The 70,799-nt window shown below is 45.9% G+C and overlaps 1 protein-coding gene across 2 annotated transcripts; it reads left to right on the forward strand.

Moving 5' to 3' along the window:
• The first annotated feature begins 8,480 nt into the window (after nucleotides 1-8,480).
• On the forward strand, nucleotides 8,481-50,090 carry ACBD3 (acyl-CoA binding domain containing 3). Of its 2 annotated transcripts, none has more exons than XM_059145296.1 (8): nucleotides 8,481-8,839; nucleotides 30,943-31,084; nucleotides 31,743-31,883; nucleotides 35,353-35,511; nucleotides 37,219-37,393; nucleotides 41,904-42,090; nucleotides 44,206-44,502; nucleotides 47,949-50,090. In XM_059145296.1, exons 1-8 carry the CDS (start codon nucleotides 8,554-8,556, stop codon nucleotides 48,158-48,160), a joined length of 1,599 nt encoding a protein of 532 aa, XP_059001279.1. In that variant the 5' UTR covers nucleotides 8,481-8,553; the 3' UTR covers nucleotides 48,161-50,090. The 2 variants fall into 2 exon arrangements, with proteins under 2 accessions (XP_059001279.1, XP_059001280.1); XM_059145297.1 differs by having other exon boundaries at nucleotides 8,484-8,839; nucleotides 44,206-44,490.
• The last annotated feature ends 20,709 nt before the right edge of the window (nucleotides 50,091-70,799 follow it).

A 70,799-nucleotide genomic window follows, 5' to 3' on the forward strand; every position in this document is an offset into this window, starting at 1 on the left:
GGCGTCTGCCGTCGGCTCAGGTCATGATCTCAGAGTCCTGGGATCGAGCATCAGGGTCCCTGCTCAGTGGGAAGCCTGATGCTCTCTCTCTCCCTCTGCTGCTCCTCCTTTATAATAATACAAATTATTTTATCATTTGCAGCTGTAAAAACTAAAGCACGGAATGGTTGCGTAGCACCCTCAAGATCACACAGCTGGGGTGGTGGGAGAACAGGTCCCAAAATTGTGCAGACTGGCTCTAGAGTCTTGCGTGCTTATACTATACTCCCTTCCCTTTCTGTTAAATAATGTTTTATTATTGTAGATCTCCCTGACTCTCTGTTTCTTCTTCTGTAAAATGGGTTCATAATACCGACTTAATGTGATTTTGAGAAATGAATGAGATAAAGCATGTGAAGTGTTTGAGGCATCATATGTGTGAAATAAATTAACTGACCATCATTAATATTGTGGGGGGCCCTTTTTACCAGGATGGGGGTTCCAGGGGTGGGTTGTTTGTGAACCCAGTCTTATAAGGACATATTCTCTTGAGGAATGTTCATGATCTGCCCTGCAGAGGGAGGGTGACAGCTCCAGGAGGCTTTGGCTCTGTGGCAGCAATATTCAGAGCACAGAGAAGCTGGATTTGTGGTGTCCAAATTATCCATCCGTGATACAGGCTGGCCTTGCCTGACAGCACCTCTTTAAGCCTATTCTATATAGGAAATGCAAGGGCCCTACAGAGTCAGTGAGACTCAGAGGCCCCAGGCCAGCTGGGCTGAAGGCACCTGCAGGCCTTCAGGGTCATGTCTGATGGAGCTTCGGAGCCAGACACACCTGGCTGTCCGAGGAGGCCCCTCCACCAGCGCTGGGTGAGGACCTGACAGGTGCTTCACCTCTGTGCTTTGGTTTCCTCATCTTTAAATAAGGACAATGATGCTTATTTCAAACAGCTACTCTGAGGCTTAAATAAGACAATGTATAGAAGGGGGTTGGACTAGCTCTTTGCACGTATATGTTCAGGAGCTACTAGTGGCCCTCTTCAAGGATCCATTCAAATTTAAGAAACTTCTTCCTCTTAATTGCAGTTGGTCTCCTGAAACTTCCTTGCATTTGCTGTGAAATGTGCGTGCCTTTCAGTCAGCAAATATAGAGTGGGCACCTTCTCTCTGTGCCAGGGTCAGGCCAGGCCTGTGAGCACATCCAGAATTCGTGGGGCTTGAAGCTTCGTCAATGATGGGAGGAAGGGGAGTTCTTTAAGACAAAGAAGAGAAAATAAGGTACAGAAATGAATATTTATGGGCGCCTGGGTGGCTCAGTGGTTTAAAGCCTCTGTCTTCAGCCCAGGCCATGATTCCAGGGTCCTGGAATCGAGTACCACATCGGCTCTCTGCTCAGCAGGGAGCCTGCTTCCTTCTCTCTCTCTCTGCCTGCCTCTCTGCCTACTTTTGATCTCTATCTGTCAAATAAATAAATAAAATCTTAAAAATAAATTTTAGAAAATGAATATTTAGAACGCAAAATGGAACCCCAATGAATCACAAATGTTGAGAAAGCTGATATGACAAATTCAAAGGACAGTAATAAGGGCACCTGGGTGGCTCAGTCAGTTGAGCATCCAACTCTTGGTTTCGTGAGTTCGAGCCCCACGTTGGACTCTGCACTCAGCGGGGAGTCTGCTGGAGATTCTCTCCCTCTCCCTCCGCTCCTCCCCCTCCTCACACTCTCTCCCTCTCTCTAAAATAAATACATAAATAAATAAATAAAATCTTTTTTAAAAATGACATGGTAATAATAACCACTACTATTCATATTACTTGACTTCCTGATACATCTCTATACTTATTTTTCTTCCTACCTACCTTTTTTTTTTTTTTTTGGTTGCATATCCCTTGTTCTCCATATGATAATTCCAAAATTAAATTTTCCAATGAGGGGAAGGGAAGATAATTCGGTCTTTCCTCTAGAAGGGCTGATTGAGTTTGGGTTTTTACATCCATCATTTAGAGAAGTGTCATGGTGCTCAGTGTCAGCAGATCCTCCCAGAGCCCCAGCCTTTGTTCTGGCTCTGCAAGTCCCAGGCGGGGCCACAGCGGCTGCTCCCCACCTACAGATGCCCCCACCCCTTGCTCCACCTTGGAGGTGGGGGTGGAGGGGGAGGAGGAGCAGGGGAGTTCACCTGCGGCAGCACTTCCGCATCAGGCCGGCAGGTGGCGCCAAAGGACACCCCCCCCAACCCAAGCTTAAGCATTTGTCTCCACATCTTTGGAACAGATCTTGGAATCACGGGCCTCTCTTTGTCTTTTCATCTCGTCCTACTGTCAGTGGAGGATACTATTCAGTCATAATTATCGATATTATTCTGTGGATATTAGCATTTGCAAACAGGAAAATAGAAGGTTGGACCCCATGTGGCTAATGTTGGTTACATCTCAGTAATGGGATTCCTGGAGGGTTGTTTTTAAAAATACATATTTTTGGAGCACCTGAGTGGCTCAGTGGGTTAAGCCTCTGCCTTCAGCTCTGGTCATGATCCCAGGGTCCTGGGAGTGAGCCCCGCATCAGGCTCTCTGCTCAGCAGGGAGCCTGCTTCCCCCTTTCTCTCTGCCTGTTGCTCTGCCTGCTTCTGATCTCTCACTGTCAAATAAATAAATAAATAAAATCTTAATAAAAAAATAGTGTCTCGAATGTGAAGGTCAGAAAGGCGTGGTAACAGCAGCTACAGGAATCATATCTTATCTTTCCAGGTATTTAAAGCACTTTCACAGATTACAATTATTTTAGGGCCATTCCTATATTAACATCTTGTTATGGAACCAGGGCAGAAACGATGCCTACTTCTTACATATATAGAGACAGGGAGCCAGAAAGTGGGCCTAAGGTCATGACGCCTAAAAGGTGCCAGATTCAGTCCCTCTCCCTTCCCCCACCCTGGCTGGCTCTGTGAGCTCTGGCGCACATCTTTTGGAAATCCATTTCTTCCTTGTCATGTCCTTACGCTACCCCTTCTCAGGATCTCATCATCTTGGGCTAAGAGCAGCTTCCATCCCGAGCCCCTTACTGCCCCCCCCCCTCGCTCATCTGGGTTCTCCTTCTACTACCTGAGGCTCACCCTGTGCCACTTCTCCCCTTGCAGCTTCTGCTCAGGCCAAGGCTAAGCAAGCATGCCAGGTTCTCATAACCCACAGGGTGTTCGTGAACGGTACTCACTCTCCCTCCAAGGTCATTTCTACTTTCTTTAAATATAAACATGCACAGGGATCCATAGAAGGACCTCCTCAAACCTTCCGGACAAGATATCATTATCTCCTATATTAGGGAGTCACAAACACAAATGCCTACAGTGGCGGCAGGTGGCGCTAGCAATAGATGGCTTTGGTGTCAAATGACCCCTAGCACCTCCTATGGGGCCCAGGATAAAGAGCAAGGACCGTGTCTGTCACAATGGGGATAGAGGAGGTGGGGGACAGGGCGGGGCTGGGGCTATTGTTGCAAACTTGAGACCACATGTCCCTCCTGAAGGCGGCAGCCTCCCCCTCATTGTTGTCCAGCGCCAAGGCCAGGCCCAGATCTTAAAATGCCAACCACCAGTTCCCATGCAAAGCACTGTAGGTGCCCACTCTTGCAAGCCAAGGAAAAGACACTAAGTTGGCCAGCTTCCTCCTGCGAGCCTCTGGAGTGTATGCAGCCTTTCCTCTGCGTTTTAATGGAATATGGCACACACAGCAGTGGCCTAAATTTCTGAAAAGCTTACCTACTGCATGCCAGACGGGTCCTTTTCTTAGTGCTTTATGTGGATTCACACATCCCGTCTTCTCAACAGCCTAAGAGGTGGGTGCTGTTCTTATCCCCAGTTTACAGAACAGGAGGCAGAAGTGAAGTCACATGCCCAAGGTCACACCTAAGAGAGGGCTTCTCACCAATGCCACCACTGGACCACAACTCCTTGGCTTCAGACACCAAGCACAGCCCCTCACCTTTGTACCTCCCCCAGCATGCCATGTTGGAGTCACTCCTTAACCGCATGTTGAGCTGAACTGGTGTTGTATGGGTGAAACAGGTGTAATTAGACCTTAATTCATTCACTCGGTTCAAAGTTCTGAGCACCTGCCCCTTTTCCCATCCTGTGTTAGGGACTGTGGGAGGTCAGAGGCCTAGCCTTTGCCCTCCAGGGACTTGCAGTCCAGGGGCACAAAATGATAACCACTACGAAGGCATTCTGCATTACGAAGACAGATGGCAAAACATGTATCGATTATTGACTAACACCAGAGAAAGCAGGACATTGTACTCCATCTCTGGAAATCTAATAATATGTCACAGAGAAGATGAACATAATGTGGAGGGCAGAGGGAAGCAGTCACCTTAGGGAGGAAACTTCCGAAAACATTTCAGAAAGGGTAATACGTACCTGGCAAGTGTTTGAATGAATGGAGCTCTGCTGAAATCCACACGGCAAAGTAAGTTGGTTGAAAAGTACCCTGGAGACCCGGGATAGAGTCCCGCATGTAGGGCTTCTGCTTAGCGGGGAGCCTGCTTCTCCCTCTCTCCCCATTCATCCTCCCTCTTTCTCAAATAAATAAATCTTAAAAAAAAAAAAAAAAGGAAAGGAAAGGAAGGGAAAAGGGAAAGGAAAAAAAGAAGAGGGCTCCTGGCTGGCTCGTCAGTAGAGCACGCAACTCTTGATCTTGAGGTTGTGGGTTTGAGGCCCACGTTGGATGTAGAGATGACTTAAAAATGAAATCTCTTAAAAAAGAAGAAAAGTACGCTCTTTTGTATAGGAACAGACTGGGAAAGATATTTGAAAGGTTTTGGGGAAACACCGTTTGTTAACTCTCTGTGTCTTTACATATGAGAGAGAGAAGCATGGGAAATAGAGATGGTTTCTCTGAATTGTTTTCTACTAGTCAGATTCTATTGTGACAAGGACATTAGAACAAACATCTATTGAAAAGTATAGAAAGAGTGCTGGATATGTTATCTTGATCGTGGTGAGTGGTCTTACAGGTAGATGTGGCTGTTAAAACACATCACGTTGTAGACTCGGAGTATTTGCAGTTTATTGGGCATCAATTCATATCTCAATAAAACTGTGCAAAAAAGTGTCCCAGACTCTTGCTATTCCAAATGTCTACAGACAGCAGCAGCCCAGGAAGCTTATTAGAAATGCCTCCCTTCTGACTCCCTTCTCAGTTTAACAAGCCGCTCAGGTGATTCGCATGCACGGTAAAGTTTGACCTCTTGTTATAGCAAAGGTCTGGAACTCACTTCCCATAATGAGTAAAGGGAAGTTATATTGCCTAATCTTTTTTAGCTCACTAAGAGCGACTAACTACCTGCAAGATAGTTCTCGATGGCTCTAGTAGGAAGAGGTTTAATTGTTTGGTACAAAGGATATGCTGATTTTTCAAGCCCCCTACAACTAGAAACAGATTTACCATAAATTAATGAAACCCCTTTCAGAGCTCTCACGTACATAGCTCCTTCCAAGGACTTTGGAGGAGCCCAGCAATATATTCACCTAGTCCAAAGTTTCTATAAGAATTTCTAGAGTAAGATGTTGAAGAACACTGTCCCTCTGCATTCTGACTTCTGTGACTCCTCTGTGTTTGGTGCTTAAGGAATGGCCAAGGGCTTCTTTGGGATCTTGCTAAAGGGATAATAAATCAATTAAGGAATACTTTTTTTTTTTTTTTAAGATTTTATTTACTTATTTTGGAGAGCGAGCGAGCACAGGGGGAGGGAGGAGCCGGGGGTGAGAGTTCCAAGTCAACTCAGCACATAGCACTCAGTGCGGAGCCCAACACCGGGCTCCCACAACTCCCAACCCTCGCCTCTGAGATCAGGACCTGAGCCGAAACCAGGAGTTGGATGCTTAACCAACTGTGCTACGCAGGCGCCCAGAGTAAGGGACACATTTAACTGGGGTATAGCGGCAAGCATTTCTGCACTTTGCGGTCATTTCCGGGTACTGTTAAATCATCACTGTCCGTGGGTGTAGGAACGCTTTCTGAGGTACACCTGCTGCCCATTATGCCAACTCAACCCTCCCTATGTCACAAAGGTGCAGGGCCAGAGGGCAAAAGAGCTCTGTGCTGCTCAGCCCATAAAATATGTGGGCAGTGGTGGAGGAGACAGGATGTGAAAGCAAAGGAGAAACTAGTCCATAGAAAATCCTTGATGGCTGGCATCAAGAGTAAAGTCAGTGTGTCTGTCTGTAGGTGAAGTCACTTGTTTTATTCATCCTAATGGATCAGAACCTGTTTTAAGGGAACAGACCAATCTTGTTCTGAAAACCACTAGGGATCAAGTAAAAGCCATACAGAAAATTGCCACCAAAGCAGTCCCAAAAGACCATAGCTCATCTGTGAAAGAAACCTGATACTGGTTTTTCCAAATTTGACAATAATCTTTAAAAAGTACACACACTAGGGGTGCCTGGGTGGCTCAGAGGGTTAAGCCCCTGCCTTCTGCTCAGGTCATGGTCTCAGGGTCCTGGGATAGAGCCCTGCATCAGGCCCTCTGCTCAGCGGAAAGCCTGTTTTCCCTTCTCTCTGCCTGATGCTCTGCCTGCTTGTGATCTCTCTGTCAAATAAATAAAATCATTTTTTTTTTAAGATTTTACTTATTTATTTGATAGAGAGAGAGGAGGAATCAGGCTGCCTGCTGAGCAGAGAGCCCAATGGGGGGCTCGATCCCAGGACCCTGAGATCATGACCTGAGCCGAAGGCAGAGGCTTTAACCCCCTGAGCCACCCAGGCGCCCCAAATAAATAAAATCTTTTAAAAAAAGTACACACTAATAACAATGAGTTGTGAAACTGAAACATAAGCAATAATAAAATACTTTTGAGCACAATGCTAAAAAGAGCACTGATCTTTCTAATTTTTTTCTTTTAAGATTTTTATTTATTTATTTGACAGAGAGAGACACAGCAAGAGAGGGAACAGAAGCAGGGGGAGTGGGAGAGGGAAATACAGGCTCCCCACGGAGCAGGGAACCTGAGGGGTGGGGGGTCGGGGGATCCCAGGACCCGGGAGATCCTGACCTGAGTTGAAGGTATACACTTAACAACTTGAGCCACTCAGGCACCCCTCTATTTTCTTTGTAGAAAAAAATCACAAAATGTTGTAGGAAGAGGTGATTTAAAGTATGCAGCCAAAAAGCGTGGGAAAGATTATCATAAATGGTGCCCTTAAAGTCTAGACAGGTACATATATGCAATGTTGTCAAGGGCATTTTCTATCTTCTAAAGAATAAAATAATTACATTTCTGGACTTTTGGACACCCTGTAGAAGTGTGTCAGGAAGTCAATGAATGCTTTACAGTTGTGTGATGCTTGTGGCTTAATTATTTAATTTTTAAAAGATTTTATTTATCTAAGACAGAGAGAGAGATCAAGAGCCGGGCGAGGGGCAGAGGGAGAAGCAGACTCTTTGCTGAGCAAGGAGCCCAAAGCAGGACTCCATCCCAGGACAACAAAATCATGATCTGAGCCAAATGAGCTACCCAGGTGCCCCGCATGTGGCTTTTTTTTTTTTTTTTTTAACTTTTCAAAGTGTCATTTGTGATTTCTCATTCTAAGTATATTTATGCACATAATTTGGGTTATTTTTCTTTTTTAAGATTTTATTAGAGGGGCTCCTGGGTGGCTCAGTGAGTTAAAGATTTTATTTGACAGAGAGAGAGAGAGATCACAAGTAGGCAGAGAGAGGGGGAGAAGCAGGCTCCCCACTGAGCAGAGATCCCAATGCGGGGCTCAATCCCAGGACCCTGAGACCATGACCTGCGCCGAAGGCAGAAGCTTTAACCCACTGACCACCCAGGCGCCCAGTATTTTTCAAGTAGGCCCCAATGTAGAGGCTTGAACTCAGGACCTGAGACCAAGAATAGAACGGAGTTCAAGAGTCAAGAGTCAGTAGCTTAACCAACTAAGCCACCAGGTACTCCTGGGGTATTTTTTTCTTACTGGGGTCCCCCAAATTGTACGGTTCCCGCAAAACCAGGGTCTGCTGAATTAAAACAGCTCCAGAGAAGCCAATGATTTCTCTTAAGCCTCAGCTTCCTCCTAAAAACAGTCATTCGCCCAGCATTTCCTCAGCGTTGCCGTGAAGACCGAGTCAAAGTGGGGGGCATGTTCCGGGAAGTCCACGACCCTACACGCGGGAAGGGTCTGGGCCTGGAGCGTAGGGCGCCAGCCCACAGTCACCCCGGCCCGCCCCTCGGCGACCCCCACCCCGAGGGCCCCGCCCTCCGGCGACCCCCCAGCCACGCGGGCCCCGCCTCTCTGCGACCCCCAGGCCCGCGGGCCCCGCTCCGACCGCGGCTGGTGGAGGACGCGGGAGGGGAAAACGTGGGAGAACAACGCTCGAGTGCGGACCGGGGCCGGAGGGGCGGGGCCCGCGGGGCTGGGGGTCGCTGAGGGGCGGGGCACGAGCCTCAGCACCTCTCCTGGAGCCTGAGATCCTTCTCAGCGGCGGAAGTTCCGGCGTCCGTAAGTGGAGGTCAGAGGTCAGCAGGAAGTCGATACGTGGCCGCCGCCTGTCCCTGCCGAGGAGGCGCAGCAGCCGGAGATGGCGGCGGTGCTGAACGCAGAGCGACTCGAGGTCTCCGTTGACGGCCTCACGCTGAGCCCGGACCCGGAGGAGCGGCCCGGCGCAGAGGGCGCCCCGCTGCTGCCGCCACCGCTGCCGCCGCCCTTGCCGCCGGGGGCAGGCCGGGGACCGGGCGCCGCCGGGGAGCAGCCGGAGCTCGGGGAGGCGGCGGCCGGGGGCGCGGCGGAGGAGGCGCGGCGGCTGGAGCAGCGCTGGGGCTTCGGCCTGGAGGAGCTGTACGGCCTGGCGCTGCGCTTCTTCAAAGGTGAGACCGCCCGGCCCCACCCCCGCTTCGGCCGCCCGGGCGAATCCGACCCGGGGCCGTGGCCAGAGCGTGACCGGGCCAGTCCCCGCCTCGCTCGCCCGGGCCGCGGCGACCGGAGCAAGTTCCGTCCTTGGGGGTCCCCGAAGTTTGTCACCGGTCGCTGGGTCACACCCCTGAAGGGCCTGGAACCTCAGTGTAGTAGTTCGAGCCCTGCCTCCCGGAGGTTACGGGACGTTATACCCAGTTGAGCTTCTTGGGTTTCCATGACCGGGGTGAAGAATGAGCCATTTCTCTCGCAGAGGATCCGTTCTGGGATGACTTTTTGTATGTTCTTTTCCTTCTTCTTCTTTTTCCTGTCGCATTCCTTTTCTTGTTTCCTATGGTAGGCACATCAGACTCCACCGATTTTTACTCCTTTTCGGGGCAGGAAGAAGTCGTCCCACAGGTTCTTTCCAGTCGTTCTGCGGAACCGTAAACTCCGAATAGGACTTGCTAACCTGGCAGTTTTGATGAGGTAGAGAGGAGGAGATATTAAGCTAATAGGTCCCCCCTGGCTAATCAGCCTCTAAAGGGAAGGGATGCCCACTATGTTCTAGTAACTTCTAGATGCTTAAATTGTACCTTGGAAACAGTGTGCAAGAGTAAATTCTCACTTAAGGCCTAAAAGTACCCTCTTGTTTATTGCAGAATTAACTGTAAAATGTCTCGTCTTGGAGCACGAGAGAGAGTGTGTGTGTGTGTGTGTGTGTGTGTGTTTTAATCGGTGATTCACTGGTGGTCATACCAGTCACATGATCTTTTCAGTGGGAAAGACTGATGAGAAGCCAGTTAGTTTAATTCTTAGAGATACTTGGATTTTGAGGGGCAAATCTTCGACAGAATGAAACTTTAAAAGTGGTTGCTAGGTTTCATATGCATTCCGGAACAGCGTATTTATGACACCTCGCCCAAAGGGAGTTCATTTTGAAGTGCAACACATACTTTAGTAACTGAAGTTGTATAGTTATTGTAGTGATACATGCAAAAGTTATTTGTTCTCTCCCTAAATAACTGCAAACTAATGAAAGTCTTTTCTAAATTTTCTAGAACATTCGCTTATTCCACATTCATTGTATTTTTTTTTTAAGATTTTATTTATTTATCTGACAGAGATCACAACTAGGCAGAGAGGTGGGCAGAGAGAGAGGAGGAAGCAGGCTCCCTGCTGAGCAGAGAGCCCGATGTAGGGCTCGATCCCAGGACCCTGGGATGGTGACCTGAGCCGAAGGCAGAGGCTTTAACCCACTGAGCCACACAGGCGCCCCTCATTGTATTTTTTTATTAAAAAGATTACCCTTGAAATATTCATTGTCATTGGACAGGGAGTTCAGCTTTCCATGCACTGGCCTGCTTGGGGAATTGGTGATAGCTAATAGGGTTTGGATCACTTGACCCTTAGGTCACTGGCTTGAATTTAGTGTTTCCTGTGGTGGTGATACATTACCACTTATATAAAAATCTGGTGTTTGCTATACAATTTGTATAACTACATTTTACTTCAAATTTTTATTCTTGGGACTTACTTTTCCAGTGTTCAGGAAGATTATGTAGTAGCACAAACGTGAAAAGGACCCACTTTTTATCTTAGTTTTTGCCAAGTGACTAACAAAAAAATAAAGGTCGGGGTGGGGTGCCTGGGTGGTTCAGTGGGTTAAGCTTCTGCCTTCAGCTAAGGTCCTGATCTCAGGGTCCAGGGATGGAGCCTCACATCTGGCTCTCTGCTCAGCAGGGAGCCTGCTTCCCTCTCTCTCTCTGCCTGCCTCTCTGCCTACTTGTGATCTCTCTCCTCTCTCTGTTAAATAAATAAAAGAAAATCTTTAAAAAATAAAAAACAGGGTGCCTGGGTGGCTCAGTGGGTTAAGCCGCTGCCTTCGGCTCGGGTCATGATCCCAGAGTCCTGGGATCGAGTCCCGCATCCGGCTCTCTGCTCAGCAGGGAGCCTGCTTCCTCCTCTCTCTCTCTGCCTGCCTCTCTGCCTACTTGTGATCTCTCTTTGTCAAATAAATAAAATCTTAAAAAAAATAAATAAATAAAAAATAAAAAACAAACAGAATTTTTAAAAAAAGGTCATTTTATCTTCTGAGCCTATCTTATTTGAAAGTGGTGATCTTTTCTTTGAAAGATTAATACACTGAATAATGTGCAGTAAATTTAGCATTGCTTTGGGAGTCAGGAGGCCCTGGATTCTGTTTACCATGTAAACTCCAAGACCTCTTGGTTTTCTGTTCCAAACTCTGTTTCCACCTGTGTGTGTGTATAAAGCAGCTAGTTTAGATGAAATTTGATGTCTCAGGTTTAGGATTTGGTCTAAAGCTGACATCATTTTAACATGCTTGTTGAGTAAGTAGTAGGAGTCCTTAGGGAATCTGTAATTGGGGGTAGGGGCCTAGTTACCAGTGACCTTAGAGAAAAAAGCTGCATTGATAGGTATAGTTCATTCACTTCCTAAGTTAAGCTCTCAGAGCAGTATTCAAATACTTAAAGGAGAAATAGCAGTGTAGCAATTAGAGCCACCTTTCTGCATGGATCATTACATAGTTGGCCATGATGAGGCCCTTAGGATAAGAGATGCCTAAGGGCTGAGGGGGAAGTCTAGAAGCAGTAAGAAGAATTATGGAAAGTATGTGAGTCAAGTGTTGCTGACTTTGTTTTAATGTGCAAATTATCCCCTGGGCACCACCCCGGTGACCCTTGAATTTTTATTTTTATTTGAGAGAGAGAGTGAGCACACAAGCAGGGGGAGCAGCAGGCAGAGGGAGATACTTGACATTCTTTTTTTTATAAGTTTTATAAGGATTTTTAAAAGATCACTGTTTTGTGTTTTTCTGTACCAGAATTTCAGCAAGAATCAGAAATGATACTAAATTTTATCTTCCACTGTGGAATAAATATGAGTCTTGAGAGCATGGCTATCCATTGAAAATAACTTAGATTGGGAATTATGAATCCTGTTTCTTGTTCCATCCCTGTCACAGTGGTCACAGGCTAGTGACTGAACCCATTATGTCAACTACCTCTTAATTTTATGCAGGTAAAAGTAAAATAATAGATAAAAATTGGGGTGAAAGTAAGTTAGCTTTTTTTTTTTTTTAAGATTTTATTTATTTATTTGACACAGAGAGAGGGAACACAAGCAGGGGGAGCAGGAGAGGGAGAAGCAGGGAGCCTGATGTGGGCCTTGATCCCAGGACCCTGGGATCATGACCTGAGTGGAAGGCCGCTGCTTAATGACTGAGCCACCCACGTGCCCGGTAAGTTAGCATTCTTACTGTTCAAACTTAAAACATTGTTGGGATGCCTGGCTGGCTCGGTAGAGCATGTGGCTCTTTTTAAAAAAAATATTTATTTTTTTAAACTTTTTATTTTATATAAATAAATATAACTGATATATATATATAAACATAATATACGTAATATATATAAATATAAATAAATTTATTTATTTGACAGAGAGAGAGATCACAAGTAGGCAGGGAGGCAGGCAGAGAGAGAGAGGGGGAAGCAGGCTCCCTACTGAGCAGAGGGCCTGATGTGGGGCTCCATTCCAGGACCCTGAGATCATGACCTGAGCCGAAGGCAGAGGCTTTAACCTACTGAGCCACCCAGGTGCCCCTTTAATTTTTATTTTTGAGAGAGAGAGTGAGCACACAAGCAGGGGGAGCAGCAGGCAGAGGGAGAGGGAGAAGCAGGCTCCCTGCTGAGCAGGGATTTCCCGGTTTAGGACTCAATTCCAGGACTCTGGGATCATGACCCCATCGAGGCAGATGTTTAACCCACTGAACCACCCAGGCACCCAAGCATGTGGCTCTTGATCTTATTCTGGATGAAATTTCATGTTAGGTTACCACTTCATGTATGTTCCTTTTTGCTGTTAAGGAGCTTAGGGTCCAAAAGAGAAGTTAAAGACCCAATGACAGTCACAATACAGTGTGAAGGATGGAAGGGGCAGATGCCATTCCAGAGAGAGGGGTACAGCCAAGAGCCATGAAAGGACAAGGCGTGTGATGGGAAATGGAAAATAGGAAGCAGTGTGATAGAGCTGGAAAGGCACGTTGGTGTCAGATCCACAGAGGGACTTGAATGCCATTGTAAATAGCCTTTTTGTCAGTGACAGTGAAGAACCATTGAAAGTTTTTACAGGGCAGAGCCAATTTGCCAGATTCTAGCTTAGCAGACCTCAGCTGGTGTTCTGAGCTCTTTGGGTAAGGACATATTGGTTGGTTTTATTATAGCCTTTATACTTCTTGGATGGAGCTAACCTGAGGAGTGGTATTTTGGTTTTTAGAGTCTTTGGGGGTGAATGTTTCCTGGTCTAATATTTTATTTCCTCATCACATGAAGCTGTTAGATGGTTGCATTCATTTAAAAGTCCAGAGTATTGGGGTACCTGGGTGGCTCAGTGGGTTAAAACCTCTGCCTTCGGCTCAGGTCATGATCCTAGGGTCCTGGGTTTGAGCCCCGCATTGGTGCTCTGCTCAGCGGGGAGCCTGTTTCCTTCTCTCTCTCTGCCTACTTGTGATCTCTGTCTGTCAAATAAATAAATAAAATCTTAAAAAAAAAATAAAATTCTAGAGTATTAACCCCAGTATGTGAGGTATTGCTTTGACATAATATCAAGATAATATACATTACTCCGTGTAATCCTCTGCAGACCTTCTAGGGAGGGTGGTGTTCTGGCTTCTTAGTAAGGGAACTTGAGGGACCTGCATCAGTTACTATTAAGAGGCAGGGTTGATTCTCAACTTGGATTCCAAAGAGGTCTTCCCAAGAGGTTTTCCTGCTATAGGAGACAAGTGAATAGAAACCCCGCCTTTTCTGATTGTGTTCTGAGGGAAATATTTAGAATTACTACCCTGTTGCCTTATTACATTTTGGAACGTTTTATTTATTTTTTATTTTATTTTATTATTATTATTTTTTAAAGATTTTATTGATTTATTTGACAGACAGAGATCACAAGTAGGCAGAGAGAGAGATGGGGAAGCAGGCTCCCTGCCAGCAGAGAGCCCCATGCGGGGCTTGATCCCAGGACCCCAGGATCATGACCTGATCCGAAGGCAGAGGCTTTTACTCACTGAGCTACCCACGTGCTCCTTTTTTATTTTATTTTTTTAAAAAAGATTTGGGCGCCTGGGTACTCAGTTATTGTGCATTTGCCTTTGGCTTGGGTCATAATCCCAGAGTGCTGGGATGGAGTCCTGCATCCGGCTCCTCGCTTGGCAGGAAGTCTGCTTCTACCTCTGACCCTCAACGCACTTGTGCTTGCTTTCTCAAATAAATAAAATATATTTTTTAAGATTTTTATTGAGAGAGAGAGAGAGAGAGCACAGAGTGGGAGGTGGGGAGAGGGAGAGAGGCAAGCTCCCTGCTTAACAGGGAACCCGATGCGAGGCTCAGTCCTGGGACCCTGAGATCATGACCTGAGCTGAAGACAGATGTTCAACCCACTGAATGACCCAGGCACCCCCTCATTTTGGAACTTTTTAAATAAATTTGCTTGGAAATATTAAGGGCTGATGGATAGATTCATACCGTTTTTCTATACACGATCATATTATCGAGTCTCTTTAGAGACCTGGAGGAACGAAGTGTGAGAGAACCATCTACTCTGAATTCCTACATGATACTATCAGGTTTAAAATTCTAAATGTAATGGGGTGGAAATTGCCTCCAAAGGACTGAAGTAAAAGTGCTCATCAAAATTTTGACATGCTGAATCCCACTGCTACTAGTACAATATTAGATCTTTTGGGAGGCCTGCATTTAGCTAGTGTAATGATTTTAACTCTTGTAAATTGAAAATGGATGTGTTAATTCATTGGGGATTGAAAAATGGTGATACTCTAAATGTCTGTTTTTCCTGGAATATATTCCTGCATATACTATTTGGTGTGGAGTATAAATTCAAACAGGAAAGGAAAAATGCTTTGCCTTTATTAGTTTCCAGAATAATGAGTTGTTTCTCTGGTGGCCTTAACATGTGACAGTTTTTATATTGTCTTTAGGTACTTGTGCTTTTAAACATATATATATATATATGGAAATATTATATATATATGTATTTTAAGCTCTTATCGATGCTCAGTACCATCTTTAACAAGTGGGAGCCTTGTCAGGTTGGCTCTTAAGTTCCATTGACATGACTGGTAATTTTTCATAGCTTCCTTGCTATCTGGTATGATAAGATATTCCAGGTTATTCTAACACATTTCCTGCTTCAGCAGGAATCATCAGCCATTTGTCCAAGGAGACATGGTTCCCATTTGTGGGAAATAGCATTTGAAGAGAAGTAATCTGGGTGATGGGAGTGGGTGCTTGTTACTGCTGGATTGGTCATTATTTCCAGGCCTTTTCAGTAGACACATCAAGGGTGTGTGTTGGGGGGGTATTTTTGAGCATACGGTATATAAAAGCTGCAGTTGAATTTGGAGGAACTTAAGTCTTAGACTCAGGGTCTTTCTGGACTTGATGTGTTTCCAGGAGCAGTTCTGGTGATAATAGTCCTTAGTACACTCAGTGTGTTACTGCTTTCAGAGAGGCTGTCAGGTGGACAGGACGAAGTGGTTGTTTCCTTTTGTCTCCTTTAGGCATGCATTTACAACAGCATGGAGGAATGCCCCATTAAGGTTTTTTAAAAACGTAGAGGTGTAAATTATTCTTTGGTAACTTATGGGTAATTAGTGTGTGCCTCTTGGACTTCAGTGGTCTGGCCTCAGATAATTTCTTTTTTTTTTTTTTTTTTCTTTTTTGCCTCAGATAATTTCAAGTTTAACTATTACTATCAACCATCTGTTAAATTTTGAGTTTATTTTTTCCTTCTTTTTCATTATCTTTACCTTTAGGCATAGCGTATAATACTATAGGAGGACTTCTAGACCCAAGAGACAATTAAATTGTAACTGCTAGGGGCGCCTGGGTGGCTCAGGACGTTAAGGATCAGACTTGATTTTTGCTCAGGTCCTGATCTTCGGGTCTTCGAGCCCCACGTCTGGCTCTGCTCAGCGTGGAGTCTGCTTGTCCCTCTCCCTCCCCCCAACTTGGATGCTTGCTCTCTCACTCTTCTAAAATAAATAAGTAGAATCTTTATTTAAAAAAAAAAAAAAATAGGAAAGAAATTACAGCCACTAAGAATAGTAATATCTCAGGGTGAGGGGATTAAAAAAAAAGAGTGCTACCTTTTAGGTATCTCATTTTTTAAAGATTTTATTTATTTATTTGACAGAGAGAGATCACAGTAGACAGAGAGGCAAGCAGAGAGAGAGAGAGGGAAGCAGGCTCCCTGCTGAGCAGAGAGCCCGATGCGGGACTCGATCCCAGGACCCTGAGATCATGACCTGAGCCGAAGGCAGCGGCTTAACCCACTGAGCCACCCAGGCACCTGGTATCTCATTTTTTAAATACGCTAGTTCATATTAAATTTGAGCTGAACTGAAGGTTTCCCATGAAGACTGGATTCAAGAATACATTTATACATGTGTGTCTATATCTCTGTGTGTTTAATATAAGTGATTTTAACATCAGTGGAAGCTTCCTGTTTGTCGAATACACATTTGGAGGAGTACACGGATGATAGGTGTAGAGTGTGATGAACTTTCCCAAAATGTACATACTCTGGTAACCAACCCCCAGAAGGAGATAATGTTTAAGAGTAGTTTCCCTCTTATCCGTGCTTTTGCTCTTCCTGGTGATTAGCTGCAGTCCAGAAGCCTGTGATCACCTCCTGACCGAATGTCAGAAGATGGGTAGTAGCCTAACGCTGGGTCACACATCTGGCGTCCTCACCTCACGGCGTCTCATCTGTCATGGAAGCATTTTATCATCTGCCGTAATAAGGGTGAGGACAGAACAGTAAGATATCTTGAGAGAGACCACATTCACTTAACTTTTATTACAGAGTATGTTATTGTTTTATTACTCCTGTCTTACTGTGCCTAATTTTTATAAATTCAGCTTTATTATAGATAGATATATGTAGGAGAAAGCACACTAGGTATCAGGTTTGGTACCATCCACGGTTTCAGGCATCCACGGTAGGCCTTGGAATGTATCCCTCGTGGATAGGGGAGGACAACTATGCTTTTGTCTGTTCACTACATGAGATCCGTTCTGGCTCAGGATTTAGGAAGTTGAGCTCTGGAAAAAGCCCGTCTAGGGTCCTTTTTCTAGTTCTGCCACTCAGTTTCTTAAATTCAGTGCCTTCCTTTACTCAAGGGTTGTTGGAAGAGCTACAGGAAATTATATATATAAATTCTCAGCCAAGTGCCTGGCCGTTGATATTCTGCTTATGTTGTTAAGGAGGAAAGATTACCAGGAATTTATTACAGGGTGTGTGGAATTAATTGGGGGGAGGAGTGAGCTTTTATTAAGCACTTAGTACATGTTAGGCCAATGTTTTACAGTCATTGACTCAGAAATACTGCATTGTGTTATACTTTCTTACAAGTAATATAAAAATTTATCAATCGAATTTTTCTCATTCCAGCATGGAAGAGATGCGGTTTTAATTTTATATTTCTAAAAGATGGATTTTACTCAAAGTATATTCTTTGGGAGTCAGCAGTGTGTTAGGGCCATGAGAGCAAACAGGTTTGATCTTAGACTGGTTTGGTGGAAATACGGTATCTAGGATGAGGGAGGAGAGAGATGGTCTTGCTCTCTCCTCTGCACAGATCAGACAGTCCCTGGATAATGTTTTCAATTTGAGGCATTGTCCTGTGGGGTTGAAGGTAAGTGGAGCTGGTCCAGAAGTGGTCTGGGTGCGGGAATTCACATGTGTGCTGGCGGCTGCGCCGTTGGCGTCTGGCGCTCCACCAGGACTTTGGAACACATTTTATCTGACCCTCACAAAAATGGGGAAGGTACCTCCATTTTATTGGTACCAAAACTGGGGCTCAGAAAGGTTAAGTGAGTAGTCCCTATTATGTACTTAATAGAGCTGGGATGTAAATGTAGGTCTTTGGAAGATGCGAGGGAATGAGCTACCAATGCTCAGCTCGGAGTAGAGAACTCAGGGCAAACGTGATGGGTATTTTGTGGCTTTTGAGGTCTTATTGGTTAAGTGTGTTTTACTTAATGCTGAGGACTGGAAATAGACCCTGTGGATGGAAATGTGAGAGGTTAAGTCAGAATAAAGAACTAAAAACCACAGCCACGCAGAAACGTACTAGAATGTTCCCATTCCATGGACCTGCTCAAGGGTAAGTTAGCAATCGCAAAGTGGGTAGGCTTTGATTCCTTTTTTTTTTTTCTTTGTATCTGCTGCAGGTTTTTTCTTTGTGGTTACCATGAAGCTTACATAGAATACTTTATAGCTGTATTAGGTTAAACTGTTAACTTCCACAGCATATAGAAACTCTGTGCTTTTCTCTTTCTCCTACTTGAGGTTACCGATGTCGTCATAGTTGTCTTTTTTACACTGTGTGTGCAGTAACAGGTTATTGTAGGCCACGTGGAGATGCAGAGGGGATTTGGGCTTTGGTTGTGCAGTTCAGTCACTGACGGTGAATGGCCTGTCCGACTCGCAGATTGTATGGCTTCATTTCATCACAGACCATAGAAGGTACAATAAAATACTTCCTTACATCCTCTACCTTACTCTCCAGAGAGAAGAGAAGAATACAGTTTCTGTGTAAACTTACTCTAGCAGTTGAGGTGTGAGACTAAAAACCCTTTGTATAATTAATGTCAGGTGGAAGGGACTTAACGTCGATCTTTCAGAGCTTTGGGCTTGGGAACTGTGATTATAATACTATTGTCAAATTATGCTGCCTTATTAGAACTGTAAAGTTAAGTACTATTGAATTTAATAAGAACATAATTTAGAAGCCATTTCTATTTTTAGTTGCTTGGAAAAAATGTGTTTTGTGTATTGCATTAGTTTCCTATTACTGCTGTAACAAACTGCCACAAATTTAGTGAGTTCAGACTGCACATGCTGTCTCACAGTTCTGGAGGTCAAAAGTTCAAAAGGGGTCCCCCCAGAATTTCACGGTATTAGTCCATTGTTTTCTAGCTTTCAGTATTCATACTCTTAAGATGTCTGTAGTCTTGGGGTGCAACTGCCTTTGGCTTGGGTCATGATCTCAGGGTCCTGGGATTGAGCTCTGCACTGGGCTCCCTGCTCAGCGGGAAGCCTGCTTCTCCCTTTTCCGCTCCCCTTGATTATGTTCTCTTTCTCTATCTCTGTGTCAAATCAAGTCTTAAAAAAAAAAAAAAGATGTATGTAGTCTTTCTTATTCCTGGTCCTGTGTATGTCACCTATTTTTCTTCCTAGAAGTTTTTAGAATTTTTTTTTTTTTAATCTCCAGTGTTCAAGAATTTCTGTTACTGTCTTTCTGTTTATTTAATTTTTTTGAACGATTATGTTCAAAGTTCAGTAGTCCTTCTAGTCTCTAAACCTGCATCCTTCATTTCCGGGAAATTTTCTTGAATTATTTCATGATCATTTCCCCTCTTTTTTCCTGTCTTCACACTCTGATACTGTTAATATCGGCTATTGGATCTTCTGAATTGAACTTTAATTCTGTTACGATTTCCATTTTTGTCTTTTTGCTGCCTTTTAAGAGATCGTCTCAACTATTTTCCAGCCTATGAAAGGTTTTTAAAAATTTGTTTTTACATTTTTAAATTTGTTTTTACATTTTCAAGAGTTTTTTTTTTTCCTCTAAATTTCTCTAAATTGTCTTTCTTCCTGGTGCCTTGTTTTGCTTAATGGCCACATCAGTTTCTGTCTCTGAGGATATTAAATGCAAATTTAGTTTTATGTTTTATTTTAAAATTTTCTTTTGGGGGGCCTGGGTGGCTCAGTTGGTTGGGCGCCTGACTCTTAGTTTTGGCTCTAGTTATAATCTCAGGCTCATGGAATCCAGCCCTGCGTCAGGCTCCACACTCAGCATGGAGATTCTCTGCTTGAGATTCTGTCTCCCTCTGCATCCCCTGCAGACACACACACACACACACACTCTCTCTCTCTCTCTCAAATAAATTTAACAAACTCTTTAAAAGTTTAGACTTTTTTTCCATGTTGGAAGCTTTCTCAAATGTCAGGTAACACGGGGGTATTTATTTGTATAGAAGGGTAAAACACTGAGCAGCTGATTTTAACCTTGAGCAGAGACCTTTACGGTAGGGTGAAGAGGCAGAGGTTGCATAGGGGAGCCCTCAAACACCAGTGTGGTTCAAATCCGTAACTGGAGGTTTTTTATTCCTGCAAATACTCTGGCTTGCTTCCTGGCACATGGGCTTAGTTGTCAGCATTTAGGAACCAGGCAGGAGAAGGGAGTGTGGTTGGGAGTTGTTTCCCATTTACTAGAGAAACTTCTATTTCTCTGTTTGTAGTCCTGCACTTACTCCCAGCCTGGTGTCCTCCCATCTGGAGCATCTGTGATTCAGGTTCTCCAGTAAACATCAGCCCTCTGCTGAAGTTGGGGTGCGGTGGCCATCTGCATGCTTGGGATTGCCAAGCAGTGGGACGGAGGAGTACCTGCTTCTTAAGAGTTTCAGCCAGCATTCTTGTCTCCATCTAAATTCCAGCTTTTTTGTTTTGTTTTGTTTTTAAGATTTTATTTATTTGACAGAGATCACAAGCAGATAGAGAGGCAAGCAGAAGGAGAGGAGAAAGCAGGCTCCCCGCTAAGCAGAGAGCCCGATGCGGGGCTCAATCCCAGGACCCTGGGATCATGACCTGAGCTGAAGGCAGAGGCATTAACCCACTGAGCCATCCAAGCGTCCCTAAATTCCAGCTTTTCAAGAACCTGCAGCCTTCACTTCCTGAACCCTCGTGGGGTTCTCTAAATGGCTTTCCATATCCCTTTTCTTTGAGGCCTCTTTGAGGATCAGCGCTGTGTGTATTTAATCCACCATGTTTAGCTAGAAGTTTATGTTTTCTGTCCTTTTAATTACATTTGATTTACACTTGATCTTAGCCAAAAGGCCAAGAAGCAATTAATTACATTTGATTTAAAAAGAATAAAAATACCTAGAAACCATTTGGCTTTTGAGCTTACTTCTTCTAGTTCAGAGTCAGCAAACTTTTTTCTTAAAAAGACCAGATAGTATTTTAGGCTTTAATGGTCACATATGGTCTGTGTTCATGTCCATTCTTTTTTGTGTGTTCAGTTTTGCTTTTTGTTGTTGATTTACACCCTTCAGAAAACATAAAGGTCAGGGGTGCCTGGCTGGCTCAGTCAGCGGAACATGCAGCTCTTGATCTTGGGGGTGTGAGTTCAAACGCTGGGTGTAGAGGTTACTTAAAAATACAATCTTTAGGGGCGCCTGGGTGGCTCAGTGGGTTAAGCCACTGCCTTAGGCTCAGGTCCTGATCCCAGAGTCCTGGGATCGATCCCCGCATCGGGCTCTCTGCTCAACAGGGAGCCTGCTTCCTCCTCTCTCTCTGCCTGCCTCTCTGCCTGCTTATGATCTCCGCCTGTCAAATAAATAAATAAAATATTAAAAAAGAAAAACAATCTTTAGGGGCGCCTGGGTGCCTCAGTGGGTTAAAGCCTCTGCCTTCAGCTCGGATCATGATCCCAGGGTCCCGGGATGGAGCCCCACATTGGGCTCTCTGCTCAGCAGGGAGCCTGCTTCCTCCCCTCTCTCTCTGCCTGCCTCTCTGCCTGCTTGTGATCTCTGTCTGTCAAATAAATAAATAAAATCTTAAAAAAAAAAATACAGTCTTTAGGGGTGACTGAGTGGCGTAGTCGGTTAAGCATCAGACTCTTGATTTCTCATGAGTTAGACCCCCACATCAGGCTCGATGCTGGGCCTGGTGGAGCCTGCTTAAAATTCTTGCTCTTCCTCTCCCTCTGCTCCTCTTCCCTTTAAAATAAATAAATAAATAAACAAATAAATAGAATAAAAACCATTCTTGCTCACAGATCTTTCAGAAACAGCTATAGGTAGAGTTGGTCCAGTTTGCTGACCCCTATTAATCTGTCTCCTTTAATATGGCTTTTATTGGTTTTAAAGAAAAAGAACTTTTTAAAAAATTGTTGCAGGGGCACCTGGGTGGCTCAGTGGGTTAAGCCGCTGCCTTCGGCTCAGGTCATGATCTCAGAGTCCTGGGATCGAGTCCCGCATCGGGCTCTCTGCTCAGCAGGGAGCCTGCTTCCCTCTCTCTCTCTCTGCCTGCCTCTCTGTCTACTTGTGATCTCTCTCTGTCAAATAAATAAATAAAATCTTTAAAAAAAAAAAATTGTTGCTGGACCGATGCCAGCAGGCAATCTCCTTCAGTCCATTCAAATGAGAACGACTGGCTTTGCGTCCCTTAGGTGGTAGAACTGGTCACTGTCTGCTTCTCGTTGCTGTGTTTGTACACGTGGGTACCTGAAAAATAGCTGTGCAGTTACTTTCGAGTCATAATTTAGGTTTGTCTTTTTGGTTGCTGTGGAAAGCAGAATTCCAAATTGAATATAACTGTGTGCTTTTTTTTTTTTTTTTTTAAAGATTTTATTTATTTGACAGAAAGATTAAGTAGGCAGAGAGCCAGGCAGAGAGAGAGGAGGAAGCAGGCTCCCTGCCTAGCAGAGAGCCCAATGCATGGCTTGATCCCAGGACCTTGGGATCATGACCTGAGCTGAAGGCAGAGGCTTTAACCCACTGAGCCACCCAGGTGCCCCTGAGTATAACTTTGTAATCGTTAAACTGCAAGTGCAGGAACCTGGGATGATGCCTGTCTATCCCTTTCTGGCAGGACTGAAATAGAACTTTCCTGTAGGAATATGGCCCTGGTTAAAGTTTTTTGAGTTTCAGCATGGCCTTTTCTAAATGTAGTTAATGGTATTTATAACTTTACTGTTAAGCATATTTAATACTCATAGATCCAAAAATGGTTCAGAAGAAAATGATTCTCATCTAACTCAGAAAACTAAAGATAACGAATCCTGGGATGTGAACCAGAGCTATCTGAAGAGTAAAATAGATGTAATTTTTTAGCTTATACCTACTGGTGAAAGGTCTTCATTTTCTGCATTTTCTTTTAAGTTGAGAACATCAGCCCAGTATGGGCTGCCCTGTACTTAGGGTGGCAGGGATTATCTGCACACCCTCCTGTGTTTTGTATTTTCCTCTGGAGAATAATTGATCTGTTAACCTTGTCTCAAAGACTGAAAAATACATTGTCTTGACTTTTTTTTTTTTTTTTAAGATTCTATTTATTTTCTTTTTTTTTTTTTTTTTTTTTTAAAGATTTTTTATTTATTTATTTGACAGACAGAGATTACAAGTAGGCAGAGAGGCAGGCAGAGAGAGAGAGAGGAGGAAGCAGGCTCCCTGCTGAGCGGAGAGCCTGATGCGGGACTCGATCCCAGGACCCTGAGATCATGACCTGAGCCGAAGGCAGTGGCTTAACCCACTGAGCCACCCAGGCGCCCGAGATTCTATTTATTTTCAAAGGGGTTGGAGGAGAGAGAGCGTGCCGCCTGCATGAGGTGGGGGGAGAGGGAAAAGCAGACTCCCCTCTGAGCAGGGAGCCAGAACTGGGACTTGATACCAGGACCCTTGGGATCATGACCTATGCCTAAGGCAAATGCTCCAATGACTGAGTCCTACAGGCCTACAGGCGCCCAACTTGTCTTGCCTTTCTTTTTTCTTCTTAATGTAATTTTTTGACAGAGATAGCCAGAGAGGGAACACAAGCAGGGGGAGTGGGAAAGGGAGAAGCAAGGCTCTGTGCTGAGCAGGGAGCCCGATGGAGGGCTCCATCCCAGAACCCTGGGATCATGACCTGAGCCACCCAGGTGTCCCTTGTCTTGACTTTTTAAAAAATGGTTGTTAAAAGAAAAAATGTGTGTATGTGTTTAATATGAAGGTATATATCCGTATTGAAGAAAATTTTGGGAAAATAAAAAAGGAATAAAAAAATCTGTAATCCAGTCTTTTAGAAGTAACTATTATTGTTAACATTTTGGTGTGTTTCCTTTTCTTTGTATTGTTGTGGTTTTTTTTGTTTTTGTTTTAGATCAATTTTGTCCCTAACCTGAATGATGATTAACTTAAAGATCCAGTAATAGAGTTTAAAGATAATGGAACAGTTTTTAAACTAACAAGTATGTAAATGATTCTGTGGAAATGCCAGTACAATTCCTAAGAATGGATGTACTGTTTTGCTAATTCTGGCAGAAATGGACCTATAAAGTTAACTTTTTCTTTAGTGAGGTTTGTTGGGCATGGTTTTAGTGGTACCAGTGAACCAAGTGTGATGCTTGATATTGGGGTTCATGGTGGTAAACAGATTTGACTGCTTGACCAGAACTAACACTTAAAATGTATCACCCCCCCCCCCCTTTAAAGATTTTATTTATTGGGCGCCTGAGTTGCTCATCATCTCTGCCCTCAGCTCACATCAAGATCCCGGGGTCCTGGAATCAACTGACCCCTGCCCCCACAACTCAGCAGGAGGCCTGTTTCTCAGTCTTCCACTCCCCCTGCTTGTGTTCCCTCTCTCGCTGTCTCTCTCTCTCTTTGTGTCAAATAAGTAAATAAAATCTCTTAAAAATTTATTCATTTATTTATTTGAGAGCGAGTGAAGAAGTGAGAGAGAGAGCACCATGGGATCATGATCTGAGCTGAATGCAGATGCCCTACCTGCTGAGCCACCCAGGCACCCCTAAAGATTTTATTTTTAAGTAATCTCTGTACCCAGTGTCAGGCTCCATCTCAACCCTGAGATCAGGAGTTGATCATGCTCTGCTGTCTGAGCCAACCAGACACCCCAAAACATACTCATTCCTCTTTTGAAAAATCCCTAATGAATTGGCAGTATATTCTTAATTCCATCAGGCATAAAAAGGGCAGATGTTAAAATGACTCTCAGAAATCCTGAAACTCACCCATTTGAGTACAGATTCCTTGTTTACTCACCAAACCCCTCTGGGCCCTCCCCCCACTCCATTAATATAACTGTGGTGTAGTCATAGGCTAAAAACCTGTTGATTTCTTTTTCTTTTCTTTTTTTTTTTTTTAAAGATTTTATTTATTTGACAGACAGAAATCACAAGCAGACAGAGAGGCAGGCAGAGAGAGAGGAGGAAGCAGGCTCCCCGCTGAGCAGAGAGCCCGACGAGGGACTCGATCCCAGGACGCTGAGCCGAAGGCAGCGGCTTAACCCACTGAGCCACCCAGGCGCCCCTCTTTTTCTTTTTCTTATCTGTTGGTTTCAAATCCTCTCCCTGCAGCAAATACGAATTTGTATGTAGGTGTGAAAATTCCTGTATTACATTATATTTACATGATATTACTTGACTTAGCAGGAAAGTGTTTGGTCTTCAGTGAGTTAAGTTTCTGCCTGATTTTATCTTTATTTGCATTTACTTAGGTCAAGGCTACTACTTTCACAGAATCTGGGTGTCGTGGTGTGGTCCCCCCTCCCCCCATCCAAGGGGAAAAAAAATCCCTAAAATACTGACTGAACAAAGCAGGAAGCTTGTGCCAAGTGCTCAGCCCCTCCTATTTTTCAGGCTCACTGCACCTTCATTCTTGAGTCACCAGCGCATAATTTCTTTTTACAAGGCTCCAGATAAAATGATGTCGTTAGAATACTTCCTTTTTGGTTGTTTTAAAAAAACAAAAACCGGGACACCTGGGGGTCTTAGTCAGTGAAGCATCTGCCTTCTGCTTGGGTCATGATCCCAGGGAGTCCTGGGATGAAGCCCCCACATTGGGCTCCTTGCTCAGCTGGGAGCTTTCTTCTCCCTCCCCCACTCCCTCTGCTTGTGTTCCAGCTCTCACTGTGTCTCTTTCTGGCAAATGAATAAATAAAATCTTTTTTATGAGACTGATGCTCTATCTACTGTGCTAACGAGGCACCTAAATAAAATCTTTTAAAAAAAGCCTTCTTGAGGGCGCCTGGATGGCTCAGTGGGTTAAAGCCTCTGCTTTCAGCTCAGGTCATGGTCCAGGGTCCTGGGATCGAGCCCTGCATTGGGCTCTCTGCTCACCAGGGAGCCTGCTTCCCCCTGCTTCTCTGCCTACATGTGATCTCTGTTTGTCAAATAAATAAACAAAATCTTAAAAATAAAAAACAAAAATAAATAAAAAGCCTTCTTGGGCACCTGGGTGGCTCAGTCGGTTAAACGGCTGCCTTCAACCCAGGTCATGATCCCAGGGTCCTCCTTGTTCAGCAGGAGCTGGCTTCTCCCTCCCTCTGCCTGCCATTCCCCTGTTCGTCTCTCTGTCTCTCTCTCTCTGTCAAATAAATAAATAAAATCTTAAAAAAAAACACAACAAACCCCAGCCTCCTTATTTAAATTTCAGCTAATAGAACTGTTCTTCAAATCATCACAAGTTGGTGAAAGTGAGAAGAACATTGTTCTGGTCTATGTTTCTTTTCTTTCTTTCTTTCTTTCTTTTTTTTTTTAAAGTTTTTAACCCCAACTGACACCCTGAGATCAAGTGTGTCACATGCCCCACCGACTGAATCAGCCAGGTGCCCCTGGGCTGTTTCTGATAATTACCTGTGACATAATTAGTACAAGAAAAGTTTTGGTGGTTAATTTGTACAAAGTGAAGGAAGATGGTTAAGGATGGTTATGCACATCTTCAAAATTAAGGAAAGGCTTTTTGGTAAATGGTAGCCCAAAGTAGCCACTGTTGTTTTACACATTTTATTTTTTTTAAAAAATATTTTATTGATTTATTTGACAGACAGAGATCACAAGTAGGCAGAGAGAGAGATGGGGAAGCAGGCTCCCTGCTGAGCAGAGAGCCCGATGCGGGGCTCGATTCCAGGACCCTGGCATCACGACCTGAGCCAAAGGCAGAGGCTTTAACCCACTGAGCCACCCAGGCACCTCTGTTTTACACATTTTAGCAATAGGGTTCTAAGTAGCTAATTTTATGAGAAAAAATCTTAACTGTAATTTTAAATTAATGAATGAGTTTAGAGAAAGGGAGTATAGGGGCAGACAGGGAGGGGGAGAGAGAATGGGGCTCCTGGTTGGGGGTTGGGAGAAGGAGAGAGGGATTCTAAAGCAGGTTCCACCCCCAGCACAAGCTGACATGGGGCTTGATCCCAAGACCCTTGAGATCATGACCTGAGCCGAAATCAAGAGTCAGACACTGAACCAACTGTGCCACCCAGGTGCCCATTAACTGTAATTTTTTGTTTTTATTTTTATTTTTATTTATTTATTTATTTGACAGAGAGAGATCACAAGTAGGCAGAGAGGCAGGCAGAGAGAGAGGAGGGAGCAGGCTTCCCTGCTGAGCAGAGAGCCCGATGCGGGACTCGATTCCAGGACCCCGGGATCATGACCTGAGCCGAAGGCAGAGGCTTAACCACTGAGCCACCCAGGCACCCCAACTGTAATTTTTTAAAAGGAAGATCTATAGTATGTATAAATTGCTCACCCAAATCCTTGAAATTTTATCTTTCTACGTTCTCTGTGGGTCTTTGGCCACATTTTAGGCATTTCTATATAATTCTAAACATACATAAATTTTATGTAAACATATATAATTTTTCATTTTACTTACTTTAGTTAATACATCATAGATCTGTTCTCTGAAATGCTTTGTAGCCCTTATAAATGTCTTTTTAACAGCTGTGTATTCTGTTTCCTGGATTATTGTAATTTAAGTGTTGTGTTGTTGAATAGTTAGATTTTTATTTTTTTAAATATTTTTATTTATTTATTTGACAGACAGAGATCACAAGTAGGTGGCAGAGAGGCAGGCAGAGAGAGAGAAGGAAGCACGCTCCCTGCTGAGCAGAGAGCCCAATGCAGGGCTTGATCCCTAGACCCTGGGACCATGACCTGAACTGAAGGCAGAGGCTTAACCCACTGAGCCCTCCAGGCGCCCCTTGCTTTATCTTGATTATAGACTGTGATGGAATTTAATTCAACTTCCAGCCTAGCCTAAGGAGTTGAAACATTATCTTAATACTACTACTTTTATACTGCTACTTCATTATCTTTTTTTTTTTTTTTAAGATTTTATTTATTCATTTGACAGAGATCACAAGTAGGCAGAGGCAGGCAGAGAGAGAGAGGAGGAAACAGGCCCCCTGCTGAGCAAACAGCCCTATGTGGGGCTTGATCCCAGAACCTGGGATCACGACCGGAACCAAAGGCAGAGGCTTTAGCCCACTGACCCAGCCGGGTGCCCCTACTTCATTATCTTTTGATCTATTTTTTTCCAAGGTCAGAAGTAAGCTCTGAAATAATCCTTTCAGTTAGGGATCTGCTTTCTGCTCAGGTCATGATCTCAGGGTCCTCTGATCGAGACCCTCATGGGGGGGGGGGGTGTCTCTGCTCAGCAGGGCATCTGCTGCCCTGTGTGGGGCTCTCCTCTCAGTTGGGGGGTCTCCTGCTCTCTAGGCCGTCTCCCTGCTTGTGCTTTCTCTCTCTCTCTCAAATAAAATCTTTTAAAAGATAAAATATTTTCTTTATCTCAGTGTGATGGTTGTACTTTGTTTACAGTAAATATCTACCTGAAATATGCACTTAGGGCCACCTGAGTGGCTCAGTCATTGAGCATCTGCCTTCTGGGGTCGTGATACCAGGGTCCTGGGATTGAGCCCTGCATCAGGGTCCCTGCTTAGCAGGAAGCCTGCTTCTCCCACTCCCCCAGCTTGTGTTCCCTCTCTTGCTGTCTCTCTGTCTGTCAAATAAATAAATAAACAAACCTTTAAAAAAAAATGTGCACCTAGCTACAGCTGTTTACAGTATTGCATATTATAAATTTTTAATTAAACCTCAATAATTTGTAAGTTACATGATGGCAGTGAATTTACACTCGGGCTCAGTATGTATTAAGTTGAAAGTATGAATGTAAAAATACTTTTTATACTCTCCATTAAGTGAAATAGCATTCTAAGTGTTGGATTTTGAAGTGGGAGTTGCCTTTTCTTAGTAAATACAGAGCTATGATAATCCTGTTCAAAAAGCTTTAGAGGAAGTTACTGCCCTTGATACTAATTGTCTAGTGATACTGTTTGCTCAGTAGCAAAGACAGATGGCAGGTCCACAGGCTGCTGAATTGTTTCAATTTTTATCAGGTAAGGTCAGTGCCACAGGTTTGTCTTTTCTTAATATTTATTTTTGCTAAGTATTGCATGACTTTGTTCTGCCAGAAAAACAATTCAAGCGTACATAAATGGGAAGGAAACTCCTCTTCAGTCCCCGTCCAGTCATTTTGCCAGTCCTTTCCCTAGAGGCAGGCATTCACTCTTCACAGTTAGGTTTGTTCTTCTACACCTTTGCCCTGGAAAGGTTTGGATGTCTCAAGTAAGGCTTCAGTTCTCAAAGAGACTCCTTTAGTCTCTTGTTGTGACTCCCAGATTTTGCTATTTGCATCTACCTTCATGTAAGGGTCCCTGGGGAATACACGTGTAGGTGTGTTTATGTGTTAGGGTTTTATCAATTCTAAGAATCACTATTATTGTACATGCTTTTTTTTTTTTGTACATGCTATTATTAAGAAAGGAAAACTGCTCTTTTAACTGTAGAATACCGGACTGTCAAGCCCAATCTGATTTTAGAGATGTTAAAGCATATGGTCGGGGAGTGCTTGAATGGATGGCATAGATTGTGTGCTGTGATCCTGTATTGTTTTTTGCAACTTGCTTTGTCACTTAGTATTTCCTATAATTGCTTCATTTATACCACAGTCTGAATATATCACATTATAGCAGTTTATATTATATAATATATAAAATATATATTATATATTTTATAAATATATATTATATAAATATAAATATATAATATAAAATAAATATATATGTAAATAAATACATATATAATATGATATATTATAGCATATTAGCAGTTTCTTTATTGAGGAACTTTGTAAATTGTTTATGATAGCAAGAAAACCACTGTATCCCCCTGCCTCTGTGTATTCAAGACAGATCACGGGTGGATCACAAGAATTGGAGTGACTGGGTCATGGGGCGTGCATATTTTTAGTGTTGAGATAAATTGTTAAATTGCCTTCCAAGATAACTAACAGTGTATACTTTCAAATTAGTATGGGAGAGTGGGTACCTCTTTGTCCCATTCTTAACAGCTCTCTATGTTACCTGACTTTGTTTGAGCTTTGTGACGGCAGAGGCTTTGGTATGTAATGGAAAACCTTTCGCATTTCCTTGACTTGTGAGGTCTAGAATCTTGGGATGCTCCTTGGCAACTTCTGTTTTTTTTTTCTCCTCCGAGTTTCCTGTTCATAACCTTTTACCCACATTCTTGTCTCATCAGTGATTTTATTTTGGTGACTACTTTATGCATGGATAAAATATGTAGGCAATAGGTACTACCTTTTTTTTTAAGTGGCAGTCTCTTATTAGAACCAGTCAATAATTAATGCTACCATTTATCAGAGAAGCAGCACTGTTCTCTCAGGATTTCCCATGTTACCAGCTCCCATTTATATGCAGCGTTGAGTGTTGATGGCAGCCCAGTCTTCACAGGTCAAAGCTGGCTTCACTCTCCATTGCCAGTTAGAAACCTGCCAGAGCCAAGCATGCTGTGGAGGAGGGAGAAAGCTCTGATAGCTGTCATTGCCGCTGTCCCATTACCTTGGGAGGAGCAGTGACTGAGAGTTTGAGGGGTGTCACAGATAGGAAGGGTCTGAGAGGAGGTCAGAGCTTTTGTTTTTTGTTTTTGACCTCGTTTTAGAGTCCCCTCACCGCATCACGCTGCAGTTTGTGGCCTTTCAAGGTATGCATTACCTCTTAGGCGTGATCATCTTAAAAGTGTCTGATACAAAATTATTTCTTAAACTTTTAGAAAACGATTGTTACACAGTCTCTGATAAGTGTAGAAGATGTCAGCAGAACAGTTTGTGTATCTGACTGTTAGCTTGACAGATGGGTTTCTCAGTAGAAGTTTGAACATGAATGTCAGTGCTTGGCTTCATGGGCGAAAAAAAGATCCCTGCATAAAGGGTTTCTGTCTTGGGCTCCAACTATTACAATTTAATATTTGAAATATAAATGTCACCATAAGATTTGTATCCATCACAGGCAGTGTGTGACGTTTCCTTATAAGGGACTTTCAGAATAGAACACTGAAAAATACATTTTTTGCCAATTCTAATTGTTTTCATGTTTCTTTATCTTACAGAAAAAGATGGCAAAGCCTTTCATCCAACTTATGAGGAAAAACTGAAGCTTGTGGCACTGCATAAGCAGGTTCTTATGGGTCCATATAATCCAGACACTTGTCCTGAGGTTGGATTCTTTGATGTGTTGGGGAATGACAGGAGGTAACCGTGTTTTGTTGTATAATGACCTTAGTGAGCATAGTGGTGAGAAGAGCACGAAGTAAATTGGTTAAGATGCAGACAGCTGGTTCCTTAGCGTAGAGGAAGACTGAAACAGCCATTTTTGCTTGCAGTGTCTGGAATCTTCAGATGTGTATCTGTTTTTGGCTTGGAGATGTTTATGGGTAAATAATGTGGAAGAAGTTTACTCGTCTGATTATGAACATAAGACAAGGGCAACTTCATTTGATTCTTCCCAAGTGACATTAAAAGCAGCCACTTAAAATACAGTCACTGATTTTCTTACTGGGATGAACAGAGTTGTGATAGAAAACAATGCCCTGAGAGCTGTATTCAGTTAAGACTAAAATGTGATAGGAGGAAGGTCAGACTCAGATATCCTTTTGCTCATATGGGAATGAGCAGCAGCGCAGCTGAAGCATAGTTTCCAGCAGTGAGTGTGGCTTGTGTGTGACGTGTCTAATTTAGTGTATCAGTCATGCATCTTTGTTGAAACTCGAGTTTGGAGCCCTTTGTTGATGGTAGAATCATTCTGCATCTTAGTTGTCATTGAGAATTGTTCACATTTAGGTTGAAATTAAATCATAGTCTTACTCTCTTAGGAAGAGGAGGTAATGGCTTTCCTTGTTCTTCCCTGCAGGAGAGAATGGGCAGCCCTGGGGAGCATGTCTAGGGAGGAGGCCATGCTAGAATTTGTCAAGCTCCTACATCGCTGTTGCCATCTCTTTTCAACGTACGTCGCATCCCACAAAATAGAAAAGGAAGAGCAAGAAAAGAAAAGGTGAAGTTCGAGGACACAACATACTTTATTCCTGTGCAGCCCCAGTCCTGGTGCTTTTTTGCCTTACGGAATCACGTGTCCCACTGCCCTTGGATCCCCACCCTTTTATCTATTTATTTACTTTTAAAGACTACTTATTTTTTAGAGCTAGAGAGCATGCAAGCAGGGGGAAAGCAGAGAGAGAAGGGAAGAGAGAATTTCAAGCAGACTGAGCGCAGAGCCTGATGCAGGACTTGATCTCACGACCCTGAGATCCTGACCTCAGCCGGAATCAAGAATCTTACACTTAACCGACTGTGCCACCCAGGTGCCCCCAGATTCCCCAATTCTTACTCCAGTTGTTCAGACCTGCTGGTGTGAGCAGGTATCCATACTAGGAGTTTGAGGGGGCAGGAGCTGCTGCTTCTTTCTGGCTGTCCCTTTGAAAGGAACCACCTGTCCATCACAGCAGCATTCCTCTTGTCCTGATTATACCAAGATTTTGAGCAAACTCCACTGTAAACTCAGCCCCTCTCCCCACCCTTACCCCCTGGTCTGACACTCCGTTTGCTCTTGTTTCCCTCGAGCTTCTCAAACATTATGCCACAAATCTTGACTATATCCTGCACTGTGTGGTAGATCTTGTGGAGACATGCATATTGTCTCTGGCTCCTAGGTGGCTTATTGTTTCCAGGGGGCAGGTGAGGATGCTGCTGTTTATGTTGATGGGATTTTTTTTTTTTTTGTCATAACTGAGTTCAACAGCATTACAGTTAACACCTTATTTTGTGTGTGTGTGTGTGTGGTTTTTTTTTTTTCTCCAAGATTTATATATTTCAGAGAGTGCTGGTCGGGGTGGGGGCAGAGGGAGAGGTAGAGAGACTCTCCAGCAGACTCCCCAACCAGGGCTCTAAGTCAGCAACATACAACACTGGGTGTAATTTATTCCTGTTTAAGATGATAGGAAGTAGCTTAATACATTTTCAGAAGATTCTGGGGGTGCCTGAGTGGCTCAGTTGGTTAAGCAACTGCCTTTGGCTCAGGTCATGATCCTGGAGTCCCAGGATTGAGTCCCGCATCAGGCTCCCTGCTCGGCAGGGAGTCTGCTTCTCCCGCTGACCTTTTCTCCACTCATGCTCTTTCTCTTTCATTGTCTCTCTCACTCTCTAAAAAAGAAATAAAATTAAAAAAGAAAAGAAAAGATACTTATCCAAAGGAAAATTTTTGATTCGGGCAACCCTCTTGGGTCCCCTCCCTCTTTGGGAGTTTTGCATTGTTACTTTACTGTCGCTCAATAAACCTTGCTTTGCTGCTCAAAAAAAAAAAGTTTTGATTCATAGTGGTAAATGGAATATTTAGTAGTCATCTTAACCTGTAAAACTGCATTTTTCCTTTTAAAATGTATTTACAGGGACACTTGGGTGGCTTAATCATAAGCCTCTGCCTTTGGCTCAGGTCACAATCCTGGCATCCCCGGATCAGATCGATGCCTCCTGCATTGAGCTTCTTGCTCAGTGGGGAGTCTCCTTCCCCCTCTGTCCTTGCCCCTGCTCCTGTGTGCGTGCACTCGCTTGCTCTCTCTCTCTCTCTCTCTCAAAAGAAATAAAATCTTTTTTAAAAATATACCTCTGGGACGCCTGGGTGGCTCAGTTGGTTAAGCAGCTGCCTTCAGCTCAGGTCATGATCCCTGCGTCCTGGGATCGAGTCCCACATCGGGCTCCTTGCTCAGCAGGGAGCCTGCTTCTCCCTCTACCTCTGCCTGCCATTCTGTCTGTGCTTGCTCTCTCCCCCTCTCTCTCTCTGATAAATAAATAAAAATCTTTAAAAAAATAAAAAAAAATAAAAATAAAAATAAAAAATATACCTCTGTCATGAGGTCAAATCCAGCTAGCACCCTTTGAAAGCATTTAAGACCAGACTTCCTCCTACAGTCCCAGCTCTGGCTGTGGAACACACCTTGTCCTCTACCAGCCATGACAGGTTAAAAATAGGTCATGTTATTGCTATGTTTTGAGCCCTGGCTGTGGCTCGGATGTGCTGTTCATTACTTAGAGGAATTTGGGGAGAGAAGTGGGGTAAGTCGAGCAGTTTTCGTGGTAGGACCAAGAAAGGGTGTCCCCTCAGATCCCTCCAGAGCACCTGTATCCCATCCTCCGCTGTCCTGCCCTTCACACTGTGCTCAGCTGGCCAGCGCCCCCTGCCTTCCTCTTGCCTCCGGGCCTGTGCTCCCCAGGAGAGGGGCCGAGGGTGGGCTGGAGCTGGGTAGGGGCTGCACCTGCATTTCCAACTCTTCTTTTTCCCTTAAATTCAAAGCTTTGATAGTTTTTAATGGTCAGAAGTAATATACAGATACATGTGATACAAATATTTTTCATTTATGACAGTATGTGAAGCACAGACCAAAAACATTCCCTCCTACCTTGCTTTCTAGGACACATTTAAGGTGTATCTTTTTTTAGAAAAAGATTTATTTATTTAAATAAATAATAGCGCGAGTGCACATGCGCATGTCAGGGAGGGACAGAGAGAGAGAGAAAGTTTAGCAGACTTCTGTGTGGAGCATGGAGCCTGGCTGGGGGCTCTATCCCAGGACCCTGAGACCACAACGTAAGCCAAAGCAAGAATTGGATGCTGAACTGACTATGCCATCCAGGCGCCCCCAGTTAAGGTATTTCTTTGCAAACCTTTTCCTAGTCCCTGTTCTTTTCATTAAACAACGATATCAAGTGTCTGCGTGTCAGGCCACACAGTCATGGTTTTTTTGTGGCTACAGGCCATCCTGGTGCATTACTCATTTTAGATGCGTGCATTGAGTGCTTGTCCTATCTAGCACCGTGCTCAGCGCAGTGGATAGAGCGCTGGGAGATAGGCAGCCTTTGCCCTTGCAGGGCACAGACTTGAACAGAAGGGCAGGTGCAGTGCTGAATTTCTCACACAGATGGAATTACAAGCACAGCAGACAGTGGGAAGGGAAAGCCTACGATGCTGTGAGCATAGGTGAGGGAAACCTGCCGGGGGGTGGGCACATTGTGATCTCAGTGGTCTCTTACTAGTGGACACCTTTCTCTTCTGTGCAGCCATAATTTCTGCTGTGTTCTCACTGATTGTGAGATTGACGTCACAGGATAAATTTCTACCAATGAGGGGCGCCTGGGTGGCTCAGTGGGTTAAGCCGCTGCCTTCGGCTCAGGTCATGATCTCAGGGTCCTGGGATCGAGTCCCGCATCGGGCTCTCTGCTCAGCAGGGAGCCTGCTTCCCTCTCTCTCTCTCTGGCTGCCTCTCTGTCTACTTGTGATTTCTCTCTGTCAAATTAATAAATAAAATCTTAAAAAAAAAAATTTCTACCAATGAAGTGTATATATTTGAAATATCATTAATACAACCACATTGTTCTCTCCGAGTTGTGTCCGTTTTCACTGGGAAATCGTCTTCAGTTATGTTAGGCAGGGTTCTTGGTACAGGGCTCACCGTGTCTGTTCTGGCTTATAGGAAAGAGGAGGAAGAGCGGCGGCGGCGTGAAGAGGAGGAGAGGGAGCGTCTGCAGAAGGAGGAGGAGAAGCGCAGGAGAGAGGAGGAGGAGAGGCTGAGGCAGGAGGAAGAGGAGAGGAGGCGAGTAGAAGACGAGAGGCTCCGGCTGGAGCAGCAGAAGTAAGCGGGTCGGACAGCTTGTGTTTAAGCACAAGAGCCGGACCTCCACAGCCTCTGGGTGCCGTTCCTTGGGGGAGCTCTGGGACATGTGCACGGGGAGGGCACACCTGCCGGCGCCCGCCATTTGTACCAGTGATCTGTCCCATTTCCGAGAGGGCCTCAGCTCAAGCTTCAGTGGGTCCCCAAAATGAAAGGGCTCCGGGTTAGCTGCCAGGACCTAGGGGCTAGAGCGGGGAGCTGAGGTGGCTTGCTCTGTCCCTGGGTCCATGTGATCTTGTCTTGCTTCCCAGCTTGTGTGTCTGTCTCCTCCTCCTCCTGTTGTCTGCCTTGGTGGACACAAGGCACTGGCTGGGATCGGGGATAGCCCCAGTCCCAGAGTCCCAGGACAGGGTCTGCTCAGCGCAGCCTGTGTTAGGCATCTATTCCTCGTACAGGATTTGGGACCTGAAACTATTTCTCATTCAGGGCTGTGAGAGCAGCTGTGACACAGGGACTGGCTCTTCAGGAGGGAGCCGTGGGGACAGGGAGGAAGGGTCTGAGGTGTGGGGACTGGGGGTGGCATTTAGAGGAAACCAGAGAGCATGACCATCCATTGATGCCTCATTAACTCTTAGCAGCAGCTTAGAAAGGCTTTTGCACTAGTTGCACACCAGCCAGGGGCTGCACATCGAGGAGGAGGAATGCTGCACCTTTGGGAGTGGGCGGTGCCCCCAGTGGGCCCAGTGTTAGGGTCTATGCAGGAGTTTGTGAGATTTTGCTCATCCCTCTGCTTACGAATCTGTTTGGTGATAGATGGCTTTCCGGTCTGTGTTAAGTTGGTCACGTAACTGAGGTAGGAAGCCTGTGGTGCCTAGAGGAGAGAAAATGAGATTTAGAAAAAGAGAAATTACTGTCTCTGTACCAGGCATGCCCAGGTGCTATTTTTCCTATTGTTCTGGAAGGCAGGCTTGCTTTATTTATTTGACGGGGTAGGGGGTGGGGTGGGCAGAAAGAGAACAAAAAGGGAGAGCGGCCGAGGGAGAAGCAGACTCCCTGTGGAGCAGGGAGCCCGATGCAGGACTCAGTCCCAGGACCCTGGGATCGTGACGTGAGCTGAAGGCAGACGCCTTTCCCCTGAGCCCTGCCACCCCAGCACCCCAAAGGCAGGCTTTAAATGAAATGCTAGAGACATGGCGAGTTTCCCTCACTATACTGACACTTACCAGGGCCGCTCGTGACAGGTTCTGGTTACTGGGTTACTATCTTGCCTCCTCCTAATGTCTGGGTGTTTAGGGAGCAAAGCTGTGGCCAGCAGCTGAATGTCCCCTCAGCCCCACTGTGGATGGCAGTCACCCTCTCACAGCCTCCTGCTGGGAGGCTAGGCTGCCCCGGCCTGCCTGACCATGTCCTGGCTCTTGCTGCTCCCAGCCTTGTGATCACGGGCCAGGTGGCGATCACTGGCACCACCTCCCGTCCGAAGACGTCCCTCTGCCTCGCTCTTGGGCGCCCAGTGGCTGAGTGCCTGTAGGTGCTCCGGCACAGGTATCAGCCTCCCTCTCGTTAGTGAGGAGCAAGAGGCCGAGTGTCTGGGCCCGGGGCACATGATGGCGGGAGATCCTTTCCGCTCCGTCCTTTCGTAGAGGGACGGTGACAAATGAGGCACGAAGATGTTTCCTTGCCGCAAGCCTTGGCCAGCGGCCGACGCGTGCGTGTTCCTTGCTGTTGCAGGCAGCAGATCATGGCAGCCTTGAACTCACAGACGGCTGCGCAGTTCCAGCAGTACGCAGCGCAGCAGTACCCCGGCAACTTCGAGCAGCAGCAGCTCCTCATCCGGCAGCTGCAGGAGCAGCATTACCAGCAGTACATGCAGCAGCTCTACCAGGTGCAGCTGGCCCAGCAGCAGGTGTGCGGGGCTGGGGGCCGGGGAGGCTCGAGTACGCGCTGCTCCCACCAGCTTCAGGGGATGAAGTTGCTCCTCCGATAGAGGACGTGGAAGCCAGACACGGCGGGACCTCTGCTCCTTTGTCCCAGGGCATCCGGGGTCATGTGCACCAGGTGTCATTCCAGTGAGTCTGGCGGAGACTCTGTTGCTGGTCCTGGCACCGTGAGGAATTGGGAAACTTGTGTTCCTCCAGGCTCTCATGGGCCGAGGCAACTGTCCGTGGTAGGACCTGTCCCCAGAGGCTATTGCCTGGTTTTGCAGACTGATCCTCTTGATGTTTGCTTCGGGTGCCGGAGTGAGACCGCGCTCCCCTGCACCACAGTGCGGGCCCCCCCAGCTCCCCACCCCCACGTACTTGGCTTCCACGAAGGAGTAGGTGGCTCGGGCTGAGGAGCGTGGGATGAAGAGCAGGGTGACACTTGGACTCGGTCCTGGCCTTGCCATTGTCATGCTTGAGATCCGACAAGTTACCTACTGCTCTGATTGTTCTGCCTTTTCTCTCACTGAGGAGGAATGGGGTAGAAAATCCGGTACTGGTCCCGCTCACCTCCCTGAACTCTCAGAGGACTGAAATGAGAAGAAGCATTGGTCTGTGGAAGTGTTGTGTGCGTACGGCAGATCACTGATCTGTGTTCATTTTTCACACTGGGCAGAGGCACTAATGCCTTCTGGGGAGTGAATCTGGTGAAGTTTTACTTCCTAACTTTTCACTTAGAAAGTAGTTACGATCTGTCAAACAGGCCAAGGGAAGAAAGCGTGTGTCATTGTAGTGCTCGGCATTTCTTGTCAGATGAAGTGGTCTTGGTTGCTCTGCCAACCTCTTTAAATTCTTTGAAAATTAATATCCTTACTTGAAATACCTTTTCCCTTGAGTCTTTAGCATGAGTGAGAAGTTAAAAAGCACGGCAGATTTTGTGTTGTTCCTAAGATGAAAAAGATGTCAGGCCAGAGTTTATTCAAGACAATAAGTGGCTTTTCTGAGGGATTTTTTTCTCTGTCCTCGAAAGCCTATTTCTTGAGCGTACCACCCCCTCTTCCTGCTTGTAGCACTGTGAGATGGGATTTGAGATGATTTTCTGCTAGGAGAGCTCACACGCCCTGCCCTATTTTTAGGTCATTTAGTGAGAACGAAATTGGTCAAGTAGGGCAAACCGGGAGTCTGTGGAAGTGAAGGGTCTGGAATTCGTAATTTAGATTACAGTGATGGAACTCGGTTTTACACGTCGTTTGGTGGTCTCTGGGCATGGAGAAGGAAAGGCACCAGGGAAGGAACAAAGAAAACTTCAGTCCTATAAAGTAATTTTTTAGTAAATACTGAGCAAAATGACAAAATGCTAACACTTGTTCACTTGGAGGTGTGGTAATATGGGTGTTTGTGCCCGTACCTTTCTGTGCTTTCAAAACCTTCCCAAGGTACAGATGAGAGATGATGTAAATAAATCATCATGATCTGCTGTCTGTAATAGATGTATATTCTTGGGCAGTGGGATCCCCAGGGGAGTTGTTCACTGTGCTGGAGGGTTTCGAGTGTGGCCGCTCTGGGCCTGCTGACCATCCCCAGAATTGCTTTTCTTGCAGCCCTGTCATGCAGGGGAGTGTTCTGAGTGTGCCATCATGTTTTGGCTCTATGCACTTTTTCTAGAAGCTGTACTCTTTCTAGAAAACTCTTGGGGAATGACGGAGAATCTAGGCCTTGGAAAGAGGTATTTTAAAATCTTACATGTGTTACCAGCCTGTGTTAGCTGCAGAAGAAAGCATTGCTGTTCATGGAAGTAATTGGGTTGTAGATGATATGTTACATGTGTGTACAGATACGCAGAAATACATCATTATCCCTGAGCCATGAGAGTATAAAGGCTTTTTTCCTGTTATTTCTTTGTTTCATTTTTTAATTTTTTTACTTTTGTAAATATAAGTTCACTTATGACTTTCATGTTTTATTTACTTATTTTTTTTGAAGATTTTATCCATTCGTTAGAGAGAGAGACCGCGCAAGCAAGGGGAGCAGCAGGCAGAGGGAGAGAGAGAAGCCAGTTCTCTGCTGCGCAGGGAGCTGGATGAGGGGATCGATCCCAAGATCTAGAGATCATGACCTGAGCCACCCAGGCACCCCAGACTTCCATGTTTTAACTTAGAGTTACTTAAATGCCCAAATGGTCATCAACAGTAAAACGGATAGATTTTATATCTTCACAGTGGAATATCGTAACAGGACAAACAAACAAAATACAGTTACTTGTATAACTTTATGGATGACCCTTGCAAAAATAATGTCGAGTAGAAGAAGCCAGACACAAAAAAGAATACTTATTATATGGTTTCATTTATATAACGTGAAAAAACAGGCAAAGCAAGTCTGTAGTGTTTTTTTTTTTTCTTTTATTTGACAGATCACAAGTAGGCAGAGAGAGGGAGGAAGCAGGCTCCCTGCTGAGCAGAGAGTCCGATGCGGGGCTCGATTCCAGGACCCTGGGATCATGACCTGAGCTGAAGGCAGAGGCTTTAACCCACTGAGCTACCCAGGCACCCCAAGTCCGTAGTGTTTTAATTAAGACAGTTGTTACCCTTGCAGCACAGGTGGGGACCGTGTCAAAAGGAGGATTCTGGGACACATATAATGTCTTGACCTGGTTGCTTATGTGGGTATGTTTGTTTTATGAAGAATGATCAGTCTGTATATTTGTATATTATTTGTGCACTTTCTTTATGTGTAATTCAAAGTTTCCCCAAAAGTTGCTTAAGTAACAACACTTAGGTATGTCTAATAATACTAATATCCATCTTGTTAGAGGAAAGAAATGTCCCCAAATAGTTGTCCTTTGTGTTTAACATGTTTTCACTCTTCCATTTTGACTTGGGACATTTTTATGAATGCACATATTTTAATTATAATTATGTAAACAGTGATGAATTTTCATCAAGAATGTATTTTGAGTACTCGCTTCGGCAGCACATATACTAAAATTGGAAGAATGTATTTTGACCTCCATTTTGTAAGTCTGTTTAATTTGTAAGTTGATATTTTTTATAACACCATTAATAGTTTTCAGTTCAATTGTGATGCTTTTTTTAGTTTATGGTGAAGATTTCGTTAATTGATTATTTTTGTTCATATCAGAGTAATTGCCCATATTTGATTTGTTGATTACTTTGGGGCCCCATATCAGATTTTACTAGTTACAGCTTTTGCCTTTGTGAGTTTTTCTTTGTGACCATTTATTTCTACCAAGTTTAATTTTCCAGTTTCAGATTTTATGTATCTGAATTTTATCAAGTTTTATTGTTAGGGTTTTTTTTTAAAGATTTTATTTATTTGACAGGGAGAGAGATCATGAGTAGGCAGAGAGGTAGGCAGAGGCAGAGGGAAAAGCAGGCTCCCTGCTGAGCAGAGAGCTCAATGAGGAACTCGATTCCAGGACCGTGGGATCATGACCTGAGCCGAAGGCAGAGGCTTAACCCACTGAGCCACCCAGGTGTCCCTATTCTGTTGTTTTTTGTTTTTTGTTTTTAATTTTTTATTTTATTTATTTATTTGACAGAGATCACAAGTAGGCAGAGAAGCAGGCAGAGAGAGAGGAGGAAGCAGGCTCCCTGCTGCGCAGAAAGCCCTACTCGGAGCTCCATCCCAGGACACCGGGATCATGACCCGAGCCAAAGGCAGAGGCTTTAACCCATTGAACCACCCAGGCGCCCCTGTTCTGTCGGTTCTTTTTTTTTTTTTTAAAGATTTTATTTATTTGTCAGAGACAGAGGGAGAGAGAGTGTGCGAGCACAGGCAGACAGAGAGGCAGGCAGAGGCAGAGGGAGAAGCAGGCTCCCTGCCGAGCAAGGAGCCCGATGTGGGACTCCATCCCAGGACCCTGGGATCATGACCTGAGCCGAAGGCAGCTGCTTAACCAACTGAGCCACCCAGGCGTCCCTGTTCTGTCGGTTCTAAGAACAGATGTTACTGTGTTCAGTTTTTGCCTTTAATTGTATTTGGGTTTGATGATTTATATCTAATTTTTCCTGGTTTTTCTAATATTTCTTAGGTCAACACACACGTTTTTGTCCCTGAAAATTTTTCATGATTTTTAGCTGTTGGCTTGATACTGTCCTACTAATACTCATCATAGACAGGATAAAACTGATAAAGTCTATTAGTAATTTTTTAAAAAGATTTTATTTATTTATTTGACAGTGAGAGAGAGCACAAGCAGCAGGGGGAGCAGCAGGCGGAGCAGCAGGCAGAGGGAAAAGCTGGGTCCCCGCTATGCAGGGAGCCCAATGCGGGACTCAACCCCAGGACCCTTGGGATTACAATCTGAGCAGCCGCTTAACTGACTGAGCACCCCCAGACGCCCCCATTAGTAATTTCTTGCAGCACAGTGTTCTGGTAGGACAAGAACATGGGGTCAGAGTGCCTTCCCGGGTGAATGTGCCATTCTTAGCTGTCTTGGTCAGTGTGTCTTCACCATTTCTCCACTTGTAGGCGGCCTTACAGAAACAGCAGGAAGTAGCAGTCGCCGGGGCTTCTTTGCCCGCGTCCTCAAAAGTGAATGCATCGGCTCCAGGCGATAGGATGCCAGTCAACGGACAGGCCAGAACTCACACTGACAACCCAGAAAAAGAAATTGAACCAGAAGCTGCAGAAGCAGCTGTGGAGAATGGACCAAAAGGTATGACTTGGCAGATACGTGGGTCTGTCCAGATGTCATAACTGAGGTTCATGGGAAGTGAGTCAGGAATCCGGCTTGCTGGCTTTGGAGCACATTCTGGGAGAGTTGAATGCTTTTGTACCATTTTGAGTCTGAATCTGGTGCTTCTGGTGACCCTTAGCAAAGCAGGGAAGAGCACGTCAGAGGACTTTAGGATACCTTGGGTTGTGGGTTGGTTATCTGTTCCTATGTGACAAATTATGCCCAGATTTGGCAGCTTCTGGTAACAGCGTTTTAGTATCTCACACAGTGGGTGAGATTCCTGGGGTTTTGGGAACTGAGGAGCAGCTTAGCCGAGCGGTGGTGCTTCTGGTCCCAGGAAGGTTCATTCGTGATGCGGGCCGGAGCTGAAGTCAGGTGAAGGCTCCATGGGCACCAGAGGCTCTGCTTCTATGGTACTTTCCTCCATGACTGGCAGGTTGGTGCTGGCTATTGGCAGGAGGCCACAGTTCCTTGACCTGTGAAGCTTCTCCTTTGGGCTTAGTGTCCTTGACGCAGTGGCTGGCTTCCTCCAGAAAACACGATGCGAGGGACCAAGACAAGTGGTGGTGTCTTTCATGCTCTAACTTTGAAAGTAGTACATCATGCTGGCACCATATTCTGTTGGCCACACTTACCGACCCTGGGATGTTGTGGGTGGTGACCTCCCGAGTCCCTGAACACCCAGATGGGGATCACAGGGTTGGGGGCATCTTGCCTACCAAATATTGCAGTATTTTTTGAGACAAAAGTACCAGAAGATAAGTTAGTGTTTTCAAAGGTCTAGCTTTTTATGTGCAGCTCATTTATTCCTTCAGCAACTGACTGAAGATTTTCTGAGTGCCAAGGGAACGGCACGAGGCAGAAGGACACACGAAGTGTAAACCATAGCCGCGTACGAGTTAGTGTTTTCAAAGGTCTAGCTTTTTATGTGCAGCTCATTCATTCCTTCAGCAACTGACTGAAGATTTTCTGAGTGCCAAGGGAACAGCACGAGGCAGAAGGACACACGAAGTGTAAACCATAGCCGCGTACGAGCTGTGCTTCGGAGAGAGGCACGCTGTAGGTTGAGAGCTTGTGATGTAAGGACTGTGACCGAGTCACAGGGGTCAGCAGAGGCTTCCTGGGGGAGAGACGTCTGAGTAGAGAGAGCCAAAGCAAGGCTAGGCACTAACTTAGGAAGGAAAAGAGCATAGCAGGGCTGGTGGTCTGGGTGGCGGTATGGTTCTGGGTGAGTGGTGGTGTGCAGAAAGTTGGTTTCAGACATCTGTCTTGTCTTTTTAGAGTAAGTAACAGAAAACTGCTTTGGATAAGACCTTGAAGATCCCATTGTTTAACCTCTCTTCCCTTTTATCCTTATAAGAATTTATCAGGGTTTTTTTGTTGTTGTTTTATTTTAATAATCTCCACACCCAGCATGGGGCTCAAACCATGACCCCAAGGTCAAGAGTTGCAGGCTGAACCAGCTAGGTGGCCCAGGTCTCCCAGTATTTTCAGATGAATCTTTCGTCGAAGGTTCTGTGAGCGCGTCTGACAAACCTGCTGAGGGACTGCTCATGCAGAGACGAGGCAACAGAACTTTCCCCTTTTCTGTTCAGCCCGCAGCAGGACCGTCCTGTCCAGATTTTTCTGTTTCTGTGAGCTCCTTTAGAATAGCCCCTGGAGCTTTGGGATCCACAGAGGTCGAGGCTTTTATTTTTTTCTTGACAGAGAGACTGAAGTAAAAGCCCAGCTTTCTTTTTGTGGATCCAAAAGTGAATTTATTCCTAAGTCCAGAGATACCCTTCATTATTAGGTTTCCTTGGTACCAGCTAGGAGGTTTCCAAAGTCAGTCTTAAATCCGTGCTCATACCTAATCAGAGTGTTGAAAAAAATCACTTCTATGATTGTGGATTGCGTGTGTTCCTTGAGGTGTTGTGCTGACATTGGTAGAAAGTTCAGGGGGACGCTTTGCTGGGGAGCCCGTGTATTCTTCAGGTAGACTCGATGGCAGGTGGCGCCTCACTGTGGCGGAGGGGGGGGTTCCTGTGTGAGTTGGCCACCTGCTGCAGGCGAGGGCTCGTCCTCTTCAGCGTGTGTAATTCCTGTTGCCTTTAGACTCTCTTCCAGTAATAGCAGCTCCGTCCATGTGGACACGCCCCCAAATCAAAGACTTTAAAGAGAAGATTCGGCAGGATGCAGACTCCGTGATTACAGTGGGCCGAGGAGAAGTGGTCACTGTCCGAGTCCCCACCCACGAAGAAGGATCATACCTCTTTTGGGAATTTGCTACAGACAATTATGACATTGGATTTGGGGTGTACTTTGAATGGACAGACTCTCCAAACACTGCTGTCAGCGTGCATGTCAGCGAGTCCAGTGATGACGACGAGGAGGAGGAAGGTAGAGCCCGTGGTCCGTATTGACAAGTCCTGGGTTGTGTTGGCAAAAATGGCATGGTTCCCGTGTTAGCCACCCTTATGCTTCCTGATTAACACTTTCTAGACAGGGATTCATCTCTTCATAAGTGGGAACTCAGCTGAAAAGGCTGGGAGACAGGCCAGCCTGCCAGGAGGGACTGGGGTCCAAACATGACATTGTTTTAACGCCGGCAGGTCTGTCTGGCAGTGTGTTACAGTACTGCTTCCTCAGTACGGTTTTACTTCCAGCATTTTGTGTTGGAAAGCCAAATGTGCAAGAGCATTTCAAAAAATTTTAAAAGAGCAAGCAAGAAATTCTGCCAACTCTGGAATTTATTCAAATTTACAATTCTGTTATTAGCTTTTTAGGTCGTTAGTCTTAAGATTTTTTTTTATATAAATACAGAAACTCTTACCAGAACATCGTACCTAAAAGAAATGCCAGCTGTTCTTCCCCATTTTACACGAGTATAATTTTATATTTTCTCTAAGTAGACAAAATGGAGTGTTAACCAGAACAGCCTAAATCCTCCTGGTTTAGGAAGTAGGTTATAAAATGTATGCATATTAATGGAGAAGATGGTCTCCTTAATTCTGTTTTGCAGAAAAGGTAGAGCTCAAGGCTTCGGTCCATACCTAGTGAGCACTTGAGTTCCTGGGTTGGTTTGGCTGAGGCTGGTGTGGAAGGAGTGCCCTGGCCATGGGACTGGAGAGGTGGCCTCTGGTTCTTGGGACTAGCTTTTGGGTGATGTGCAGAACAGCTGCTTGTGCTTGAAGATGGTTGGTAGCGCTTCCCAAAGATTGCATCAGGTTACACTGGAAGAGGCAGTAGTCAGAGATTTGTGGAGGCAGGCTAGATGTTCAGTCCGCCATCAAGGCGCGCAACTGGATCTGGGCCCTACGCGTGCCGCACACCAGGCCCTCTGAGGCCACGTGTGGTGACACGTGTGGGCCTGTGTTATTGAGGAGCTGCTTTGTCCCGCGGAACTTTGATTTCTGCCGCTTTTATCTCTGAGGACCGGAGCCAGGTAAAGCCTGGCCCACAGACCCAGGAGTGAGCAAAGAGCAAAGCAGAGGCAAGAGAGACCCGAGCAGGTGTGCCCCGACGCCCATGGCAGCTGCCCCTGAGCAACATCAGGGCTGGCGACTGGCCTCTCTGATGTGCTACAGGGACTTATGAAAATCAGACTGCAAATGTCTAGGACAGGAGATGTGTGTGTGTGCTGACCATTGTACCACTTAGGAGCTTTGTGGCTGGTGTAGAAGGCTCTGCTCAGAAGCACGTTGGGGTGATCTGTTTCCCCTGGCTTGCCTGGAGAGTCTCCAAAGGGAGGTTGTCCTATTGTGAACCCTCTGCTGACTGTTGTTTCTGGGCCAGGGATTGGGCGGGGCACCAGTGAACCCCGATGGGGTCCAAAGCCTCTCTAGAGGCAGGAGTCATGCCGCATCCTTGATCTTTGCTCTCCTGTGTGACATGCCTCAGATGGGAATGGGCTTACTTGTCCTCACGCCAGGCCTAATCATAAAATGATTTCCATCTAAATCTAAGCTGTTAATACCCCTGTGTGAGCCGAAACAGCAGTGAGGATTTATTGCTCCCAGGAGTTGTTTGCAAAGAGTGAGCATAACTTTATCCTTTTTGAAGATTTAGCTCACAGACTGTGTGTGTCCCCATGGTTCCTGAGGAAGGCTACCGTGCCACTGTGTCTTGTCCCCGCAGTGCATTTTATGGGGGTCCTTTTAGCTTGGATTAAGATGGAAGAGCAGTCCAGTCTTTCTGTTTGTTGCTTTGGGTTTTTTTCCCTCCATTGAGTCTTGAAAGCTACAGGAGTTTGTTCTCTCTGCAGAAGTGTGACTGTTACCCATCTTCCTGCTCTGATTGATCCTGTCTTTATTGCTGCCAGGTCCCAAGTCTTTGCTTAACTTGATGAAAGGTGCATTGCTCATCTGTCCTAGTAACCTTTAGTTTTGCAGGTTTTGAACAAAATCTGGGTCTTGAATACCAATAATCTGTTCATGGATATTTTTTTTTAAGATTTTTTTAATTTTATTTTATTTATTTGACAGAGATCACAAGTAGGCAGAGAGGAAGGCAGAGAGAGAGAGGAGGAAGCAGGCTCCCCACCAAGCAGAGAGCCCGATGCAGGGCTCGATCCCAGAACCCTGGGATCTTAACCCTCTGAGCTACTCAGGCACCCCTGTTCATGGATGTTCTTAAAAACAATAGTTTGCATTTTGAATGCAAAACTCTGCATTTCTCATTTGCAAATGAAGGACATTTAAGTATTGCTGTGATGAAGCAGATCTGGTTTGGGTCTATTTATCAGAATGTCATTTGCTTTTTTTTAAGTAAACTTTTTTATTTTAGAATAATTTTAGATTTATAGAAAAGTTGCAAAGAGTTCCTGTGTACTCTACATACAGTTCCACTTAATGTTAACACCCGTTTATACTGCGGTACGTTCATCATCACTAATGAATCAATGTAAATACATTGTGATTGGCCAAAGGCCGTACGTATTCAGATTTCCTTAGTTTTTATCTAATGTTCCATGATCCCAACCAGAATGCCACATTATAGTTAGTTATCCTGTCTCCTTCAACTCCTCTTGCCCATGAGAGTTTCTCAGACTTGACCTGTTTCAATTCCTTATAGTGACCCCTGACAGTTAACCGATGTTGTCAGAATTCACTCTGCCGTGTTACGGACCCGAAGGTCTTTTATCTTCCATGCTGCGTATTCCTGACCTGTTTGCATTTGATATGCGGAACAGGTTTTAAGCTGGTTTGTAATTTCTCACTCCTGTAGGTTTCCAGAGGTATTTTTTTCCTAACCGCATATCAAAAGTTCAGAAACTATTAAGTGGGACAGACGTAGGATCAGAGCTCCCTTTTTGCTGCTGGGGTTGTTTCTGGGTTGGCACAGGCCTGTAGCAAAAGGTGTAGATTTTCAGAGTGTCTCTGAATGCCTGCCTCTCTACTATGGTTTCCTCATTTTACTCTCTGACGTGTACAGAACATGATAGTCCTCAGGAGTTCAGTTGCCCCTTCCTAAAACAGAACTTTCATGTTGTGAGGAAGAGGACAAGAGCATCGTTTTCCTTGTTGCTCAGACAAGCAAGGTTCCGCCTGGTGGGAGGAGCGAGGACTCGAGTGGGTGTCCCTGGGGAAGAGTGGGGCTCAGACGTGGGAGCAGTGGTAAGAGTCAAGGGGGAGAGAGGTGCTGGCTGCTTCTCCCACCAGGTAGCAGCTGCCGAGATACAGGAGTGAACAAATGAATGAAAGACGAAACCGGGACGTGCTCATGGGCACATGCATTGTAGAGTGGCTCCAGAGAATTCCTGAGGAGCTGTTTCTCAGAGGAAGGACGGGGTTGCAGTGCTTGAGGCAAATGTGGTTTTCCCAGTTCTGTTCACTGACGAGTCTCATTCTGTCTCACAGAAAATGTCAGTAGTGAAGAGAAAGCCAAACAGCATGCCGCCAAGCCTCTGCTGGACGAGATCGTGCCTGTCTACCGGCGGGACTGCCATGAAGAAGTGTACGCCGGCAGCCACCAGTACCCAGGGAGAGGGGTCTACCTCCTCAAGTTCGACAACTCCTACTCTTTGTGGAGGTCAAAATCCGTCTACTACAGAGTCTATTACACTAGATAAAGATGTTGTTACAGAGTCTGGAGTCTAGGGCTGGGCAGAAGACAGCATTTAGTTTGGAATTTCTTTGGACTTTTCTGGAGCATTGCAGTCAGTGTTTATCCTGTTGATTTTGGTCTGACGGCTGGTGGACTCTTGTTGGAGCTCAGGGTTCCCGTGAGACCCTTTAGCATTAATACTCTGGGGCTCGGGGGATTCCTCAGAGCCCTCCAGCCCTTGGGTGCTGCCCACCAGAGTCACTAACGGATGCTGAAGTTCCAGGAGCTATGCGTTAAATCTTTAAGGTCTCCAGAATAAAACCTCCCCACGTTGACCCCACCTGGCTGATGGTGAGTCCGTTGCTGCCTGCTCCATGTGTCTTACGAGAGCCCATAGTTACAGGGACCGCAGATAGGACGGCCTCATGTCAGTAGTCTGCCTGAGGTGCAGCTGACTTTGATGAAGGTCATCATTTTTAAAACTTAAAAACTCAAGACCTCACGGATGATCATAGACAGATTGCCTCAATTCAGTTTTGTTCTGAACGACCCAGATTGTTTTTGCTTTGAGTGCAGCTGTTAGTTCACAGTTGTCGTACAGAGAATTACTTTCTGAGATAATCTTAAGAATGTTCAAAGCTGATTGATAATTGAACTATCAAGACACCTAGAACACCTCAGACATCCGTCTCAGCAAGCCTGTGCTTGGTCCTTTGCTCTTCCTCTGGTACTCACTCTACCAAGTAACAAAAGCAAAATTAACTCATTTTTGTCTCGATTGGGCTTTGTAGAGCATCTCAAATTAAAACCGTTTTCTACACAAGCATATAGGTAGGGGTTTTGTAAACTCAAATTGGCACCTACTGAAGTAAAATATATAAAATCACTTAAATGTAATTCGCTGTGTGGGGAATAACATTGCACTAAATGGAAATCACTGCCAGAGACAGTCCATTTTCTTTTCATGTGTTAATACTTAGGCACAGACCCTATACGATTCCAGTTTGGAATTGCTTACTAGAGAGAATTGGAAACACATATGCCCATGCTTAAATTTTTTTATAGCTTTAATCTGTATTATGTCTTTATAGCTGGGAAGAGGTACACTTTTTTTTTCCTTACTGAAAACAAATATGGATTAATTGCCTCACGTTTGTATAAGTGATCGACTAGTGTAGAGACTCTTGTTTTCATAAGGGAGTGTGGTACAGCTAGAAAGCGACAAAGACGGCAATACACACGTAATGTTACTGTATGTTGTTACTGAACTACTTAGATTTTTACAGTTTCAAATCATACATCACTTCTTGTAGGAGGGTCTCCGTTGATTAGCTGCGTTATATACAGTTCCCTGTATAAGGGGCTGTTGGTTTGTGTGTGCTGCATTTCTGTTTTTTAATACCTGGTTTTGTACATACCTAACTCTGTTCTCTTTTGGTTATTTGGAAACTGGATTATTTTCTCTCCTAAGCAGTGCTTAATTTGTGTTTTTTTTTAAATTTTGATTCACTAGTTCCAGCTCAGAAGTGTCCACACTGTTCTGTCCAGAACACTTTCAGGCTCTCCGTCAGCTCTCGTGTATATATGGTATAGAAACCATGGCGTTAGGCACTTCTTGGCTTTTTTTTTTTTTTTTTTAATGAGAAAATACTGTATTTAAAATGTAAAATAAACTTTTAAAAAGCAGGCACTAATATATATTTCTTCCAGCCTTTGATTACAGATGTGTCCTTGCACATGTGTTAAAGTGAATTATCTTCTAAAAATATCATTGTTCTCGGGAGCAGTGTATGTCACTTTACATAAGCAGTGGTTCCTGTCATGTGCTCATGTCAGAACATTTTTTGGTTTTAAACTTTTTTATTGCCTTTGGCTGTTGATTAGTACAGTACAAGTGCGATTTCAAAAAGACCTTGAGAATAATATATTTAATCAATTAAAATGTTTATCTGTAATCCGTTGACGTTTCATTAATACAGTTACTCTCTGAAGTGTTAGTCCTGTATTTCCTCATTTGGGAAGGATGAGAAGAAATGGCTCAGAAGATCTTTTCTGTTTTAAAAAGTTTAACACCAACAACAGACTCTTTCTGACTGATCAGTTTTTGCTGGGAATTGCCCCAGTGAGTTAGGATACATTTTAAAGTTTTCAGTCTGCTGGGTGGAAAGGAAAGCACTGACTTCTTATTTAAAGGGACTTGTGATTATTTTCCCTACACAGCCACGTGTGTAGCTTATTTCTTGAAGTTCTGGGACCCCCTGCCCTGAAATCCTTTCTGAGGTCTGGCCCCTGCAAAGCAATCAGTATAATGTGGAGTGCCAGAAATGGTTCTATAAATGACCCCCCTGAAATACAGGCTGACTTGGACCTCAGATTTTGTTTGCTTGTGGGAGAGACAGAACAAGCTGGTTGTCTTGGGGTTTTATTGCTGTGTTGGGATACCATGAATGCTTAAGGAGTACGTCTTGGAAGCCATGCCACTGAGTTTGTTTTTTTGTTTTTAATTTGACAGAGATCACAAGTAGACAGGCAGGCAGAGAGAGAGAGAGGAGGAAGCAGGCTCCCTGCTCAGCAGAGAGCCTGATGTGAGGTTTGATCCCAGGACTCTGAGATCATGACCTGAACTGAAGGCAGAGGCTTTAACCCACTGAGCCACCCAGGTGTCCCTCTTTTTTTTTTTTTTTTTTTTTTTTAAAGATTTTACTTTATTTGACAGAGATCACAAGTAGGCAGAGAGGCAGGCAGAGAGAAAGGGAGAAGCAGGCTCCCTGCTGAGTAGAGAGTCCGATGTGGGGCTTGATACCAGGACCCTGAGATCATGACCTTAGCCTAAGGCAGAGGTGGTTAACCCACTGAGCCACCCAGACCCCCCTACCATGCCACTGAGTATTGACCATCCACCTTATGGAAGAGGAGAAGCAAGCCATTCAAAATCAGAAGTGATGGCTAAAATTCATTGGGGGCTCCCAAGTGCAGCAGTCTGTGACCAAAACTGGCTTTGCGTCGTCTTTTCCCAGCTGAGCTCAGCTCAGCACTTCCATCAGCACCCTGAAAATGTGTGCCTGTAATCTCCTTGGGAGAGAGCCAGTCTGAACTTTATTTCAAAATATGTATTAATCGGACTTGGGCTTTTTTATCTCACATGTATTCACTTAAGATTCTTCAGCTTGCTCATGGAGAGCTTTTTTTTTTTAAAGATTTTATTTATTTGACAGAGAGAGATCACAAGTAGGCAGAGAGGCAGGCAGAGAGAGAGAGAGAGAGGAGGAAGCAGGCTCTCTGCTGAGCAGAGAGCCCAATGCGGGACTCGATCCCAGGACCCTGAGATAATGACCTGAGCCAAAGGCAGCGGCTTAACCCACTGAGCCACCCAGGCGCCTTCCAATACCCTTCTTTGGAATAAATTACGTGATCCTTATTTCAGGTGCTTATTATGTTGCTTGATTTATTTTGTAATGAAAGAAGCATTAGCTCCATTCTTATTAGTTGACAGGCCACTTTTAATAAGTTTGCTTTGATTAGGATAAACGAAGTGACTGACTTTTCCAGAACTGATCTTGGCGTTTGGTTTCGAGCCATCAAATGTCAACTTCTTGTAGTTTCACCAAAGTCTTGAGCATGATTGCTCTGTTCGGCTGAGCCCCGAACTGCTGACTTACTAGTGAGTCTACGGAGAGAGCGAGTCCAGATGTGACCACACGTGCTAATTTTTTTCACCGTTCTTTAATGTGCCATCTGTACACTTCTAACTAATGGTTTTTACTCTTTACTGAAGTCATGAACTTAAATACCTCCAGTTGAGGAAATGTAACTTTTTTTTTGGTGTGGCAGAATAGAGAGATGGAAACATGTTTCTCACAAGGTCTGCATTTTGCAACTTTGAAAATTCCAGTCTGCGCTCATAGAAAAATTTCCCTTTTACCAAGTAGAGGTCTACTCTGTCCTTTTAATCTGCTGTGTTTCTTCTGTAGAGTGAGGTTTTTTTTTTTTTTTTTTAAAGATTTTATTTATTTATTTGTCAGAGAGAGAGAGCGAGCACAGGCAGACAGAATGGCAGGCAGAGGGAGAAGCAGGCTCCCCGCTGAGCAAGGAACCCAATGTGGGACTCCATCCCAGGACGCTGGGATCATGACCTGAGCCGAAGGCAGCTGCTTAACCCACTGCGCCACCCAGGCGTCCCTGTAGAGTGAGTTTTTGACCATTTTTCTGTTAATTGAACATTTTAGGTTCCTTGTGATTTTTTTTTTTCTTAAGTGGCGTGCCAGTGAACACTCTTACATGTCTTTCTGCACGTCTGCATGAGTTTTTCAAGAGTAGATACCAAGAAGTGGAATTGCTGGCTGACACGGTCTGTGCACTGTGTATTTTCATAGACCTGCCGTGTTGTCCTCCAGAGTGGCTGAACGGATTTCCCCTCCATCTCCGGAATGTTGCAGAATACTGCTTTCTTCCCTGACTTCATGTCACCAGACTTGTCTTTTTTTTTTTTTTTAAGGTTTTATTTATTTATTTGACAGAGATCACAAGTAGGCAGAGAGGCAGGCAGAGAGAGAGGAGGAAGCAGGCTCCCTGCTGAGCCAAGAACCTGATGCAGGGCTCAATCCCAGGACCCTGGGATCATGACCTGAGCTGAATGCAGAGGCTTTAACCCACTGAAGCCACCCGGGCGCCCCCAGGCTTAAGTCTTGAGTTAAGACTTAAGTCTTGGGCAATCTCATGGTTGAAAAATGAAATTCCATCTTCATGTGTGTTTCCCTGATAACTAGTAAGATTAATCATCATTTTTGTTGGCCAGTTGTATTTCCTCTCCTATTAATTGCCTGTTTGTGTCCCTCTACCCATTTTACAATTAGATAATTTTTTAAAGATTTTTTTTTAATTTGTTTATTTGACAGAAACAAAGTGAGAGAGGGAACATAAGCAGAGGGAGAAACGGGCTTCCCGCTGAGCAGGGAGCCCAATTTGGGGCTCGATCCCAGGACCCTGGGATCATGACCTGAGCCGAAGGCAGTTGGTTAACAACTGAGCCACCCAGGTGCCCTCAGTTAGATAATTTTTGTATATATTGATTTATTAGCATTAAATATATAGTAGCTTTTATCATTAATTATATATAAGTAATTTCTGCCAGTTTATTGTTAATCTGTCTTTATGGTTTTAGGTCTGTTTATAGATACCTATGTTTGGTCATAGACATTATAAGCTATATCAATTTCATTCAGTTTTTTCTTTTATGACTTATTTCCATATATATATACATACTTATATATCTGCTTCTAAACTCTGTTCCATTTATCTGACCACTTATGTGCTATTACTATAAATTAGTTTCAAAATATTTTTTTATTTTTATACAAGGCAAATCTCCCTTTTTTTTTTATTTATTTGACAGAGAGAGATCACAAGTAGGCAGAGAGGCAGGCAGAGAGAGAGGAGGAAGCAGGCTCCCTGCTGAGCAGAGAGCCCCCTGTGGGGCTCGATCCCAGAACCCTGGGATCATGACCGGAGCCGAAAGCAGAGGCTTTAACCCACTGAGCCACCCAGGCGCCCCAAATCTCCTATTTTTTGGATGCTTTTTCTTATCCATTTTTGAACCTTTGTTCTGTATGAATATTTAATCATTAGCCTGTCATATATCATGAAAAGTCTTAACGGGATTTACATTGGAGTTTTGCATGACTTTCTAGGTTGATTGAGAGAGCTTACATTGCCTTTATGAGAGATTGGTAGTGGGGTACCTGGGTGGCTCAGTTGGTTAAGTGTCTGCCTTTGCCTTGGGTCATGATCCTGGGATTGAGCCTCACGTTGGGCTCCCTGCTCAGTCAGGAGTCTGCTGCCTCCTCTCCCACTCTCCCTGCTTGTGCTCGTTCTCTCTCTTTCTCAAATAAATAAAATCTTCCAAAAAAAAAAAAAGACTGGTAGTTCCACGCTCTTTTTTTTTTTTTTTTTTTTTTTTAAGATTTTATTTATTTATTTGTCAGAGAGAGAGAGAGAGCAAGAGTGAGCACAGGCAGAGTGGCAGGCAGAGTCAGAGGGAGAAGCAGGCTCCCTGCGGAGCAAGGAACCCGATGTGGGACTCGATCCCAGGACGCTGGGATCATGACCTGAGCCGAAGGCAGCTGCTTAACCAACTGAGCCACCCAGGCGTCCCAGTTCCACGCTCTTTAATGGTATCCAGTAACAGAGACGGAAAGCCAAACAACCCTTACACGGTCGTCACTGGCATTATTGGTTAGGAGGCCGACTAATGTGGGACATAAAGTGGTTCAAATAAGATAGTCCGAGCTTATGAAGAGGCCAGCGGAGGCAGGTGGTACAGGTCGGGTTGGTTCCAGGGTTTCGTGAAACAATTGAAAGCCCCAAGTTCCTTTAATTCTGTTTCTCTGCCATGCTAGAGGATGGGATTCTTTTGTAATCATGGTTACAAGCAGGCATGCCAGGATCACATCGCCCGCCCTCTAGGGCATAGCGGGGTAGGCAGGGACACATGCCCATTTTAAGGGGAGAACCCTTATTTCTGTTCCATCAGCAAGCAATTCGTCCCAGGGCCCTCTCCGGCAACAGTGTCTGCTGGGTGGTCACGTGCCCAGCCACGACTTCGAGTGGGTGTGTCTGCTCTGAAACAGGCATGGCTTCCAGCGCACAGGCTGCATCTGTCAGGTGAGTTTTGATATCTGTATCCCCATTACAAGAGTCCTACTCATTTATTGGGGAACTTTTAGATCATATGCAAAGACGAAAAGAACGAAAGTAAAATGATAAACTTCCCACAAAGAATAGTTATCATTTGGGAACTTCCTTCTGGTGTTTTTTCTTCTAATTTTCACTTCTAGAATTCTATCATACAAGAAGGTAGAGAGCATAGGACGAGTACCCGTTCCTACCACCCACACTGGTCACACTGGTTGTTGTTTTTGCCTCAACTGCTCATCAGATTTTGTTGAAGTAATAAAAGAGGAATGAGGGAGTTTGAGCAACATGTCACGTTTCCTGATGACCGTCAGCTCGCTCTTCTTCCCAAAGATAATCGTCACCCTGATTCTGAGGTTTACATAATATTGTTCATTGCCAGAAAAAGGCGATAGTATAGTTTTGCAGAGTGCTTTTGAATTTTATATGCAATCCAAGGAAAATACATTTATACATTCTCGCCTACCTAATACACTCTATGGCTTTTGTCACTTAAAATCTAATTTTGCGGGGGCGCCTGGGTGGCTCAGTGGGTTTAAGCCTCTGCCTTCAGCTCAGGTCATGATCCCAGGGTCCTGGCATGGAGCCCTGCATGCCCCAGCAGTCCTCCTCTCTCTGCCTGCCTCCTCTCTGCCTACTTGTGATCTCTGTCAAAAAAATAAATAAAAATCTTTAAAAAAAAAAAAGCAAACAAACTTATTTTGGTAATCTTCCTATATCAGTACGTAGGAGCTTCAACGTGGATTTGTTTTCCATTGTGTTTGGTGAAAATCGTGCAGTTAACCATTTTAAAGTGTACGGTTCAGGATGCCTGGGGGCCTCAGTTGGACAAGTGTCTGCTTTCAGCTCAGGTCATGTTCTCTAGAGTCCTGGGATCGAGAGTTCTGCATCAGGCTCCTTGCTCAGTGGGGAGTCTGCTTTGCTGTCTGCCTACCCCTCCCCCTCTCTGACAATTTTTTTTTTTTTAATCTTTTTTTATTTTCTAAGATTTCACTTATTTGACAGAGACACACAGTAAGAGAGGGAACACAAGCAGGGGGAGTGGGAGAGGGAGAAGCAGGCCTCCCGCCAAGCAGGAGCCTGATGCGGGGCTTGATCTCATGACCTGAGCCGAAGGCAGATGCTTAACTGCTGAGCTACCCAGGTGCCCCTAAAAAAAAATCTTTTAAAAGAAAAAATAAATAACCAGTGCTCATCACATCACATCCCCTCCTTAATGCCCAACGCTCAATTACCTTCCCTGCACCCACCTCACCCATTTCTATGTCTTTGGAGAAATGTGTGTTCAGATCCATTGCCCATTTTGTAAAAGTGGGTTGTCTTGTTATTTAGCTGTTTAAGTGTCTTTTGTATATTCGGAATATTGAACCATTTTTATATGTGATTAGCAAATAATTGCCCCCATTCTGTAAGCTGTCTTTTTACATTCTTGATAATGTCCCTTGATGTACTGAGGTGTTTCATTTTTATGAAGCCCAGCGTATCTTATTTTTTCTTTTATTGCCTGTGCTTTGGGTGCCAAATCTAAGAATCCGCTGCCAGATCCAAAGTCATGAAGATTGACCTCTGTGTTTTCTTCTAATAAGAAAAGCTTTTGGGGGCGCCTGGGTGGCTCAGTGGGTTAAGCCGCTGCCTTCGGCTCAGGTCATGATCTCAGGGTCCTGGCATCAAGTCCTGCATCAGGCTCTCTGCTCAGCAGGGAGGCTGCTTCCTTCTCTCTCTCTCTGCCTGCCTCTCTGCCTACTTGTGATCTCTCTCTGTCAAATAAATAAATAAAATCTTAAAAAAAAAAAAAAAAAGCTTTTGGGGCGCCTGGTTGACTCAGTGCATTAAAGCCTCTGCCTTTGGCTCAGGTCATGGTCTCAGTGTCCTGGGATCAAGCCCCGCATCGGGCTCTCTGCTCAGTGGAGAGCCTGCCTCCCTCTCTCTCTGCCTGCCTTTCTGCCTACTTGTGATCTCTCTCTCTGTGTTAAATAAATAAATAAAATCTTTTAAAAAGCTTTCTAGTTTCAGGTCTCATATTGAGGTCGTTGATCCATTTGGGGTTTAAGTTTGTGGATGGGACGGGGTCCACAGTGGGCTCGGGGTCCAGCCTCATCTCTGGCATGTGGCTAGGTGGTTGTGGTAGGAGTTTGTTGAGGAAACTGTTCTCCGTTGCGTGGTCTTGGAATCTGTGCGGAGATCAGAGGTGTTTGTTTTTGGCCTCTGAGTGGGATTTACCACCTCGCTAATGAAGGAGAGTTAGGTGGTTCCAATTTTTTGCCATTAAAATTTTGACCTAAACAAACACATAGCTATATCATTTTGCATATGTACCTTTGTATACTTTCATCTTAAATCTCTGAGATAGATGCAATTTTTTTTAAAGGGGGGAAGGGGGAGATGGAGATGGAGAATCTTAGGCAGGCTCCACACTGAGCAGGACTCGATCTCAGGACCCTGAGATCATGTTGTGAGCCCAAACCAAGAGTCGGGCATTTAACCGACTGAGCCACCCAGGCACCCCTGATACTTAATGTTGCTATCACGGATTATCTTTTTAAATATTAGATATGTAGTGAGGTTTATTGATATTTAAATTATATACAGTAAAAGCACACCTTTAATTTATGCTGTTTGATGTTACCATGCCCGGACATAATGCTTAAAATCGGTCCCTTTCCCTGCCTTCTGGAAACCGCTGATCTGATTTCTGATGATTTCTGACCCTGTAGATTTGCCCTTGACTGACAGTGAAACATAAATGTGATTATATAGCATGGAGCTGTCTGGCCCTGTTTCACTTGGCATGATGCTTCTGAGAGCCACCCATGTTGGTGACCTATCAGAGTCCCGTTTCATTGCTGGAAAGTAGCCCATCGCCTGAGCATGCCACACTTTGTTTATCCGTTCCCCTGTTGTGGTGTGGGTTTCTCCAGTGTGAGGTAATTAGAAATAAAGCTGCGGTAAACATTCAGGCATCTGTGCGGACATAGGTTCTCATTTCTCATGGGTTTATATCTAGGAGTCAGTTGGCTAGGTTGTAAGGATATGTTAAGTTTTTGTGGGTTTTTTGGGTTTTTTTTAAATGAATAGCTAAGCTGGTTTTCAAAGTATTGTGCCATTTTGAAGTTCCCAGCAGCATTGTTGGGGGAGTTCAAGTGGCTTCATATCCTTACTAGCATTTTGTATGTCAGTTTTTTAAACGTTAGCTATTTAATATATGGTGTCTCATCATGGTTGTAATTTGTAGCTTCCTAGTGACTGAGGTGGTGTCTCTGTTCATGAGTTTATTTGCCAGCATCTGTTATTTGATGAAGTACCACGTTCATATCTTTTACCCTTTTTTGACTGCACTGTTTCCTCATTATTTACTGGGATGAGTTCCTTACATTTTGGGGTGCAAGCCCTGTATCAGGAATGTGTTTTTGCAAGTATCTTTTCCCTTCTTTTGGCTTGGCTTTTCGTTTTCCCAACAGTGCCTTGTGATCTCTGTCAAATAAATAAAACCTTAAAAAAAAAAAATAGTTCTTTCTTGCCAGTCTTTATGACTTTTATTTCTTTTTCTTGCCATATTACCCTGGGTAGGACCTAGGACTCCAGTACAGTGTTTAAAAAGAGTGGGAAGAGGGACGCCTGAGCCACACTGCGTTCGGCTCTCAGGTGTCAGGATCCAGGGTCCTCAGATCTTAGCCCCACTAGTTTCCTCTCGAGCTCCCCCTCTCCAGCTCCCCATAGCTTGCGTTCCCTCTCTCCCTGTCTTTGTCAAATAAATTCAAATCTTTTTTTTTAAAAAGGGGGGAGGGAAGAGCAGACATCCTTTTCTTCATTCCGTCTTAAGGGGAAGACATTCAGTCTTTAACCGTCGTGGATGATGATAGCCCTAGGTTTTCCTTTACTAGGTTGAGGAGGTTCCCATCTACTCTTAGTTTGCTGAGAGTTTTTGTTATACATTAGATATTGCTGAATGCTCTTTTTGCATCTATGGAGATGAGATCATGGGACTTTTCTCTATTGGCCTCTCCTTACGGTGAATTACAGTGATTGCTTTTCAGATGTTGAACCAACTGCATTTCTGGGATTAGGCCCACTTGGTAATGATTTTTTTATGTATCCCTATATTCAGTGTGCTAATACCCTTTAAGAATCTTTATGCCTCTGTTTATGAAAGGTATTGATACGACGTTTTGTTTTCTGGTAATGTCTTGGTCTGGTTTTAGAATTAAATAATGAAGGCCTCATAAAATAAATTGGGAAGTATAACCTCTTCTATTTGCTGAAACAGTTACTATTTCTTACCTAGATGTTGGTTGAAGGGGCATCTGGGTGGCTCAGTTGTTAGGCATCCGCCTCTGGCTCAGGTCAAGATCCCAGAGTCCTGGGATGAGCACTGCAAACGGGCCCTCTGCTGAGTGGGAAGCCTGCTTCTCCTTTTCCCACTCCCTCTCTGTCAAATAAATAAATAAAATCTTTCTAAAATTTTAAAATTAGGGGAGCCTCTGGGTGGCTCAATGGGTTAAGGCCTCTGCCTTTGGCTCAGGTCATGATCCCAGGGTCCTGGGATCGAGCCCCACATCGGGCTCTCTGCTCAGTAGAGAGCCTGCTTCTTCCTCTCTTTCTGCCTGCCTCTCTGCCTACTTGTGATCTCTCTCTCTCTGTTAAATAAATAAATAAAATCTTTAAAAAAAAAAAAAAAAAGGTCACATGCCAGACTCAAGAGCCAGCCAGGCACTCCTGTGTATTGCTTCCTGAGTGAGTTTTGTAGTTTGTTCCTCTTAAGGAATTTTTCTGTTTTATCAAACAATCATTTATTTGCACAAATTTCATAAGATTTCATATTATTTACTTAATGTCTGAGGATCTGTAGTGTGGTCTCTCCTCTTTCATTCCCACAGGTATTTCATGTCTTCTCTCTTGATCTGATTGACTAGAGAAATAAGAATTTATTGATATTTTCAAAGAATCGAACAATGGGTTTCATTTTTTTTTCTATTGTTTCTATATTTTAAGTTGAATTGATTATATTTATTACTTCATTCTTTTTTGGGGGGTTTAATTGCCCCTTTTCCCCCAATTCCTTGAAGTAGAAACTTAGATTATTAGAGATCTTTGTCTAATCTAATAATCAAAAGCTATAAATTTGGGGCGCCTGGGTGGCTCAGTGGGTTAAAGCCTCTGTCTTCGGCTCAGGTCATGATCCCAGGGTCCTGGGATCGAGCCCCACATTGGCTCTCTGCTCAGTGGGGAGCCTGCTTCCTCCTCTCTCTCTGCCTGCCTCTCTGCCTACTTGTGATCTCTGTCAGATAAAAAAATAAAATCTTTAAAGAAAATAAAAAATAAAAAATAAAAATTAAAAAAATAAAGCTATAAATTTCCCTTTAAACTCCTGTTTTACCTGCACCCCAGAAGTTTGGTATATTGAGTTTTTTGCCTTTCGTTTAAAATATTTTCTAATTTCATGTATGATTTCTTCTTTAATGCATGAGTTATTTAGAAGTACATTATTTCATTTTATGTATTTGGGGATTTCCCAAATGTTTTTCTGTTGTTGATTTCTCTGTGTGTGTGTGTGTGTTTTGTTGTTGTTGATTTCTGATTTAATTCCATATGGTCAAAGAATGTATTTTGTATGGTTTCAGTTATTTGAATTTACTGAGGCTTATTTTATGTCCCAGAATGTCCCGTCTTGGTGGATGTACACCTGATCACTTGAGTGGAATGTACAGTCTGCTGTTCTTAGGTGGGATGTTCTGTAAGTGTCAAGCAGATAGAGTTGATCGATAGTGGTTTTAAAGCCTTCTCTATCCTTACTGCTTTTATGTCTACTTATTCTATCAATTACCAATAGAGCAGTGATGAGGTCTTTACCTTAAATTGTGGGTCTGTCTGTTTTTGGTAGGTTTTTTGGATCACATTTTGCTTCATATATTTTTTTTTTAAGATTATTTATTATGGAGAGAAAGCAAGAGAGCATGAACAGGAGGCAGAGGGAGAGGGAGAGAATCCCCAAGCAGACTCCCTCCTGAGCGCAGAGAGTGACATGGCCTTGATCCCAGGAACCCAGGATCATGACCTACAGCAAAATCAGAGTCAGGTGTTTAACTGACTGAGCCATCCAGGCCCCCTGTTTCCTGTATCTCGAGGCTCTGTACTGGGTGTTTACACACTTGTGATTGTTAGTTCTTAATGGATTGACCCCTTTTTTGTTATGTACAACATACCTCCCTCCTTATCCCTTAGTTATGTATCTTGTTCTGAAGTCTATTTCATCTGGTATTAATATTGCTGCAGCAGCTGTTTATGAAGTGTACAGGTTATATTGTAGTCCATCTTTTACTTTTTTTTTTTTTTTTTTTAAGAGCATGCACGAGCCGGGGGCGTGGGGGGCAGAGGGAGAGAATCCGTGAAGCAGGCTCTATGGTGAGCGTGCATGTGAGATCACGGCCTGAGCCCAAAGCAAGAGTCGGACGCTTCACTGACAGCCCCGCAGGCACCCCTCACCTTTCTACTTTTAACTCTGCACGTCTTCAGAGTGGGTTTCTCATTGATAGTGTACAGTTGAGTCTTTTTTCGGTCCAGTCAGACATTTATTTTCTCTTACAGGTTGTGTTGAGACAGTTTGCATTTAACGTGAATATCGATAAGACTGTAGTTAGAATCCTGTCTTGCTGTTGTTCTCTTTGTCCCATCTGTTCTTTCGTAGGTTATTTTCCCCCTCTTTTCCGGTATCTTTTAGTGATCTATGCTGTCTGTCCTGTGCATTTCTTCCTTTTTGTGGTATTTTTCGGTTTGTGCAGATTTGCGGTGAGGGTCAGTCAGTGTCCTCGGCTCTCCTGCGTGTCCCCGGCTTTCAGCGCACCCAGGCTACCTTCGGATCCGCTCTGTGAGCTCCCGGGCCGTGTGAGGGTAGCACAGCAGCATGCTTCATGGCTGCCTGAGAGTGTGTTTTTCCCGGGCTGTGCAGGGAAGCGGATTTGCCTCCTTGAGCACCTCAGGGTTTCTGCTTTGTAGGAAGGGCGGGCTCTGGGGAGGCAGGTGGCTTTCTTGCCTTTCCCCAGGGCGGCTGCTGCCCACAGCTGCCCTCCAGGCTCCCGCCCTGGGAAAGGGCTCGTGAATGAGTGGGAGCTCCCCTTCTCTGGGCCCCTCTGCTGTCAGAATGGACACACACTGAGCCCCACTGAGCCTGTTGTAAGAACTCGCTATAATTTTAGCTCATTGCATCTTCCCTGTCTCCGAGGCGCCCACCTCCATCCTTCGTGCTCAGTGTCGTACGCTGCGCTGCGTGGATCACTTCTGCGGACATGGGCTTGCTGCCCTTCCCAGCTCAGCTGACTTGGTTGCTTTGTGATGGCCCTGAGCTGGGCCTGGGGAAGTCACAATACTGAAGATGCATTTCTTCTCAGTGTTAATGTATTTCTTCATCTTAACCATGAGGGAACCTAGATGACATATTTTTAAAAAGATGTATTTATCTTAGGGAGATAGCACGTGTGCCCTGGAAGGGCAGAGGGAGAGGGAAAAAATCTCAAGCGGACTCCCCTCGGGGCTCGATCTCGTGGCCCTGAGATCACGACCTGAGCCAAAACCGAGAGTCGGATGCTTCAGTGACTGATCCCCCCAGGTGCCTCCTCAATGATCTATTTTTAAAAGGCCTTTCTTCTTGGCTTGTTGGGAATTGCTTTGTGTCTTGATCTCATATGCAGGCGTCTTTCATAATAAAGTTCTTTCATCCTGAAAGGACTTCACCTTTTTTCTCTCCAGCCTTAAAATGACCCATTTTGATACCTGCACACTTGATACTGTATTGGTACAGTTGTACCAATCTAGTGATGAAAAAAAAGTTCACTTTTTATTATGCTATAATATACATAACATAAAATATATTATATGAACCACATATAAGTGTCCAGGTTGGTGGCATTAAGGACATTCACACTCTTGTGGCCCTGACCACCACCCCCACCCCATCTCCAGAACTCTTTCCTCTTCCCAAACTTTGTCCCCCTAAACAGTAACTTCTCTGTCCCTTTCCCCTGCCTCTGATAACCAGAATGGAAGAACGGACGCACGGAACGTGGTGTGTCCACACGCAACGGGGTGGTCTTCAGCCTTAAAAAGGAAGGGTAGCCTGCTTTCTATTGCCAGGACTCGGATGGTCTCAGTCCCTCGTATCAGTGGAATTGTACGGTATTTGTCACATTCATTCCTGGGTTTTTTCAGTGGACATCGTGTCTTCCACATTCATCCGTGTTGTAGCAGGGGTCAGAGTCCCCTTCCTGTCGAAGACTGCAGACTACTTCGTCGTGTGTGTTTAAAATCTTTTTTTTTTTTTAATTTATTTGAGAGAGAGACAGTGAGAAAGAGCATGAGTGAGGAGAAAATCAGAGGGAGAAGCAGACTCCCCATGGAGCTGGGTGCCTGATGCGGGACTCGATCCCAGGATTCCGGGATCGTGACCTGAGCCGAAGGCAGTCGTCCAACCAACTGAGCCACCCAGGCGTCCCCGTCGTGTGTGTTTACACACCACTTTGTGTGTCCGTTCTGCCACTTATGGTTATGTGGATTGTGCCTGCCTCTTGCCTGCTGTGAACTTGGGCGTGCAGATATCTCTTTGAGACCCGACTTTCAGATCTCTCGGGCACACATCCCTGAGTTGGATTGCTAGATCACGTGGTACTTCTAGTTTTAGGTGTCTGTGAACTGCCACACCACTCACTGGCGGCCACACCAGTGTACATTCCTACCAGTAATGCACAGGGCTTCCGTTTTTGGGGCGTCTGGGGGGTCTCAGTCGGTGAAGCGTCTGCCTTCAGCTCAGGTCATGATCCCGATGTCCTGGGATCGAGCCCCACATTGGGCCCCCTGCTTAGCGCGGGGAGCCTGCTTCTCCCTCTCCCTCTGCCACTCCCCCTGCTTGTGCACTCTCACTCCCTCTCTCAAATAAATAAAATCTTTTTTTTTAAAGATTTTATTTATTTATTTGACAGATCACAAGTAGACAGAGAGGCAGGCAGAGAGAGAGAGGGAAGCAGGCTCCCTGATAAGCAGAGAGCCCGATGCGGTACTCGGTCCCAGGACCCTGAGATCATGACCTGAGCCGGAGGCAACGGCTTAACCCACTGAGCCACCCAGGCGCCCAAATAAATAAAATCTTAAATAAAAAATTTCTTCTCCCTCTGCCCCTCCCCTCCTGCTCACTTAAAAAAACAGTTCCAGTTTCTCTAACGTCTGTTATGTGTGTGTGTATATATATACACAAACCCACACACACACACGTGTGTGTGAGAAACAGACGTTCTAGTGGATGTGAAGTGGTATCTCGTGGTTGTGGTTTGCATGTCCCTAATGACTAGTGCTGGTGAGCCTCTTCTAGATTTTATTTTTAGAAACCCCTATTCAGATCCTTTGCCCATTTTTTAAACTGGGGTGTGTGTCTTGTTGAGTTGTAGAGGTTCTTCGTGTGTTGTAGATATCGATCTCTTAATAGAGGGAAGATCACCAAAGGGTTTCTCCCAGTCTGTGGGTCGGACAGATTAGTTTTTGGAAGGCTGCTGCTCTTCTCCCAAGCAGCACAAGTCCGTTTGCTGAACCTTTGAAACAATAAGCTCAGAAGCCAGAGAGCCACCCCGAGGACTTGGGGGTTCTATGGAAAAGGAGCTTCAGAGTCGCAGTCTGGCCAGGACTGCTTTGTCGCTGTCCTTGGAGTGTTTGTAAGCATCTCCTTTGTCATCCAAAGACCTTTATTTGATGACTCTTCCAGGGGCTTCTGCCTTTTTTTTCCTTTTTAAGGTTCTCCTCTCGGCAGATATGCCGAGACCGAGGGCCTCAGCCTGTATTGTACCCACCGTGAGCGTGGCGGCCCAGAGCTCAGCCTGTCCTACAGGAGGCAAGCAGCACCGGCCTGGAGCCTCTGTTGGTTGTCTCTGGGGACAGATGCCCATCCCCAGAAGCTGGTCCTGCCCAGCTGGAGCTGGCCAGGAGAATGGTACAGTCTCCCTGAGAGCACATTCCTCTAGCTCTTGCAGATAATCAAATCTGGATTAAAAGTCCTGTGGCAAACCCTTGCTATCCCATTTATTAATGTTAGGTGAGTCCCGTTCCTGCCCGAGGGGTTGAATACCTCCGTAGAGTCTTGGGGAAATGTTCCTGTCACACAACTGAGCATCCGGTACGCAGACAGATGGCCAATCCCAGGGGCTTGCATGAGACCATGTCTTCTGGCCCAGAGACTGTAGCCGAGTCTGTGGACCACTGTCTGGCTTCATGGACAAGCTGCTGTTGTCTCTCCCTGTCTCCCCGGACAGCACCACCCATCCCCCCGACCCTGGTGCACCTGCTAGCAGCTGTGAGGCTAAGCAGACAGGAGACTGCTCTGGGCTGGGCTTGGGTTTCTTCGCTGGGAAATGGGCGGGTGGGACCAGATGACTGGTCGTGGAGATGTTTGGGACAGCCGTTCTTCCATCCTGGGTTCGCCACATCAGCAACATCCTAGGTGTGATCTGAAGCCGGCGCCCGGACACGGTGGACAGGGAGGGACAGAGGAAAAAGGAACCCACTCCAGATGGGTTGAGTGAGCCCAGGAAATGGGCCTCTGAGGCTTGTCTTGGGGCCTGCAAGATGGTGGATCTCTGCCCACCCGATCCTCGCTGTTCTCAGATCGGCCTCAGCAGGGTTCGGTCCTGTACCCCCTCCCTCCTGATGGTCCCAGCCCCACATCCCCGTCTCAGGGCCATCCTAGGGGCAGCTTCTGGGCAAGGGCAACCAGAACCCACATTCCAAGGACGGGAGGGGCTGAGGAGCATCCGGGAGCTGGGGCCCAGCTGCCGGGTTAGCCAGGACTCACATCCTCACGATGGGTGATGCTTCCCTGTGCAGAGCTGTCCCCTTGTTCCGGCACCCCTCCTACACCCCAAGTTCTGGGGACACATTTAAAAGAAGAGTGAGTGGCCAGAGCACATTGCGGACTTGTACCTATCCCAGAGGGGGAGTCACCACCCACCCATTGACGCTCGCTGGGACTGCCCACCGCCAGGCTCAGCCAGACCCACCAGGCTGAGCCCCTGGGGCTGTTCCAAGGCTCACAGGCTCAAAGCCTCAGCTGAGAACTGCTGCATCCAGTTTCACCCTCTCCCAACACCACACCTCCCTAAAAGCATATAATTTGCAGCAAAGCCCGACCTAGCTCTGGAGCTACTCAGCTATTTTACCTGGAAACCGCTTTTTAAATTCCTGGGTTTTCTTAGTCATTTTGCAGGGCTTTGGTATGTGCGCTCCAGGGGGACTGTCCTGTTTTACCTGTACATACAGGCCATGACCTTGTGTCTCCTTGTTGCCTCGTGGGGAGCCGTGGAGATTACTGGCTCACAGGAGGAGGGTTTGCAGCCTGAGGAGAAAAACAAAAGCCTCCAGCCCAGAGCCTGTTTGCACTGCTGGAGGAAGCCCCCTGTTCCTTGTTAGGTGCTTCCGGTCCTGTGGCCTTGACCCTGATATCCCCTGCATCAGCCATTCCTGGCCCTGACCTTGTGGATCCCGCCACCAGCAAGCCAAGTGGCCCCGCCCGAGGCACCTCCTCTTCTCCACTGACCTTGCTTCCCACCGTCCCTTCCAGTTCCACCCCGTCCCCCACACTCTGTCCCTATATCCTGTTCCCGCCAGGCTGCACTTCCTCTTCAGCAGGTGAGCAGGCTGAAGGTTCATCATCAGAGGAAGAAAGTTCGAGCCCCTTGAGACTGGCCCCCGTTTGCTTTTGCCCCATCTCCGTCCCAGTGCACTCTGCAGGGGGGAGTCGTGGCCCCTGGCCACCTCTGGCTCAGCAGGAGGCTGGCTTCTGCCCCTGCCAGACGAAGGTCACCAGCAATCTGCGGAAAGCCTGTGATCCCTTCGCATCCTAGCTGCTTTACAGTATTCGACCCTGTTTGTTTAGTTCCTTTTTGAAAATCCTCTGCTGGCTGCCAGCGTCGTCCTGATTTCCTGCTGCTGCTCCCCGGGGCGCGCTCCCACCCCTTCCTGGGCCCCCAGGCCCCGCGTCTGTCTCTCCTCAGGCCGGTGTGCCTGGGATCTGGCTGCAAGGGAGGCTGGTTCCTGGGCCGCCTCTTCTGTAATCCAGGAGAAGGGATTTCCTGGATTAGGATTCCTAAGAAAGCTGTATGGCTTTCTTAGCTGGGGTAGGGAGGTTCTGTGTAAACCCCTTTGGCAATCAGTAGGTGGTAAACAGTGCTGGCGGTTTTGAGAATCTGGGGGAGGAAGGCTCCTGGTTTGGTCTTCAGTCCCCGTGGATAGGCTGTTTCCAGGGACCCTCTGTAACCCTGTAAACCAGATTTGAACATGTGGGTAGCCCTCCTTCTCAGCTTTCACCCTGTTCTCAAAGGGCTCTAACCCAAAATGAGTGCTCCCTGCTCTGTGCTCAGGAAACCCACCTCCCCGCCTCCAACCACCACCAGCTCCTGCCTTTACAGCAGGCCAAGCTTCAACCCAGAGTAAGGGGCCAGTGGTGCCCCTCCAGGGAGTGTTGTCACTCCCACCCCCCAGCAGGAGATGGGGCAAACCGTGGCGCCAAGAAATGCCAGCCCTAGTGCCCCGGACCGTACCAGAGGAGGTGGCTATGTGTGCACACAGCACGTGTGTCCCAGTCTGCCTGTCACTGCGGGTGTCACCAGATCATCTCTGCCTCACACTGTCACTAGATGCTGTCCTTGGAAACAGGGATGTCCCCAAGCTACACAAATGGAACTTTAGGGCTGGACCAGGGGCTCTAGAGTGTTCAATACACTGAGAAAATAACCTTGAGCCCCAAACCAGTGTGGATGTTGGGGACACTGGGGCATCGAGCCAGCAAGGGCCCCGCCATCTGACAACTGACAACCTTTTGGGCTTGGATAGACCCAAGTAAACAAGGAAAGGAAATATTGTCCGATAATGAAAGAGTGATCAGAACACGTATGATGATGTAGTCTGTAGCTGGCCACTCATTTAGTGGTGGGGAGTGGCGGGGGGCAGGTAATAGGAATAACCTCTCTGAGGGGAGCTCCAGACCTGAAGTCTGCCTCCTGCAGGTCCGGGGACAGACCCTCCAGGGAAGGAACCACATGTGCAAAGGCCCTGCGGTAGGAACGGGGTTTGTCCATGTGCAGAAAGATGGCCACGGGAGCTCGGGGCTGGAGAGGGGAACTGGGGATGAGGTCAGGGGGATGGCAGGGGCACAGCTGGGAGGGCTTGGCAGGATGGCAGTGGTGTAGATTGCAGCTGGGTGATGCTACTCACACTGAGGGACCCGCACCTGGTGTGGTCTGTGAGCACTGTTACAAGTCCCCGGGGGTTCTCTGCTGGGGACCTCGGAAGCCCTTGACACCAGGGCAGGCTGGGGGCCACAGGGAGGGGGAGGGAAGTCTCCTGTGGATACTGTGGGGAGGGGCGCGTGGTGTGGGGACATAAGGGTGGTCCGTCATCTGTTGGATTCCTCCGTGGAGTCCCACTGGCCTCCGACCCAGTATGTCCCAAACCTCCCCAAATCTGCCCTTGCCTGAACCTCCCTCACCTCCGGCGGTGAGCGGCAGAGTCTTCAGATCCTCACCTCATCCCTCCAGAGCCCCAGTGATGCCCACCCTACAGGTGTCTTTCATGCCAGCCACTCCCCCCTCCGCAGGGCCCCCTGCCCTCCATCCCTGGGCCCTTCCCTGTGGCGCAGGGAGCTTTGCAAAAGCAGGTGTCCTCCTCCCTCTGCGATTGGAAACCCCGTGGGTCCCCAGGTTCCAGACCATGAAGACAGAGCTGGTTACAGTGCTTTCCTCCACTGGGAAATAATATGATACTGGGCCCCCACTGGGCCCCTCCCTGCTCCCCAATGGCCTCAGAATTCATCAGAGTTGTCATGCGGGGGCCTTTCTTCTGGGTGTCTGTGCTCCCCATCCACGGACACCCTGTGCTTGCAAGGCCACCCCCAGAGCCGCACAAGGGAGTCCGCCTGGCTCTACCTGGCCTCGACCCTGGGGCTGGAACCTGGGCTGGACACAGGGCTGCCCTCTTCCTCCAGGGATCCTGCAGTGCCTGTCCCCGCACCCTCTTCCCAGGGAGAAGGGAGAAGACTAAAGCCAGTCAGAGGAGGGGGCAAATCAAGGGGAAAGGGGACTTGAGCTCCGGGAGAATCGGCTGGCATTTCCTGCACACTGGCGGGCCCCACCGTGTGGTCCTCAGCCTGAGCCAGGGGAGCTACTGCGGGGGGGGGGGGGGGGGGCGGGCATCTGGGGAGGGGGAGGGGCCAGGAGAACGGAGGTGGGGCCTCCAGCCCGCCTACCCATGGTATCCCAGCCTGCCCCCTTGCCCGGTCCTCACTCCCACCTCTGTGGCCTGGGCGTCCAGCCCGGTGGCAAAGTTCTCCTGCCCGGTGTGAGGGTGGAGGGGGACAGGGAGCCGCTTCCCTGCAGGGAAAGCCAGGGAGTCCCCGCCGGGGGAGAGGCGGGTGTCCAGGTCCGCAGCAGAGCCCCAAGCAGGGAATAAGACCAGGTGAAAGCTACCTTCTGGAGTTCATTTCCACCTGACAGAAGAATCATGCCATTGCCCAGCGTTTCTGTGCCTGCTAAGGGGCTAAGTGCCTTAGACACAACGTCACTGATGTCACCAAGCCATGTGCCCTGGAGAGGTAAGTAATTTGCTTAGTGCAGACAGCACGCACTTGGCAGAGCTGACACCAAGACAAGTGGCCAAGAGCCCCTTCCCGAGGGCAGGTCGCTGCTCCATGCCCCCCGCCCCCGCCCCACCGGCTGTCTGCATGGACTTGCTGTGTGACTCTGCTTCCCTGTCCTGGTGCGTCCTGAGCTCACCTCGGGAAGTTGTTCCGAGGGGTGACGTGAACTCACGAAGGTGCTGGGCAGGGGCGTCCGTATCAGACGGGGTGGGGGTGGGGTGGGGTCTGGGAGTGGCTGGAAGTCGGCCTCCAGCGCGGAGCCCCTGTCCTGGCGGACTGCAGCCTTCCTCCTGGAGCCGGACGATGACACGTGTGCCTGCTGCTCTCCAGGCGCCTGTGAGGTGAACGAGTGTCCCTAGATGCCCAGCCCTGGGACCCGGGCTCCCACGCTCCTGGCGGGTTCCTGCATCTGCTGGGAGGACTGCTGTTGCTCATTCTTCCTCTTGTTGCGCTCGCTTTTGTTCAGCGGCTTTTGTTGCTAAAGCCTGTGAAGGCCTTAAAATTGATATTGTGTTCGTATTTGGCATGAATTTTTTTTTCAAGATTTTATTTATTTGACAGAGATCACAAGTAGACAGAAGGCAGGCAGAGAGAGAGGGAGAGAAGCAGGCTCCCAGCTCAGCAGAAAGCCCGATGCGGGACTCGATCCCAGGACCCCAAGATCATGACCTGAGCCGAAAGCAGCAGCAACTTAACCCACTGAGCCATCCAGGCGCCTGAATTTTTGTTTTTAAAATACCATTGAAATATCTAACTTAGGGGCGCCTGGGTGGCTCTGTCAGTTAAGCGTCTGCCTTCGTTCAGCTCAGGTCATGATCCTGGGGTCCAGGGATCCAGCCCTGGTTTGGGCTCCCTGCTCAGCGGGGAGTCTGCTTCTCCCGCTCCCTCTGACTCTCGTCCCTGCTCATACTTTCTCTCTCAAACAAACAAATATCTGTCTTACTGACTTTATCTCCCCCCCTACATTTTGGGCCGGAGGCAAGTGCCTCACTCACCCTCATTCCATCCCGGCCCCGCTGGGCCAGCTGAGTGGCGTGTCTTCACGATTTGGGCAGCTGGCTTCCCCCAAAGCCAGCGATCCAGGAGCAAGGAAGAAGCTGCAATGTTCCTTACATCTGCCATCTACTCTCAGTAACATGCGTTGGCCCCACTCAGTGTGGAAGGGACGACACAGGGATAGGAAGACCAGGACCCAAGAATCACGGCACCATCTTGGATGCTGGCTACCAGGTCTCCTGCCCTGAGGCTCAGTGGTTGGGACAAGCTCCCATAGCCTGGAGTCAAGGATCTGCTGGTCGTCCCTTCATTCTTTACC

Source organism: Mustela lutreola, chromosome 14 (genome assembly GCF_030435805.1).
Source record: "Mustela lutreola isolate mMusLut2 chromosome 14, mMusLut2.pri, whole genome shotgun sequence".
NCBI lineage: Eukaryota > Metazoa > Chordata > Mammalia > Carnivora > Mustelidae > Mustela > Mustela lutreola.

What these genes read in the sequence shown, in the direction of transcription:
- ACBD3 (XM_059145296.1), top strand. Translation starts at nt 8,554, where the DNA reads ATGGCGGCGGTGCTGAACGCAGAGCGACTCGAGGTCTCCGTTGACGGC. An exon ending in CTCCGGCTGGAGCAGCAGAA is followed by an intron (nt 35,512 to 37,218) that starts GTAAGCGGGTCG and finishes TTGCTGTTGCAG; the next exon opens with GCAGCAGATCATGGCAGCCT. An exon ending in TGTGGAGAATGGACCAAAAG is followed by an intron (nt 42,091 to 44,205) that starts GTATGACTTGGC and finishes TGTTGCCTTTAG; the next exon opens with ACTCTCTTCCAGTAATAGCA.